At 46.4% G+C, this 70673-nt stretch overlaps 6 protein-coding genes across 8 annotated transcripts; 3 read left to right on the forward strand and 3 right to left on the reverse strand.

Moving 5' to 3' along the window:
• Window positions 1-3174: 3174 nt before the first annotated feature.
• Window positions 3175-5155, reverse strand: LOC135588964 (xyloglucan galactosyltransferase XLT2-like). Its single transcript, XM_065081292.1, has one exon. The coding sequence runs from the start codon at window positions 4912-4914 to the stop codon at window positions 3445-3447; it is 1470 nt and encodes a 489-aa protein (XP_064937364.1). The 5' UTR covers window positions 4915-5155; the 3' UTR covers window positions 3175-3444.
• A 15273-nt stretch (window positions 5156-20428) lies between these two features.
• Window positions 20429-22363, forward strand: LOC135587436 (growth-regulating factor 12-like). The gene is made up of 5 exons (XM_065078849.1): window positions 20429-20600; window positions 20687-20815; window positions 20921-21154; window positions 21269-21616; window positions 21697-22363. The coding sequence occupies exons 1-5, from the start codon at window positions 20483-20485 to the stop codon at window positions 21699-21701; spliced, it is 834 nt and encodes a 277-aa protein (XP_064934921.1). The 5' UTR covers window positions 20429-20482; the 3' UTR covers window positions 21702-22363.
• Window positions 22364-24060: 1697 nt separating this feature from the next.
• Window positions 24061-25022, forward strand: LOC135587438 (guard cell S-type anion channel SLAC1-like). Its single transcript, XM_065078853.1, has one exon. It carries the CDS (start codon window positions 24226-24228, stop codon window positions 24958-24960), a length of 735 nt encoding a protein of 244 aa, XP_064934925.1. The 5' UTR covers window positions 24061-24225; the 3' UTR covers window positions 24961-25022.
• Window positions 25023-26583: 1561 nt separating this feature from the next.
• LOC135587437 (4-hydroxy-tetrahydrodipicolinate synthase, chloroplastic-like) lies at window positions 26584-29908 on the reverse strand. 3 transcript variants are annotated; one of them, XM_065078851.1, is made up of 4 exons: window positions 29793-29907; window positions 29573-29709; window positions 28387-28467; window positions 26584-27698 (listed from the first exon to the last, which is right to left on the reverse strand). In XM_065078851.1, exons 2-4 carry the CDS (start codon window positions 29677-29679, stop codon window positions 26771-26773), a joined length of 1116 nt encoding a protein of 371 aa, XP_064934923.1. In that variant the 5' UTR covers window positions 29680-29709; window positions 29793-29907; the 3' UTR covers window positions 26584-26770. The 3 variants fall into 3 exon arrangements, with proteins under 3 accessions (XP_064934923.1, XP_064934924.1, XP_064934922.1); XM_065078852.1 differs by having other exon boundaries at window positions 29593-29908; XM_065078850.1 differs by having other exon boundaries at window positions 29573-29908.
• Window positions 29909-38911: 9003 nt separating this feature from the next.
• Window positions 38912-41091, reverse strand: LOC135587439 (bZIP transcription factor 29-like). Its single transcript, XM_065078854.1, has 4 exons — window positions 39791-41091; window positions 39579-39711; window positions 39373-39457; window positions 38912-39299 (listed from the first exon to the last, which is right to left on the reverse strand). The coding sequence occupies exons 1-4, from the start codon at window positions 40915-40917 to the stop codon at window positions 39085-39087; spliced, it is 1560 nt and encodes a 519-aa protein (XP_064934926.1). The 5' UTR covers window positions 40918-41091; the 3' UTR covers window positions 38912-39084.
• Window positions 41092-65265: 24174 nt separating this feature from the next.
• On the forward strand, window positions 65266-69929 carry LOC135589051 (NAC domain-containing protein 37-like). The gene is made up of 5 exons (XM_065081363.1): window positions 65266-65361; window positions 65714-65833; window positions 68174-68339; window positions 68464-68735; window positions 69179-69929. Exons 1-5 carry the CDS (start codon window positions 65266-65268, stop codon window positions 69740-69742), a joined length of 1218 nt encoding a protein of 405 aa, XP_064937435.1. The 3' UTR covers window positions 69743-69929.
• The last annotated feature ends 744 nt before the right edge of the window (window positions 69930-70673 follow it).

Below are 70673 nucleotides of genomic sequence, written 5' to 3' on the forward strand. Positions count from 1 at the left end.
AGAATTGTTGATTTCAGTTTCGATTCTAAATTTCAAGAATCGAAACCTAAATCCCAAAACTCAAAACTCAATCAGTTCAATTCGAAAACACCAAATCGTTGATGTAGTTCAAATAGGCATGACCCGAAATCTGGAATCGACTATTTTAGGTCCTTTATTTTTTAAATTTTAATTTTTGATAAGATAAATTAAAGTAGCAAAAATTAATAATCTTATTTCAAAATTTTGATAAAAAAATACACTTTGAAATGTCATATGTTTTCATATACATAATAATAAAAAATAAATACACAAAAAATATTTTTTTTATAATTATAGTTTCGACTCAAATTCTATGTCGTTGCAATCGAAATCGAACCGTCCAAATCTGATTCCACTTTAATTCTGAATAGATAAGCTGCAGGTCTATCTAATTACAATTTCAATATGATTTGGTTCAAATCGAAACATGAATATACATATAATTTGATTCGATTCTAATTTTTGATCAATTTTGTTCTCAGAGTCTCGTTATAATCGAACCATGGTTCACCTGTACCGATTGATGGATAATTTAGATGTGATTCGGTGATATATTTGGTCTTTACACAGTCACTCTTGGCATCCAAGCCCACTTGGATGATGTAAACTCGTAGTTCGTCGGTAGTCTCGATACATAAGACAATAGAGGGATTTGAGAAGCTTGGAACGAAAGCGAGCACAAAACATATATATATATACAACTTTCCCATTTCACATCTTACTGGGGTTTTATATTTCGATCATTTATTTTTTATGAATAACTAAAGAGAATCATAAAATTGATTTAAACAAGCCAAGCAAAGCTTGAGATGTGAAATGGGAATGCAATGGAAACCTTCGGAAGAAGACTGCATGGCATTCGAATTTGAGGTATCTGTTGCCAAATTAGGGATAGTGCTGAATAAATAGGAAAGTTGAACTGTTTTATCAGGTCATCATTTGCATGCATCGAAAGGAGCTAAGGATAAGAATCGTTGATAACATGCATTAATTGACTAACATTATTGAAATTTCTAAATTGATCCGAATAATATAATAATCAATCCGAATTTCTTATTGAAGTGATCACATATGCAAAATATTTTATATAGCCAAATCCATGTCAAACAACAACACATGTTGTACGTCTCATCAATCAATGTATTATTAGAATGTTTAAAATAAGATATACAATATCGTATTATATCGATATTTCAAAGTTGACTCAGTACGATACGGTACCGACGTATCGAGACATATATCAGGATATACCGAACGGTATACCAGGGTTTATCGAGCTATTTCCTCTTACTATAGTAATGTAACACTCTACAGTATACCATGTAGGACTATAGTACTGTTATAGTATATTACTATAGTACTGTAGCATGATCCGTTCGGTAATGGGTGGTCTGCGTACCGATATACCGTTGGACCAGTACATATCGCCCGTATCAGGTGGTACCATTCAAAATTATGTTTAAAATATTATATTTTTTTTGTTTGGAGAGGAAATCATATTGCAATCAATCAAAGAGAGAGTTACAAACTGTCCGCATCAATTACGTAAAAACTATATTGCAATCAAGAATATGCAGTTCCAATGTAGGAACGAATATATTAAGAAACAGTATATTAGAACTACAATTGTCTCCATCATAATCGTAGGAAACATGGCAATGCATTATCATGATTCTCAACCATAAATTATTAGAATATATATATTTTACATTTATTTTCGATCGATAAGCTCATATATTTTCTCTTATTTTATAATATTTGCGTATATATTTCACATACAATACTAATGAAAATTTAAGGTTGTCATATGTCATTTCATTCTTTTTTTTTTTTCGTCTCAATCTTTCGCTCCTTCTCCTCCAAAGTCACATCATAATCACAAATATAATATTTGGATTCATCAAACTCAAAGTCTTAATCCAATTTTGCAACAAAGTATTGCAACTCATGCAACTCGAAGAAATTCACCTTATGCAACAAAGTCTTGTCACTTATTGCTCGCTCGCTGTCTTATGTTCTTCTTCAACAGTGTAAGGTGAGTTGAAGATCACAACAAGATTCCATTTCAGTGCCCTTCATTTTAAATCAAGGAGTTTACTATTTAGAGTTTTTTTTTCTTACTACCCACAACTCTTTTATTACTCATAGTCTCTTTAAAAATTAATAAAAAATATATCTTACAATTCATAATTCCTCTAATTTTATTTTACTTTTATCTTCTTTTTTTTTCCTTCTCACAGTCCTTGCCTGCATACCTTACTATCTTCGACTCATAGTCTTTACCTACGTATCTTACTATCTTCGACTTTCTCCATCGCTTGTGCACTGTACTAAACAATTTGTAAATACTTGAAATATAATATCTTCTATGTTAATATAACTGAATATCTTCTAGGGTATTATAAAATGCAAATAATCCTAAAATTATTAAATCATTATATAAACATAAAAAAATATTTCTTTTATCATCATTTTCGATCTTTAGTTCGTCCCATTTTATTATTTATCTTTTTTTAATCATTTTACGTTAACTTCGACAATTAGGAGGAGAATGAGAAGACAAAAAAAAAGAAAGAAAATGAGTTTTAAGTAGAAAACTATAAAGATTTTATTAAAACTAAATTATAGATTGAGAAGATATACATCTATTTACAAAGACATAACTTAAGAAAATTTAAAGTTCTTAATATGAAATTATAAATAACAATATGAGGATTGTAATATTCTAAATTAATTACTTTACCAACACAAGAACCCATTTTCGAACTTTGTGGATCTGAAATGAGTTCTTTTTTATCAATTGGAATGAAAATGAGTCCATTAAAAGGCACAGATGATTTTATCTGATGAGTCAAACTCTTAGTTTTCTTGATGCATGAATTTTCAATAATTCTCAATCTAATTATTAATTATTTATTTATCTATCCCCACGAGAGAAGTATAATATTTTATTAGTTTATATGGATGACTTATTCTGAATCAACAATAAAGAATCAGTCTATCCAAAAGGCTCGGTGACAAGTGATCTTTCAAACATCTCATCTAAGTTTTGGTGTTGGAGTTATTTTTGCTGACACAGAAGTCGTCGTGCTTCCTTTTAAGGTATTCCAGGGAAATGAACATCGCAAACTCAAGAAATAAGGCCGAAGAATACATCAGAACGTTGTAATAATTAATATTTTCGCTAGCAGAGCAAACTAACTCCGTTCATCTTCTATATCCAGCATCGTAATGCTTCCATGGTGCACGCATCTTCTTCCCAGATTTCCATTAACCCTCTCCTCCGCCTTTTTTCGGTGCAGGCGTTGCTGCCTCAAACACGGAAGGAATGTATCCATTTCGAGAAAGAAAATGCTAAAAAAGGTAATAAATACAAAATACCATTCATGAGAAGATTCCGTTCCCATCCCTACGCCGCCGGTGCTACTGCCCCCGGAACCGCTGGAGCACCCCCTTCACTGCCACGTCGAAGGCGTCCTGCATGCCCTCGCCCAGCCCTTCCTCTACTGCGGCGTAAAGCAGCCTCGGTATCATCTCCACCACCCTCTCCCTCATCTTGCGCGCCCTCTTCTCCCCTATCCCCTCCAATACCTCCTTCACGCTCACCGTCCCGTTCTTCACCTCCCGGCTGTCGATGAACACCGACCACTCCCCCTCCCTCTCCTCGCCGGACTCCGGCAGGTACCATTCGTATTGCCCGTACGCGCTTCGCCGCCAGAACACCACCGGCACCGCCCCGACCAGCATGCAGTCGAACATGGACCGCCGGGTGTAGCTGTCGCCTTTTGGCTGCAGGCAGAACGCCGAGTCCAGGAACAGGCGCATCGCCGCCGCGCTCCGGTTCTGGCGCCGCACCTTCCACCAGTCCAGCGACCGGCACTTGCCCTTCCCCGCTCTCTTGCACTCCTTAAATAAGAAATCCCGGAAGTCGTCCTTCACCTGCGGCCGAGGCGCCCCCGCGAAGCCGAACAGAGTCGACCGGTTCCTGTTCAGCACGAATCGCTGCCACTGTCGGACCTCGGCGGCGGTACGCGGGTGGAACCCCGTCGGATACGGTACTCCGACGTCGTTGTTATCCGATGGGTTGCGCTCGATGATGAGGCGGGTCACCTTCTCCATCCCGGCCATGTTGAGGAAGCTTCCGCCCCAGCCGTCGTTCCCCGACCGGTGGAAGTCCCACGAGATCCGTCCCAGCGTGATGAAGTGATCCGATCCGTTGGATCGCTTCCAGGGGGGCTGCTCCTTGATCCAGCGTAGGAGAAGCGCGGAGTCACGATCTCGTGAGGCGGCGTCCCCGGACCAGAGGTGCTTGCCGACGGAGAGGCCTGCGTAGAAGGGTATGTAGAAGGCTGCGGCGGCGGAAGGGTCCACAGTGCGGCACCGGTGTGTAAGAATGCGGCGATGGAAGATGAGCTCCAAGGAGAATTGGTCGGTGCAGTACCAGTAGGGGAGCAGGTTGGCGGGGACAACTCCGGCGAGTTCACCAGCAGGAGGACCGAAACCGCCGTTGGAGAGAGCGACGCAGAGGGACTGCCACGGGTTGAGTTCGTCGCAGGCAGCGAGGACGTCGGCGTTGAAGGCCGTCGGGAGGTCGTAGACGAAGATGAGGCCGGAGGAGCACGAGTCCGTGACGGTATTAGCGGAAGGAGGTGGAGGAAGCCGAGAAGGGTTATCCGGGCGGGGTAGGAGGAGGCGTGGGGAGGAGAGGTTGTGGGAGTAAAGAAAGAAACGTAGTGGGACGAGAAGGAAGCAAACGACGGTCAAGAGTTGACAGCAGGGGAGGAAGGCAGGGGACTTGAGAGGAGGATGATGTGGCGAGCAGGCGGCGCCGGAAGGCGGTGGCAGCAACTTTTTGGTCTCCTTGAGGTTGGATTCCTGCGGCCGAGACTCCATTAAGATAGTAGGAGGTTGTAAGTTACCAGAAATTGTGCTATGAGGACTCGTCCCGACGACTTGAGAGAGCGAAAGAGAGAGACAGAGAAGTGGGCAATGCGCGTTTGCGTGGTTTATATGGGAGAAGGTGCATCCCTTACGTGCTTGGTGATGAGGAGTTCCTACGTGTCTTTGTTTACTCTCAAGACTAAGAGGCAGGCAGAGAGGTTTTGGGCATTAGATGGAGTAGAAGCCGGACAGGGGTGGGGGGAGATGTTAGGACGGTATTAAATGTTAGTGCAGAGCTGTGATGGGTTTAGCTTCCGATGGAGAACACGGCGTTTCCTTTTTAGGCCATCAAGTTGGACGATTTGCTTCCTAAATATACAAAGTTATCACCTTACCTTTGTTTTCTTTTTTTTTTTACGATAAATACGACTAATTAACCATCCAATATTAATAGAATATTGAATAACATCATTTATTTCATCGTTCAAAGCTTAGAAAATAATGTATTAAACTAATATTTTGTTGTTTTTTTTGGTGTTTGTCCTTCCAAATTCCAAATAATAATATACTCTAACATTCATATAGAAAATATATTTATTAAAATATTCGAGTTGATAAAAAATACACCATCAGCCAATCATCACTTACCATGTAACCGTCACAAAGGAAAAGACCTAAATGACCTACCACCCACTTGCTTGCACGGATAAGTGTATAGCGATTATAAATTATCTCCCTGCAAAATATTCATAAGAATATTTCATAGAATTTCAAGGGACAACTTGGGTTTGTTACGAATTGTCTCGTTGTGGAATATTCCGTAGAAGTTTAAGAGTTACAAATCATCTCTCATGCAAAATATTCATTGAATATTCTACTAAGAGCTCAAGAAGTAGCTCGAGTCGGTTACAAACCCCCCTTTGAATCTTCACGGAATATATCATTTTTTCAAGTCAAGTATTAAAACATACTCTCACTGAAAGAGTGAAAATCGAGAACATAGACTAATAAAAGTTGACGTCGAAACTAACTTGAGCGTTAAAGTGATCGACTTGGGAAGCTTCTCTCGACTTCGGTCTTTGTGCAATTGACATATTAAGAGGAGGTGTTTTTCATCTCGAATGACTTAGTACTTACAGATCAGGACCGTGCTGACAAGAATATCAATGATATTTAACTTCAACATTCAATATATTATTGTATAGGTTGGTCTCTAAGTCTAATTTCATGTACGAGCATCATATATGTCATTTAATATAATAAAAATATTTTAAATTTTAAAACATTATTCATATTGAAAACTAAGTTAATCATAATAATATATAATTCACAATCGTTTTCTTGAGTTTAAAAGTATATTTAAAAGAAAAAATGTAAGAAATTTCTTAATGTTTTTACTAGATTGTCTTAAAAAGTAGTATCAAAAGCTTTTTTTTTTGCTATAAAATATAATATATCAAAAAAATTATTGTCAAACTACATCAAGATATTCTCAATTTCTCTTTTATCCTTCGTACCATTTTAAACTATCTTAACATACCGTTAAAAAAAAAAAGATAATCGAGAATGTGTACATAACATTCTTTTGCGACACTCAGATCTATATAATTTTCAAGTTAGGAAAGAGAATGTTCAAATTTTATTAGACTCAGGGAAAGAAATTAGATCATACAAATAAGGAGATAGGTTTATGTAACTACAAAGCTATTACATAATGTTATTCATATCGAAGCAGTTCTATTTGATTGTTGTCACTCCAACTCCATTTTGGATCACATACCCAAGAGCTCAAAAATAACTATTAAGATGATTCATCATCGAGAATCTACCTATTTAGAATCGAGATAAAAATATTTTTTGATAATAATAAATTAATGAGCTTTATAACAGGCTTGACCCAAAAAAAATATATATATATATAATATAGGTAAAATATTTCTTTTGGGTTCACCACACGATAAGCGGACGGTCACATAACGAGCTACAATTGGGGATGAATTATCCCTCTATCGCTATTAATATCACATCTCGGCATTAGCTCAACCTTATTGTAAAAAAGGAAATATAATTCACCTTGTATATTATCTTATCAGGAATCATCAAACTTAATGCGTATGTAAAACCAATATTTACTTAGCAATTCGTCCAATTTGATGGCAAGTCAGCCCCAATCCAAACTTCAACTACTACTAATTTGTCACTACATGATAACAACCTCTCCTGATAACAACTTCAACAACACTCAAATCTCCCCAACTACATGTGTAAATATGGAGTATTGTGTATTATTTCAATTAATAAAATCTTCTTCTTTATATTTTATTTTTATCATGGTATTAGAGCTCTCGCCGTGAAGGCCACTTCTAAACATCTCGAAGCATCTCGAAATAGACCCGTCTCCCCATCGAACTCCATCGAATATCGGCTCCTTCTCCTACTGCGTTGTGGACCACGACTCTATCTCAAAGTAGTGTAGCGTTTTCCACGGACGTCCTCCAGGATCGTTGCGTTGGCATCCTTCGAAGCTGAACAAGGGCACTATGTCGTGCCCTCTTCTCCTCCCTCTTCTTCTCCCTACGCTGGCAGCATTCTTAACTACCGCCCTTCCTTTGCCTCTTCCTACAGAAGCAGAGCTGACGCAACCTCGCAACTGCTCCCCGGCCAGTGACCTCTCCTCCTCGTTCCCGCATCTCACTCGAGCGAGAAGTGCCACTGCCGCCATCCTTACCACAACAGCCCTCACAACCGCAGCAGCCCTCTCTGCTACATCAGCTATAGTAGCAGTAGTCTGCTCTTCTCCCAAGCTGCTATCCTCTGCTTCTTCTTTGCCTCGACAAGCAACATCTAGAACCATTTCTAAGTTCCCAACTGTAGAACTGTTGCACAGAGATATGCAGCTTTACACAATATTGATCATTGTCAATATTGATCAACAACCCACAACCCATTTGCCACCAACACCTCTTCTTCCCTGATCATTGTCTCATTACAGACTTCTAGTTGCTCTCACATATTGGTACATATCCTCTGATAGGGGTAAAAAATTGATTTGACATAATACCCCGGATTTGACGTGATGCACCCCCACGTCGGACACCCTATGCGGCACACTGCCCTAGAACGTGCATTAACAACGACACGACGTGCACCCACACCCGCCATACCCAAACAACCTCCTCGGCTGACCCCTCATGGCCGGCCGAGGCAGGGGATGGCGCTGACTGACACCCCCCATACCCTGCGGCAGCTCGGCCTTCCACGCAACGACCACGACGACAGACGCCATCAGAGGTACGACCCTGCCCCGGCAGGATGGCACATCAGGTAACATCAAACCCACTTATAAATACCCTCTGGCTCCCAACAGGAAGGGGGACGATCTCACTCAAAAACTCCTCTCTACCATCACTGACTTGATCGTTGGAGGGGTCGGGCCGAACCACCGACCCGACCTGTGTGCAGGTACTCGACCGCCGCCGAACCCACTTGACGCCGTGGAACTTTCCAGTCAGATCCCCTACATCAGTCACCACAGCACCCCCGGGGAAGCCATGTCTGATCCCAGCCATTTGGAGCCCTGAACCAGCCGTGTCGATATAGAGGTCACGGCTAAAAAAGTTACTTACCGTAACAGATTGGCGCTAGAAGGAGGGCCGTCCAAATGTCAGGCGATCAGCGAATATGCCTCGGCGGATCCTCAACTACCGAGCTCCCCGCCTTGGGGGAGCATCCCCCGCATAATGAAACCCACGACGACCGCCCCGCGGCGGTATCGGAGCGCTGCTGGCGACTGTTCAATGACCCAGGCTTATCAACCCCCGACGGCGCGCCTGCCAGCCCGTCGTTGGTATCACCCGAGGCTTTTCACGACCTCGCCCACCAAGTCCGGACCCTAACAAGCATGGTCCAGACCATCATCCCGATCGTCTCCCAACGGACCCCTCCGCACGCGACCCGGCCCTCGCCACAACGGGAGACCCCCATCCAGACTCACCTGCCACTTCCTGAGCTCCCCATCTCACCTCAAAACCCCGCAGCTCGGCCCGGGAGCCGAGAAGCAGAAGACACGGCAAGCCGACCCGACCCCGAGGTTCCGACCGCCGACTCGACTAATGCCCTACGGGCTCATCTACGCCTTGTCAGTCAAAGGCTTGACGAGGTACAACAGGAAGTCCACAAGTTAAAGGGAGAGCTCGGGGCAGACGGACGCCAAGGATCTCCGTTTACCCCCGAGATACAAAATCAGGCGATCCCGCCGCACTTCCGCCTCCCCTCTTTGGATGCGTATGACGGCGCCACCGACCCGGTACACCACGTGGCCGCTTTCCGCGCCCAAATAGCGCTATTTGGAACTTCCGACGCCCTGATGTGTAGGGCATTCCCAACACTCTGCGCGGGCCGGCCCGCACGTGGTACGGCAGCCTGAAGCCGGGGACCATCGCCTCCTTCGACCAGCTCGCCAAGGATTTCGAGCTTAACTTTCTGGCGTACGCCCGACCTAAACCGTCCATGGCATTACTCCTCGGGCTCAACCAGAGGGAGGACGAGCCCCTCTCCCACTTTGTGAACCGATTTACAACCCAAATCCGTGGATTGTCGGATGCTCACCCCTCTTTCTTGATGCAGGCATTCATGACAGGCCTGCGCCCCCTCCAGGTTCTTTTGGTCGCTCGTAGAGCGACCCCCCGTCGCAGTCCCCGAGATGCTCTAGCGTGCCAGTCAGTTCATCGCCGCGGAGACTTGGATGTCTGGGAGGCGGGAGGAACACAAAAAGGTCAAGTCAGAACCGCCCCGACAGCAACAACCCGCCGCCTCCCGACGAAAGTTGGACAGACCTGACCCGAGGCCTCCTCTTCCCACCTTGAATTCGTCCCGGACTGAAATATTCCTACACGAAAAGGGGAAAGGACTGCTCAAGGACCCTCGCCCGATGAGGAACCCGCCGGAGCTCGCGGACCGATCGAGATATTGTCGATTTCATCGGCAGCACGGGCACGACACTAAGCAATGCTACGAGCTGAAGAGGCAAATCGAGGAGCTTATCCTCAGAGGTCACCTTGGCCGGTACCTCCGGCCGAACAAAGAGCAGTCGCCTCGCCCAGAAGGTCCCGTCGAGCAGCACATCGATGTGATAGCCGGGGGCCCCGCATCAGGGGGAGGTTCCATGTCGGGCAGGAAGGCGTATGCCCGAGCCGCGCCTGACGAAGCCTCGGGGCACGAGCCGGAGCCCGAGATCACATTCCCAACCGGAGCTACCGAGCGACCCGACCACGACGACGCTTTGGTAATATCAGCCAGGGTAGCCAACGCACAAATGAGGAGGATCATGGTCGACACGGGGAGCTCGGCCGACATACTCTACTTCGACGCCTATCAAAAGCTGGGCCTGGTCAGGGAGAATCTGAGCCCGATGTGCTCGGCGCTCACCGGTTTCACGGGAGATTAAATATCACCCATGGGGGCCATTACTTTACCCCTGACTTTGGGGACCCCACCGAAGTCGAAGATTGTGATGGCCACTTTTCTGGTGGTCGACCTTCCTACCGCCTACAATGCCATACTCGGTCGGCCGACCCTCAACAAGGTCAGAGCGGTCGTCTCGACCTACTACCAGACCATTAAATTCCCAACTCACGCTGGAGTCGGGGAGGCTACGGGAAGCCCCCGAGAATCCAGGCGGTGCTACCTTACCGCCGTATCATTGGGCAAGAGAGCCAGGACCGAATCGCCCCTGGAAGATCCGCGGGAAAAGAAGAAATTGACTCCCCATCCCGAGCCGACGGGGTCCACCGTTGACATTCCTTTGCAAGAAGCTCGGTCGGACCAGACCGTGAAGATCGGATCGGAACTACCAGAGCGGGAACGGGAGCAGCTCGTCGGTCTCCTACGGGAAAATGCCGTCGTCTTCGCATGGTCCCCATCGGACATGACGGGCGTCGACCCCGAGGTCGCAGAGCACCATCTCAACATCCCACCTGACGCCCACCCGGTGAAACAAAAGGCCCGGCGCCAGGCCCCTGATCGACAACGTGCGATACAAGAGGAGGTGGACTGGCTCCTGGCCGCAGGCTTCATAGAAGAAGCCAAATATCCTCAGTGGCTGTCCAATGTAGTCCTCGTGAAGAAACACAATGGAAGCTGGAGGATGTGTGTTGACTACACCAGTCTCAACGATGCATGCCCTAAAGACTGCTACCCCCTCCCAAAGATCGACCAGCTGGTCGACGCAACAGCCGGTCACGCGCGACTCTCTTTCATGGATGCCTACTCAGGGTATAACCAGATCAGGATGGCGCCCGGCGACAGAGAGCACACAGCCTTCCTCACCGATCAGGGCGTGTACTTCTACAAAGTCATGCCGTTCGGGCTGAAAAATGCCGGGGCCACATACCAGAGGACGGTAAACAAGATGTTCGCCCATCAAATCGGAAGGAACATGGAAGTCTACGTGGACGACATGATCGTGAAGAGCCAAGAGGCCGGAACACACCTCGTCGACCTAGCCGAAGCCTTCTCCACGCTACGCAAGTTCGGCATGCGGCTCAACCCCGTGAAGTGCGCCTTCGGCGTCACCTCCGGGAAGTTCCTTGGATTCATTGTGCACGAGAGAGGAATCGACGCCAACCCGGAGAAGGTTCAAGCGATAATCAATATGCAGTCTCCCCGGACGGTCAAAGACCTGCAGCGACTTAACGGGAGACTTGTCGCCCTATCTCGCTTCCTTGCCCGATCGGGCGATCGCTGCCTCCCATTCTTCAAAGCGCTCAAAAGCCCGAAGAACTTCCAGTGGACATCAGAATGCGAGGAAGCTTTCAAACAAATGAAACAGCACTTGGCCAGCCTTCCCCGGCTCGCCTCCGTCTCTCCGGGCGAGAGGCTGGGTCTCTACTTGGCGGCCTCCCAGCATGCGGTCAGCTCTGTCCTAGTCAAGGAAAGCTCCGGCCAACAACTCCCGATCTACTACGTCAGCCACGTCCTGAGTGGACCTGAGGAGCATTACCCGCCGATAGAGAAACTCGCGCTCGCCCTAGTGCTCTCAGCTCGGCAGTTGCGCCCCTACTTCCAGGCACACCCGGTGGAGGTCGTCACCGACCAACCCCTTCGGCAGGTCTTAACGAAATTTGATGTTGCAGGACGGCTCCTCAAATGGGCGGTGGAGCTCGGCGAACATGACATAAGGTACTCGCCCAGGACCGCCGTCAAGGCCCAAGTGGTAGCCGACTTCATTGCGGAGCTGACGCAGCTGGAGGACGCAAATCTCAAGCGGGCTCCCGAAGCTTGGACCCTACACGTTGACAGCTCGGCCAACTCAAAGGGCGCAGGCGCAGGGCTGGTCCTCCTCGCCCCTGACGGACGCTCGTTCGAGCGATCCCTTTGCTTCGGGTTCAAAGCCATCAACAACGAGGCGGAGTACGAGGCGCTCTTAGCGGGACTAAGGCTGGCCCTCGAAATGCAGGTGGCCACGATACGCGTCCTCACCGACTCACAACTTGTGGCTGAGCAGCTCAACGGCGGATACGAAGCTCGGGACGCGACCATGGCAAAATACCTGGCACGGGTAAGGGACCTGACCCCCAAGTTTTGCTACTTTACCTTATCCAATGTTCCGAGGAAGAAAAACGAACGAGCCGACGCCCTAGCTAAGCTGGCGTCAAAACCGACCTCCGAGGCACGGCCGGAGGTTGAGGAGCTCCCTGCTCGTGCCATTGAAGTGGCGACTACGGCCTCAGGCAACGCCCCGATCACGTGGGTGCAGGAGCTACTACGCTTCAAGCGGGACGGAACCCTTCCCCTCGACAAAGCCGCGGCTCGGCGCCTGCGTCGTACACACGTATGGTACACCGAGGAGAGCGGCCGACTTTACAAACGGTCCTTCACATATCCCCTCCTGCGATGCCTGGAGCCTGACGAAGCCCAGGCGGTCCTAGCCGAAACCCACGAGGGGGTCTGCGGCGAGCACATCGACGGGCGAACCTTGGCGCACAAAATACTTCGCCAAGGCTACTACTGGCCGACCATGTGCCGGGACGCGAAAGCTTACGTACAGCGGTGCAGCTCGTGCCAACAGCACGCCCGCGCTCCCCGACAACCCGCGGTCCCGCTCAGCCCCATCGACTGCACATGGCCATTCACGCAGTGGGGATTGGACCTCCTCGGACCCTTCCCACCGGCTTCTGGACAGCGGAAGTACATAATTATAGGAGTGGACTACTTCACAAAGTGGGTCGAGGCCGAGCCGCTGACGACGATCACGGAACATAAAATGGAGAAGTTCGTGTGGAAGAACTTGGTAACTCGGTTCGGGTTGCCCAAGGCCATTATCACGGACAACGGACCTCAGTTCGCCGGCAGAAGGTTCCAGGAATTCTGTGCCAATCATGGCATTCAACTGAGGTTCAGCTCGGTGGCTCACCCCCAGACGAACGGGCTGGCAGAGGTAACCAACCGATCCATCTTGGACGGACTCAAGAGAAGAGTGTCAGCAGCCCGGTCAGCCTGGGCAGACGAGCTCCCCAGTGTACTATGGTCACTGCGCACCACTCCTAAGGCCGCGACCGGAGAATCCCCGTACAGTTTGACGTTCGGGACCGAAGCCGTCTTGCCACCCGAGATGGCCGTCGCCACCATTCGGACAAAGAGCTATGACGAGGAAGTCTCGAACGAAGGACTTCGTGCCAGCCTCGACGTGCTCGAGGTGCGACGCGCTGACGCGCACCTGAAAGCCCTCTCTTACCAGAGAGCCGTCGCGAGGGTCTACAACAAAAAGGTACGACCCCGACCGATCAAGTTAGGCGATCTAGTCCTACGAAGGGTTGAGGTTAGCGACCCGACCCGAGCAAGGGGAAAGCTGGCCCCCAAGTGGGAGGGACCTTATCAGGTCGTCAAGGTAGTCCGACCGGGTGCTTACCGCCTCACGTCGATGGACGGTTCTCCTTTGCCGAGAACCTGGAACGTCGGAAACCTTAAGAAGTTTTTCATTTGAAACGAAGAAACCTTTTCCGTTTAAAGAGGAAGAACTCTCTCCCGAAGGAAGAAGCTTTGCCTAGGAAAAGAAGAAGGGAACAATAAAGCGGATGGAGAAAAGTCTTTCCTTTTATTGAAGACAGCAAACCAAAATACAGGACCCGACTTACAAAACCCGGCCAACAAAAACAAATACAAAACCCCTTTATTTTTGGGGGACCTCTAGGCGATCGTCGAAGGGGACTTCCTCGGGCATATCCACCCCCCGGTCCTCGGGGTGAGGGGTAAAAGGGTCCTCCTCCACCTCGAGACCCGGGTGACGAGCACGGAAACGGGACGTAGCGATACGGTATCCATATTCAAAGGATACCCGCCCCGTCCGCGTTAGCCCGAGCTCGAACCCCTCCGACCTCTTGTAGGCCTCAAGGAGCTCCTTGTCTCTCGCGGGTCGGAGACGGGCCTCCTCCGCCAGTGCCTCCGAGGCCGTCTTCGCCTCATCCAGCTTTTTGCTGAGGGCGCTCGCCTCCGTCTTCACCAGGCGGAGCTCAGTCCGCTCCACCCTTATTGTCTTCTAGAGTCCCTCGTTCGCCTTCTTAGAAACCTCGAGCTCCGACCGGAGGCGCGCCGCCTCCGCCTCCAGGTCCAACGCACGCCGCTCGGCAGCCGCCACGGCCTCCGGACCAGCTCCGGCTCGAACCTCTTCAACCTGGCAGACGAGTTCAGCGTTGCGACTGGCCAGGCCCCCGATGACCCGGCCGACGTCGCGCACCCTGTCCATCAGGGCCACCGCGTAGTGGAGACCCTGCATAGAAGGAAACAGGTCAAGGAGGCCGGCGTCGGACAGATGAACCGGGAAAGCAGGAACATGCTTACCCAGGTCAAGTGACTGGGCCGACTTGTTGAGCAACGCCTCCGAGGGCAGGACATACAAGTCCCGAGCCATATCGGGATGGAGCGCGCCTCGGAGGAACGTCGCGGAGGGATCCCCTCCGGCCCACACCTTAGAGCCCCGGGACAAACCCTCCCAGCGGGGAACCAGGGGGTCGCTGAGCTCACCAGGCAGGATCTCGCTCGCTAGCCGCGTCAGGTACGGCTCCCCGTCTCTAGCAGGAAGCCGGCAGAGGTCGCGCACGGAGACAGGGCGAAGACCCTTCCCGGCCGTCCGACGACTAGGGACTGCCCCTCCACGATGAGAGCTCGCCTCGGGCCCCTTCGATGGGGTTGTCTTCGCCTTCTTCGAAGGGCGCCCAGCCTCGACCTCCAGCGGGGCGCCCGCCGAGCCGGGTAGCGGGTCGGTCGACGGAGCGGGAGTAGGAGGTTGCGGATCGGTTGGCGAAGCTGGAAGGGGGGGCTCTGAACCCTGACCCCCCAGGAGCGAGCGCAGGTTCACCATATCTACGAGAAACAAAAGAAGTTAGTACCCGGAGCCAACCACGCAAAACGCCCGGACGAAACGTAACTAAACATACCCATAGGCGTCGGGCTGAGGCCCGCCTCGACCAGCCATTACTCGGTCATGGTACGGATGGCCTGCGACCTAGGGAGAATCTCCTTGAGCCTCACCAGAGCTTGGCGCTCTGCCTCGCCCAGACATGGGGTGGTGTTATCGATCGCCCTCGCGGACCACTAAACCCCGAAACCCCAGTCCTGCGCACGGCTGACATAAAAAAACCTCCCCTTCCATCCCTTGTTACTGGAAGGGGCACCACCGACTCGAAAACCCGTCCGGGCTGACAAAAAATAGCCCCACGAACCCTTGCAGAGGCGGTAGCAGGAAAGAAAGAGGTTATGAGTGGGGGTGATGTTGGCATAATGGCATTCCCCTAGGAATACCACCAGGTAACGCCAAGAGTTTGGTGCCACCTGAGATGGCAAAATCCGCCAGAGAGACAGGCTGGATGCTATGAGGGGGTGAAGAGGAAAACGCAAGCCCGCCTCCAGGGCGTCGAGGGTCAGGGCGAAGCCGTTCGGGACTGGGTCATATGCCCGTTGACCCGGCTCGGGAGCACTGAGGATATGGTCCTCCGGGATGCTATAGCGCGCCCGGAGTTCCTCCAGCAAGGCCCCGCTCACGGTGGAATCAATGTTGTGCGGCCACATCAGAGCCTCAAGGGCTCGTGCCGCTTCTCCGTCGGAGGACGCAGCGGGAGACGGAGGGGGACTTCCCTCCCCGGCTCCGAGGACACGAAGAGAAGAAGAGGATGGAGAGGAAGGAGGAGAAGAAGGAGACGACATCCCGACTGACCTTAAGAAGAGAGGAAGAGTACGCGGAAGACGAAATGGGACCGGGGAGGCAACAGCGTAGCTCGAAAGAGAAAGTACGACGGCAAAAGATGGAGGCGGAGTCGAGCCTCCGCCATTTAAAGGGGATGACTCGTCAGAACCAACGCCCCTTCGCTTCCCAAGGACGGGCGGCAGCCCACTCACCCGCGGCCGTTACGTCGCATCAGGAGACCCCCAAGGGCGCTCCGCATTAATGAGGGCCTGACGTGGCGGCCAGCGGCAGCTCGGTGCGAAGTACGGGGGCACCCAATCATATCAGCTTCGAGAACTGGCGACTACCAAAAAGGGGCAGCCCTGTACCTTCCCTAGGGAAAAAGCAACCCGGCCTCCCGCGCCCGCGCGCAGTCAGACGACCCATCAAACGGCCAAAGAACCAAGTACCACCTCGGTCGCAGCCTGCCTGTGCCAAATGCCTCGGCTCCACTCTTGCCGAGCCCGCAACCTCGGTCGCATAATACCCGAGGCCTCCTCGGCCCTCGGCTTTCCGCCTCCCGAGGCACACCTGCGCGGTCACCCCGCCTGCGTTGTGCTCCTCGCCCCTCGGCTTCCCGCCTCCCGAGGCACACCTGCACGGTCACCCCGCCTGCGTTGTGCTCCTCGCCCCTCGGCTTTCCGCCTCCCGAGGCACACCTGCGCGGTCACCCCGCTTGCGTTGTGCTCCTCGCCCCTCGGCTTCCCGCCTCCCGAGGCACACCTGCGCGGTCACCCCGCCTGCGTTGTGCTCCTCGCCCCTCGGCTTTCCGCCTCCCGAGACACACCTGCGCGGTCACCCCGCCTGCGTTGTGCTCCTCGGCCCTCGGTTTTTCGCCTCCCGAGACACACCTGCGCGGTCACCCCGCCTGCGTTGCGCTCCTCGACCCTCATCGGCTCCATTGCCCCCGAGTCCAATCCTCCTCAGCCTCCCGACTAAGTTGCGCGCCTCGGCCTAGCACTGCTCGAGATGCATTCACGCGACCGACCCGTCTGCGGCGCGCCCCTCAGACCCGCCTGAACAGCCCGCTTGAAGCAGAAAGCCATGCATCGGGCTCCCTGCCTGCAAAACCGACGCATAGCTCCTTTCGGGTGGGGCATATGATAGGGGTAAAAAACTGATTTGACATAACACCCCAGATTTGACGTGATGCACCCCCACGTCAGACACCCTATGCGGCACACTGCCCCAGAACGTGCATTAACAATGACACGACGTGCACCCACACCCGCCATACCCAAACAACCTCCTCGGCTGACCCCTCATGGCCGGCCGAGGCAGGGGATGGCGCTGACTGACACCCGCATACCCTGCGACAGCTCGGCCTTCCACGCAACGACCACGACGACAGACGCCATCAGAGGTACGACCCTGCCCCGGCAGGATGGCACATCAGGTAACATCAAACCCACTTATAAATACCCTCTGGCTCCCAACAGGAAGGGGGACGATCTCACTCAAAAACTCCTCTCCACCATCACTGACTTGATCGTCGGAGGGGTCGGGCCGAACCACCAACCCGACCTGTGTGCAGGTACTCGACCACCGCCGAACCCACTTGACGCCGTGGAACTTTCCAGTCAGATCCCCTACATCAGTCACCACAGCACCCTCGGGGAAGCCATGTCTGATCCCAGCCATTTGGAGCCCTGAACCAGCCGCGTCGACACAGAGGTCACGGCTAAAAAAGTTACTTACCGTAACATCCTCCATATGTCCTCATCATCTATCTCTGATGCTCCCATTACTGTTCCTACAAGGAACCATAGTACTTTCCCACATACAGGCCTTATTTCCATAAATGCAGCAACCCTCATCCCCTTCAAATTATCCAAAGGTGGCAACTACACATATTGGCGTGCTCAATTATATAATCTATTATTTGGCTATGATCTTCTAGGCTATGTCGATGGCTCTCTTTGTTGACCATCGACGATGCTCAACATCCCAAGCGCACCCAGTCCAGTACCAAATCCGGACTACAAATTATGGTTACGTCAGGATTGTCTCGTCCTTTAAACTATTTAAGCCTCGGTCACTGGATCCCTCGCCCCACTCATTTCTTCATATAACACTGCTGCTGAAGCTTGGTGTAAGTTGTAAACCACCCTAGCTAATCATTCCCGCACTTGCATGCTTATTCTCTTGTCTAGCCTCATGACGATAAAACAAGAGGGAAGTACTGTTGCTGATTATCTACATAACATAAGGATTATCATCGATAATTTGGCCTTAATAGGTCATTCCCTCAGTGATGAAGAAGTTACTATCCATATCCTCAACGGCCGAGGAGACGAGTACAAGGAATTGGCAGCAGCAATACGCACACGTGATTCACTAGTATCATTTGAAGAACTCTATGACAAGTTGACTGACTATGAGATATATCTCAAGCATGAGGACAAGTTGCCAGGACCATCCATCATAGCTCAAATCAGTAAAAAATCTAAGAAGAAGAGCAACCAATACAACAAATCTATCAATAAAGGTTTGACCAGCATGCCTGCACTTGTGGGCTCCAAATAAACCTCCCCTCCTCAACATTTCAATTACAATCATTAAGGCGGCTACTTCAATTATCCTCAACCCTGGCGTCCTGATCATACAAATCAACAAAGAGTTGTCTGCCAACTATGTGACAAAGTTGGCGACTCTACAAAAGTCTATAGAACTCGACCCAGACTTCCTCCTCCGTCGCATTGGCCTCGCGCAAATCTTACGGCTACTCTAACTACTGGTTATCAAAATTGGATTGTGAACTCTGGCAAATCTCATCACATCACCTCTGATTTACAAAGCTTGTTCATTCACAACGACTATGGCGGAAACAAAGACATCATCATTGGTGACGGTAACAGACTCCCCATTACTCATACTAGTTCTACAATGCTTAATTCACATAGCACTTCGTTTACGCTAGATGATGTTTTGTGTACACCCTACATCAAACGAAACCTCATTTCTATTTCTCAATTCTGCAAACAGAATCATACCTCAATTGAATTCTTTCCTAACTCCTGCACCTTTGGATAATTTGAGAATTGAGCATGCCAGGATGTGTAGTTGCCACCTTTGGATAATTTGAAGGGGATGAGGGTTGCTGCATTTATGGAGATAAGGCCTGTATGTGGTAAGGTACTGTGGTTCCCTACAGGGACAGTAATGGGAGCATCAGAGATAGATGATGAAGACATATGGAGGATATGTACCAATATGTGGGAGCAACTAGAAGTCTGTAGTGAGACAATGATCAGGGAGGAAGAGGTGTTGGTGGCAAATGGGTTGTAGTGGCAAATGGGTTGTGGGTTGTTGGTTAATATTGACAATGATCAATATTGTGTAAACCTGCAGATTTCTATACAATAGTGCTGCAGTCTCTGTGCAACAGTTCTATAGTTGGAAACTTGGAAATGGTTCCGGATGCTGCTTGTCGAGGCGAAGAAGAAGCAGAGGATAGCAGCTTGGGAGAAGTGCAGATCACTACTGCTGTTGCTGTGGTAGAGAGGGTTACTGTGGCTGCGAGGGCTGTTGCGGCAAGGGCGTCCGTGAAAAACGTTGCACTACTTTGAGATGGAGTCACGGTCCACGAGGCAATAGGAGAAGAAACCGAGGTTCGGTAGAGTCCGACGAGGAGACGGGTCTATTTCGAGATGTTTAGAAGTAACCTTTACGGTGAGAACTTTGATACTATACTATGATAAAAATGAAATAAAAAGAAGAAAATTATATTGATTGAAATAATACATAATACTTTATATTTATATATATTTTTAAAAAAATTTCTTAAGAGAGAAAGATTTTCTTTAATAGATTTATGATGAGATTCATGATATCTCATCGTATAGTTGGAGTTCCTCAAGAGGATTTTCCTTCCCGCGCCCCTACTGTTCGCCCTTTCCGGCTGCTTGGCAATCCTTCGGCACTTCATGACGACTAGCTCTTGAGAGAGCGTTACGTGTAATATACCCTTTCCAATTCAAATTAAATATATTATAACAAATTACACACGTCACCCTTAAAAATCGTGCTTTTATTATCGGACGTTGGATCATGGTATACAAACATTTACTATAGTTTATTTGATGACGGACGGTAACACGTCACGGACTCCGATAACCCCTTTACATGATCCGACTCCGACCCGATAAGTTGGCTCTAGAGAGATTACTCCAAATCACATATAACACGTCTGTTGTTAGATGATTTCTGATGAATACGGGATGGATCTACCTATCGGATTCGGATTGTGATAGGCCTTAGGCCCCTGTACTCGCATACCGACGCGTAGTTCTGTCGTGCGTGACCGCGTTAGTAACGCCGACGGGAGACATGTAATGTTTGGTTCTGCAGAAGGCCTGACACATGTCAGACGACCCTCCTCGCCTCGCAGACCCACGCGCCGTCCTCCCCGAAAAAGTCCAGAGATGGTGTGCGGGAGAAGCAGAACGTGAAGCTTCAGCTTGCAGGATCACAAGTAGAAGTAAGTCGTTCGCCCCAGGGAAAGCTTTTCCACCGATCGTTACAGGTTCTGACGCGGCGTGATTCTTGCGTCCGCCCATGTCCTAGCGCTTCGCCGCTTGCGTCGCACGGTGTTCCCGATGGCGGGCGAACGGAGATCACAGCCGCTGCAACGCGAAGAAGAAGGGGGAGAGTCGTCGCCTCGCAAACTAGCCCGCGTCTTGTCCGATGAAGCTGGTGCTGCTTCGAACCTTTTCTACTCCCTCGTAAATCCGTTTGCTCTCTGGAATTGCTTGTGACGTTCTTATCGTGGTGGGTGGCGGTGGTTCCCTTGTACGGAAGGGATCGTGACGATGGCGGCGCCGTCGCCTTTGATGCTGGGGTTGGGGCTCGGGCTCGGGAGAGGAGTAGGAGCATCCAAACCGGTGTTCACCTTCATGCAGCTGCAGGAGCTGGAGCACCAGGCGCTCATCTACAAGTACATGGCCGCTGGCCTCCCCGTCCCAGTTCACCTCGTCCTCCCCATCTGGAAGAGCGTCGCTGCCTCCTCCTTCGGCCACTACAGCTACCCTTCCTGTTGTACCCCATCTCCATCCCTAACCTCGCGTTTTGTTCGATGAACTATAGTTTTGTCTCTTCTTTGGGGCTTTGGGGTCCAAATAACCAGTTTGCGGTGTCGGCGCGAGGCAGTGATGGGCTACGGGAGCCTGTGCCTGGACTATCGGAACATCATGGAGCCGGAGCCCGGGCGGTGCAGGAGGACCGACGGCAAAAAGTGGCGGTGCTCCAGAGACGTCGTCCCCAACCAGAAGTACTGCGAGCGCCACATGCACCGGGGCCGCAACCGTCCAAGAAAGCCCGTGGAAGCGGGAGCTGCCACCCCGATCACCGCCACTTCTACACAGCTGTCCATTACGGTTCCGGCTGTTGGGCGCCAGCTGACTGCCGACGCCAACACCGGCATTAGCGGTGGCAGCCGCGTGTCTCCGCCAGGGCAGGGCCTATCGCACGCTCGCGTCCTTCGAAACGACGCTGCTGGTAAAACCGTGGCTTCCTAAGCTCCTTTAAGCAGAATCTTTTCTTTCGAGATCTTTTGAGATTTCTGTGTCTGGTCTCAGCTTGATCTGCCTGTCGGAGAGGGAAAACACCGTAGGTACGAGGCAAGTATGTAGCTGGTGCGCGGTGGGGAGGGGGGTGACAGAGGAACCCAACACAGGTCTCATGATCCAGCACGCCCAGAGCTCGCATTACGATAGATGGTCTTTTTCCTCCTTCGTTTTCCCTCTGTGGGTAAGCATAGGTTCCATGGTGTGAGTGGTAGAACTCTGCTCGTCTCTGTCCCGGTCGCCACGGTGAGTGAGAGACAGCTCATGCCGTGGTCTGCCTCGGTGAATCAATTCCAATCTCTGACATGTCCTGTCAGAACGGTGCAGCAGCTTTTCTTTTGGTATTTGAATCGCTCGGCGCTGAGAAGCTCGTATAATAAATGGACTACGCCACCTGAGATGGCATATGTAAAGAGAAAGAGATGTACATGTGCTCTGTTTTGGTGTTGTCGTTGTTGCGTGCTTCACTCTTCATGGAAGTGAGGGAGATGCCTCTCCTGGATTGATCTTGTTTCGTAAATTTAGTAGATCGTGGTCTCCTCAGGTGCATGCTTATGTTCTCAAGTGATAATTGTAATGATTTGAAGATAGGGGACACATGTAAAATATGAACAAACTGATTTGTCCTCTTTCCGGTTACCGGTTCTGATTTGATTGTTGATGAAAGAAAGTTCAAAGGGCCCAGCGGAGACATGAAAAATGATATGAGTTTTAATTATAGAATCTTACGATTGATTATCACAGTCTTTAACTATTAATTAAGCTGATTAATATTTTTATTTTTTTATATAATTATAAAAAGTTCATTAGTGCATCAATGGGACCTTTTTGAGAATCTTAGTTTATATAACTTTTCGAATCTTAACTTCAGCAATCTGGAAAGGTTTTGTGTTGGGAAGTCAAGGGTTAGGACTATTCTTCTAGCATCAATCTGATAAGTTTATATTTGATCATTATTGATTTTATTCTTTCAGGATTCATAATCTCAAAAAGCATTTTTGAGGATTCAGATGTTGGATGGATTTATGAATTTTTGATTTTCGGTTTAGTTCTGAATCTTTATCATATGTAGAATAAATGAAATCTAACTTATTATCTATCTTCTTTCCTCTCATATCCAAAGTATCAATCGTTACATAGGCATTCTTGGGAAGTATATGAAGTTCGAGAGGTCAAGCAACAAATCATAGAATTTCATAACACCCTAAATTACTGTATACAAAACCATCCTATCAATTAAAATGTTCTTCATTTACTCACCAATAACCTTAGAGATAAAACACAAACCAAATATTTATAATTGCTTAAGATTTTTATATATTTTAAGAAGACATCAAAGAAAGGAAATGAAGCATCTAAGCATATTTATGAGGCCCAAACACCTAAATCCATATTTTCCTTTTATTAAGTTGAAACATAGTTGTCTTACTCCAAACTAATCATTTCATGTTTGCCTCTTGCTAGTATCAAGAATGATCGAATCTAGAAGATATTAAATCTTACAAAATTGTATTAATAATATATCCGATAAAACTCCTCCGATGTTTAAGTTAGCTCTGAAGCTATACGTCAACAGAAAATGGTAAAATTGAAAACACTAACTAAGATAATACTGTTGAGATGTTAATCATGCCCTTATTTCTATCAACTTCCATCCCATAAGTTAATCTCGTATCACCCAGTTTCGCTCCCGACACTTGTAGCCTTTAATCTTTTGATCCTTCCTTTAATCTTTTGATCCGTACAAGAGAGAGTCTTCTAATAGCTAGTTTGTTGCACCAGACTGTCATGGGCCTTGGCAAAGGCCAATTCTCCAGCCTCGCCAACAACAATGGCCTCCGCGCCTTCGGCTTCCGGCCGTTTACCTCTTCGTGCACATCCACATGTTGCTCATCAGCGAGAACGAGACCCTGACAAAGCTCAGGCATCGTCAGCCTACCCACGAATCCATCAACCTCCGAGGAGGCGCGGGAGGTGACAGCGGAGGAGAGGCGGGGGCGCCAATGGCGATTCTTAGCCGGCAGATCTCGCTGGAGAGCGGCATCGCCTGGGTCGAAACGGAGGAGAAAGAAGTCCAGGGAAGAAGAAGCAGCGACGCCAAAGAGGAGCCACGGGTGGTTCTATCGCGGAACAGCCGGAGCTGTGGAGCTCCCGGTGCCACCGCGGGGAATGCCGGCCAGAGAAAGGGAGATTTCAGCATGTTCCGGACGAAGTCGGCGCTCGTTTCGAGACAGAATTCCTTCTTGTCGTCGCGGAAGGATAGCGGACCCGATCTCAACCACGCCGATGGCGTCCCTAGGTTAGCCGGGACTGACGACAGAGTTAACAAGAGCGTCTCCGCCGGAAGGTACTTCGCCGCGCTTCGAGGGCCGGAGCTCGACCAAGTCAGGGTAAGTAAGAACAAATCCTAAAGGCCATCATGTACTTGCAGTTGGCGCAATTCGAGATCGTGTCTACCTCGTGCAGGATTGCGAGGACATCCTCCTTCCCAAGGGCGAGGTGTGGCCGTTCCTCCTCCGCTTCCCGATCGGGTGCTTCGGTATGTGTCTCGGCCTCGGTAGCCAGGCATTCCTGTGGAGAGCCCTCGCGTCGAGCCCGGCCATGGCGTTCCTCCATGTGACCCCTGACATCAACCTCGTCTGCTGGCTTCTCGCGCTTGTAGTCTTCGTCTTCGTCTCCATCACCTACATCCTCAAGTGCGTCTTCTACTTCGAGGCCATATGCCGTGAGTACTACCACCCCGTCCGAGTCAACTTCTTCTTCGCGCCGTGGATCGCCTGCATGTTCCTGGCTATCGGTGCCCCGGCCAGGCTTGCGCCGAAACAGCCCCACCCGGCCATCTGGTGCACCTTAATCGCACCCGTCTTCGTCCTGGAGCTAAAGATCTACGGGCAATGGCTGTCGGGGGGTAAGCGCCGGCTGTGCAAGGTGGCCAATCCATCGTGCCACCTCTCGGTGGTCGGCAACTTCGTCGGCGCGATCCTGGCGGCCAAGGTAGGGTGGGAGGAGGCCGGCAAGCTCCTATGGGCGGTCGGGCTAGCGCACTACCTCTGCTTGTTCGTTACCCTGTATCAGCGGCTGCCGACCACCCAGGCGTTGCCCAAGGAGCTGCACCCCGTGTACTCCATGTTTATTGCGACGCCGGCGGCGGCAAGCATCGCGTGGAGTGCCATTTACGGGAAGTTCGACGCCGTGGCGAGGACCTTCTACTTCATCGCCCTCTTCCTCTACTGCTCCCTCATCGTGCGCATCAACTTCTTCAGAGGATTCAAGTAAACAACTCCCCAAGCGAACACAAGAATCCTTCTCTCGTAAGCTCATAATCGGCAGTTTTTGAAGCGCAGGTTCTCGGTGGCGTGGTGGTCGTACACATTCCCGATGACGACGGCTTCCGTCGCCACCATCAAGTACGCGGAAGAGGTTCCATGCTTCTTCACCAAGGGCCTGGCGGTGAGCCTTTCGGTCATATCCTCGACCATGGTGTTTCTGTTGCTCTTGTCCACCCTCCTCCACGCATTGGTTTGGCGATCCTTGTTCCCGAATGACGTCGCCATTGCCATCGCTAAAGACGGCAACGGCGGCACGAGATTGCGGGGAACCGATAAGGCGGCGGCGGCGGCGGCCCAAAGGAGATACGACCCCAAGCGCTGGGCGTAGCAGTCCCCTCTTGGTTCCTCCGCTACAAATGGCAACTCTCGAGAGATGGGAATCCTCGATGGATTCCTTGGAAGGAAATAAAGGGATTCATGATTCCGGAATCATAACTCGGGTTTCTAATTCATTTTTTACCATTGTAACTTAAAAAAATCCATTTGATTTTTATCAAATGACACCCCTAATTAGTTTTCACCTCAAAATACTATTTTTTAATCCATTTTTTTATCAATTAAACGAAAACATCCTTCCCCTTCACCAATAGCCGTTGCAATTCTTGCAACGTCGTCCACTGAGTCTATCACCTTACAAACACCTCTGCTTATTACTTGTATGAAAGTGGGCGATGATGGAATCCAATCCTAAAATATTCTAAAAATATAGTCTACCATCCTAAAATCTCAACCACATTACCCTTTCTTCATATATCATATAAGTCTCAATTTTTTATTCAGAAAAAAAAGATGATCCGATATAGATTTGCAATACCAATGGTCCGACAAATTTTCGATATGCAAACTAGTGTAAATCAAATGGTACACTCGAGGACCTGTATCGAGCAACATAGGCCATGCACCACCCGATACACCTACTACAAAGGCCGGTATCACCCAGTGTTGGGTACATGCTTTGAACCCAACGTTTCTACGTTTTTCTTTGAGATTCGATATGTAATCATGTACTTGACACACGAACATTTACCAATCCGAACCCTGACCAGTGCAGTAGCAATACATGAAACTACAGATCTTGCACAGAGATAACTCTACTTGGCTAAAACATCAAACTATCATTTAAATGATAATACAGGAAAGGCTTTTTAAATAACTCACTTCATAATTAATATAATACATTTAAGCTAAAAAGCGATCGGATTCTAGGATCTGCATCGTTAGGCCCAACATAAAACAGAAATCACGAATTGTAAGGAAAAGAATTACCGTGTGAAAGATGCTTGCAAACTCCTGATCTTCCATCCTCTTGTCTTCTCAAGTCCTAGGCAACTGAAAGCTGTGAAAGACAGGAAACCATTACTACACAGTTTCTGAAAGAACATTAGTTTGACAGAATAAAAGGCAATTTAATGTCAAAGAGCACATGAATTTCATCTAAAACCAGATACCAAACAACTTAAACATTCTATACGTACTTGCGAGATTGTAATGTGGATGATGAAGTCTCGATGGCTTGTAAATTCTTTTCAAATAGCTTGCAAAGACTAGAAAATAATGCTGAAATATCTCAGATGGTGAAAAAAATATCTCATTAAAGTAGATAACTCTTGTTCCGAAGGAAATATCAACATCAATAACTACTGCTCCACCTCTAGCGTGTTCAAGCACCGACCACAATCACACGTAGAACTTAGAACCCCATTACAGGTTATCAGAAAAAAAAAAATCAATGTTCCAAGCTTGGCATAAACCGTGAACTAGTACCTACCTACCAAAACAAAGTCATCATCATCAAGAACCTCTACATCTTTTTCTCCCATAAAATTCTCACGCCCAAGTGCTTCCACAATACCAACAAATTCAAGTCTCCTCGCAAGAGGAAGAGGAACATATGGCAACCTGAATACTGGCCGAATCACACCAAGCTGCGCAAGAGCTGTATTGAGACCTATAGGGTTTGGCTCCTGGAACAACCATTTAATAAGAGGCATCAACTTCGAGTTCAATAAAGGATTCTTGCCTTGAAACATGATCTCATGCATCAGACCTGGAACAAGGTTGCTAGCAACAGATATAACCCCTGTTGCTCCAGATGCCCACCTAGCATCGTGACACTCATCATCATTTCCACTCCATATTACAACTCCTTTATTTACATAATCTTTGATGCGATCATTTCCCATGCACTCCTTAACACCTGCCATGTTAGGATTTGCTGAGACTGTATGTATCACTGGAGGAGGAATATCCTGTCCAGTCCTTGATGGCACATTGTATATGATTGTCGGGCCCATGGAAAGGATAGTCTCAAAATGTGACACCATTCCTTGCATGGATGTCTTCCCATAATAAGGATTGATGTGTAATGCAGCATGCATTCCTACAGCAAAGCCTTGTTCTGTTGCATGGATTGCCTCTCTCGTCGAGTTGCTTCCAGTATTACCTATAACTTTGACTGATGCACCAAAACAGTTAACAGTGTGTCCAATGAGCATAATGTGTTCATCCCAGCTCATGAGTTGGCCTTCTCCCGTTGTACCTCCCACTATTACACCTTCAGCACCATTGACAATCTGCATGTGCATTAAGGAGTCATAAGCTTCAAGGTCAAATCTCCCATCGGGTAGATATGGAGTCTTAATGGCTGTGATTAATCTTAAGCCTTTAATATCATCAACTGATGTCCTGAAGCAGAATATAAGAACAGAGTTATCATCAAAAGTTTCAACCTGAAACGAGAATTCTCTATTATTATAATACTGAATAATTACTTGGTTTACACAAAATGAACAGAAAGATACTTTTTTCCAATATCAAAATTCCATAAAAAATAGCTTGTACAGTCAACACAACAAGTCCGAGAGCCATGATACTACCACAAAAATTATGAGGATGTTGATGAAACAGGTTCCATAATTTCAATCCATTAAATCCAACACAGTTCAGAATAAAATAATCAGTAACTGAATCTGCATACATTTAAATTAGTTGAAACCATGAAAACTAGTGATCAACAATTATGAGATCCCATCATAAGAACAAATGACCAGAAAATTTCTTCAATATGTAAAAACTAGTTAGATTAATAAAAAGCACAGAGAAAAATTATTGTAAACAATAGTAGCCAATAAATTTCAATTTTCTTTTAGTATAAAAATTGAGCAAGAAAAGCCCCTCCAGAGTAAACAGAAGTGTTTCACGGTACCGTTCTTTTTAACACCCAAATATATCACCCCCCTGCAGTCAAACTTTAAAAGAACAATTTGTTGACCACACAGCAATGTCATCCAAATCAACAGGCAAAAGTAATTTAGGAGAATTAATATCATCTACCATGTGTGGATAAACCATTCTTTCTTTCTGTAAAACCAACCTATTCTTAACTTCTAGGCTGCGCATTGGAAGGTGAAAATTGGGAATGACAGCAGCTTTTGGAGATCTCCATCTTGTAGTCCTAGATGTGCAAGTACAAGATAAGTATTAGCACAGAGCAGACAGGCAAATTATCAATCAAAATTTATATGTGGCTCAAGCTAGCAAGAAGTTTGACCACCAATAGCAGATATAACAGTCTCACGCAAAATGTCATACACTGTTAACCATCAGTCTACAAAGCTTGAAAATAGGAAGAAATATACATTCAGTTCAGCAGAGAAATGCCACTTATAAATTATGAAATTAATGATATTGGTAAAACAACATGCCAAGAAAGTGACAAGTTTGCATTTCTTGTTGCCACTATATAATAGCAAAATATTACAAACAGCTAACTATATGTTGGCACCCTTGGCATGAGTTTGTGTTGGGTATACCTTTGACATGAGTTGATGTCAGGCATTCAAATACCTTTCTGGCATCATATGTATTAACCCATGCCAATGTGTCAATTGGTATAAAGTTATGTACATACATAAAAAAATATTTTCCAGTGACATAAACATGTAATAAATTTCGCAAATGATTATCCTACCATATTCTTTTACATGGATAATGATATTCACTTTTGAAGCTTGTCCACAGGCTATATTAATATACTGTTCAATCTTGAGACAAAATAAGAATTAACAACCTAAAATAATGAGACATTTTTTGTAAGAAGGGTGGGCGGTCTGAACCTATGTTCTATTTACCACGTCCAAGTAAAATTTGGAAGGCCAAGATTCTATATTATCTGAGGAAGTTTAGTACATTCTCTGCTTGTTAATTTCTTACTTGGAAGATCATAGACATGTAGATGAGCACCAGATTCCAATTCTTAAAGAGAAACTGCAAATTTGATACACATCTTACACGCAACAAGGAACATCTTTTCAAGAACGCTGGACTTTTCAAAATCGTAATGCGCCCATGAAAACAGCACAATCCTGAGTTGCTATCAATTAGCATCAAGTACTGAAGTGATTTAAAACTATGGCAGACCCTATGTGGAAATACCCAGTGCTACGGCCACAAAGTGCAATTTTTCCGTTAGTCAACATGAAGCTTGGGAGGAGAACGGAACAAAATGTACATTACAACACATTGATCTATCATCCAAGCCAGGGCAAAATGAGATAAACCTTAGGCAGGAGTCAGGTACCAGGCGAAACGGCTTCAGCGGAGATCTAAGAGGCGCAACCACATCGGTCGACGACAAACTGGGGTTCGTCGTCAGCAATGCCGCCATGCTCCGTTCTATTTACCGCCTTCTTATCAACTGGAGGAAGAACAAACAAACAACAACGCTAAGACAAGAAAAGATAGGCTTTGTTGACGCGACTCGATGAGGAGAGGTCGAACGACTCAGTGGACGATGGTAGCAATAGTGGCTGTGGAACAAACGGCAGGTGGCTGCGATGGACGCCGCTCGGAGCGGCGGAAAAGAGAGCGCGGGCTCGGAGACGGCACAAAGGTTGTGAAAGGTGCCCTCCTTCGTCGAGTCATTTTATTAGGGCTTTTAAAAATGGGAATCGGCCGTTTCTTACTCGTTTCCTGCTTTACCCAAAAAGCCCAAAAAGGTGTGTGCCCAAAAAGCCCAATGGGCGGATGCGATAGACTGGGCCTAGAGAAGCCCAAAAAGGTTGACATGACAGCGCGGCCCGTAACCATGTGGATGTGTGCTTATGCATTTTTTGCTTTTAGAAACACCGTTTGCTGTTGGAATGGAAGCATTTTGGAAAAGACCATTGAGATGCGAACTGAGTTTTGCATGGAAATTGGCTGTCCTCTTGCAGAAGTGTTCTCAAATTTCATTTTACCTTTTGATAAGATGAAGCGTTCTACAAATGACTTCACAAATTAAGTAGAAGGGGAATTAGTTTCCTTTTGGTAAATATTTAATCATATTACCGACAATCTCAAGAACATAAGCTCTTAGAAAGGGCCCTAAATATGCATAAGCTTGATTAATCTTAACACACGAACCAAACCCAAATGTGCAATTTTGATTATATTACTACAAGTCCCAAAAGCTTAACTCGAGTTGATTAAAAAAGAGTTTGATGTATATTAATAGATTCTATCAACTTTTCCTTCTTTCATAAAGATATAATAAATCTCAACTATTTAGAATCTTTTATTGACATTAGGTTAAGAGTATTTAAAGCACTAATGATCTAATAATTATTTTCTAATTTTTTAATTTTAAATATACGATGATTATAGATTAATCTCAAATATATTTATTATTGAGAGAAGATGTCGTTAACGTCCTGCTCAACCCGATGTGTTGCAGACCTCTATACACAGACGCGAATGGTAAAAAAAGATTAATTCTCTTCTCATTAGATTGAAGATGAGCTTTTATATCTGGTCATAAAGGGATAGAATATTCTATTAAATATTCTGTGGGGATGCAATCTCTAAATGTCTCCAATAGTCTTCCCTTGACCTCTTGTTCAAATGGGCGAAAGGGAAGGGGAAGGAGGGATGCAACCCATAATCCTTTGCTTTGGACCCTTACTTATGTAGGCAAATGAGTGGAGGTTGAACTTCGTCTTCTCCTTCCACCCTAGACACCACTTGACGATTACGTGTCGAATGATGATTAGTTGATGATATAATATTTATTATTTGTCCTCCTCTCCCAAAGACATACTTTAGGGCTCTTGCCAAAGGGGTTTGAAGCGTAGCGTCTAATTCATTTAGAACATCAAACTTATGCGTCTTTGATCAATTGTCAACCTGGTGATATGTTTAGTTCGTTGGATACAAGTCCATCGTGCCCCTTATATTATATTACACATCCATCCGGGACCACGTCCCCCAATGTTGTTGGTGGTGATCCATTACCAACTTGCCTCTCGTATTGTCAAAGAATGCACATTAGTCAAACAAGATCAAGTTTTCCAACCTCACCATCTCATCCCAACCTCCAAGCCTCAAGAAATCTAACCCTTGCCTCCGCCAAGGTGGGGAGGTCAAGAAGCCTAACCCTCGCCTCCATCGAGATGGGGAGGTTACGAAACCCAACCCCTACCTCCACCAAGGAATGGAGGTCGGGAAGTCCGACCTCCACCTCCACCTGAAGCATGGAGATCGAGAAAAGACGGGGAGGTTAGAAAACCCAACCCCGTCCAACCAATGTGCATCTCTCGATGAAATGAGGGCTAGGTTGGCAATAGATCGTCACCAACAACGCTAGGGGAGGCGATCTTACACGAACGTATTGGATGAACTAAACATGCCACCAGATTGACAATGGATCAAAAAGGTATAAGTTCGATATGTTAGATAAATTAGACGTCGCACGTTAGACCCCTTTAGTAAGAGCCCAAAAGCACGCCCGTGGGAGGGGGGGAGCACAAATAACATTGAGTACAACGTCAGCTAATCGTCATTCGATAATAATCATCACGTGATGTCTAGGGTAAAAGGAGAAGATGAAGGTCACCATTCACTCATCTGCCTACGTGTGTAAGGGTTTAAGATAGATGGTTATGGGCTACCCCCCTTGTCACCCACGTAGATAAAAGTCCAAGAGGAGGATGTTGAAGGTGATTAGATGCTGCCTCCATGTAGAATATTTCATGAAATATTCTACCCCTCTACGACCAGGTATAAAAGCTCATCTTTAACACAATGAATGAGCTTACCTTTTTTGATCATTCACATACGTACTCATATACCTCATGTGATTAACTTAGGCGTTAAAGGGATCGAGTCGAGAAACCTCTTCCGACCTCGGTCTTATGCAGGTGGCACATTGGGATCTCTATGTTTCTACTTGGAGGCACATCGGACAACCCTCTACTAGTCATATGTGCCCTACAAGCCATTCACGTGAGTGATAGCACGTGTGACTTGACACATAGTCTTTTTGCTTATTATATTTTAACATTTATCACTTTATATATATATATATATATATATATATATATATATATATATATATATATATATATATATATATATATATATATATATATATATAGTGATCTCCTTGAATCTATGCCATGAGAATCGGATTGTAATGAGATCACGATAATGAGATTGATTCGCCTTTAAACACATATCATAAATAATCCCGGTCATAGGTTACTCGAGAGGGACATTAAGATAATCGGACAAACTGGTGTGTTGTATACTCGTTCATATGATGGATGCAGTTGGTCTCATAGCTGCTCGTGTGGGGACACTAGGGATACAATACAGGTGCTTATTAGGGAATGAGTTCACTAATTGATCCGCTTACGGAATGTTGAATAGTTAATGATGCCTTATTGTCAAACAGTGATTCTGTAGCCCTAGTTGTCACGGACAAACTTCTAAACAAGGTGTTTGATATAATGCTTATGTATGTTCGTGTCTTTTGGCATGTTCATGCCTTGTACAGAATGTAAAGGGGCAGCCGAAGGCTTAATAGTCCCATTTTAGTTGGGTTGGTGGCCTCTTTAGGCTTGTAAATAAAGGTTGTGTCATGTGGACACGTTCGAGAGCTTTTCGGTCTGTAATGGACCATTTTACCCTTTGTTGTGCAACTATTCAGAGCTTGTAAAGTCTGTTTGTAATTTGCATTGTCTATGAAGTGTTTTTCGGACATGTTTGCTTGTGGATCCCGATTGAGGCGTTCTCTTTAACCCGTTCTCTCTTTTGTTGGTCCTAAGGGATAATGGGAGGCTTCGGGGAGGCTGACCTTTGCGGACGGACGCGCGAGGGTGCCGCACGCCTTAGGCAAAACCAGCTAAGGTCGTGACATTATGGTATCAGAGCGGGACAAGCACTCATAGAAACACTTGACATGCAAACGTGGGGGACCTAGCGGGGCTGCGTTGAGGGCAGTCAGCACACGCGCGACCGTTTGAGGGAAAACGGGCATGGAGATGTAGGGAAAAGAATCGCTCAGAGGAGCGGGCATCTGAGATTGGCATTCAGAGGAATGGCCAACCCTTCGCGCAAGAGGCACCACGAGAACAGGCAAGCTTGGAAGAATTTGGAGCGCACAAAGGTTGGGATGGCTGAGTTTGAGCTACGGCTCAACGTTGACAACTTTACTTGATGGTGCTCAAGGCAAGCGAGGCGCTTGGCAAAGGACGAGACCATGCAAAGTGGAATGAGTTGCTCAGCGACCGAAAGAGTTGTGCAAAGCTCACAGAGGTGAGGGGAATTGCTAACTCGAAGAATTCGGTACTCATGCATGGGCTTGTATGCGGACGATGGATTGTTCGTGGCCATCCCAAGGCGGTCGAGACTCGGCGCCATGGAGCATTGAAACTTTCTCTTCGACATGCGAAGGATACGTCCGGAGGAGGCTGAAGTGTGCAACGAGTTCAGCATGTTGCTAGGCCTTGAGGGGTGCAGCGGTGGTTGTATTGACGTGGAGGCGCAATCTAGCAAGTGCGTTTGCAAGAGGCAGAACAATGCACAGTTTGTTCAGCAGATCGGAGTAGTCCAAGGGGATGGTGGTCTCCGAAACGAAGAGAGATATTGCTCCAACGGGATAGTTATCCAGGAGGGATAAGTCTCGGCACTCCAGAGGGAGAATCATGTGAGACGGACTTCACATGTTGAGGAGGAGTACCTCAACAAAACAACAACTCCACGAAGCTCGATGGACTGAGCAAGCGGCGAGGAGTCGTCGCATGATCTCGCTTGAGAGAATGCATTGGTGGATGCATTGCGAGATCAAGTGGGGGAGCGACCCAAAGCAACTCAAATGGAGGCACACTTGGAGTCGATATGGAGATCGGACTCAAGGGAGGGCTGACCCGTGGAATGGTGGGCGTGAGAGCCACCATCGACTCAATGCAAAAACGAGGAACGGAGCAACTTGGGTATAACTTGGCGAAGTACCCAAGCCGCATGAAGGGAGCCAGCATAGAAGTTGGAACATGGAGCAGAGGCACAGTGCTTTCCCTAGACAGAGGTCAAGGACATGAACTCTTGCAGAGGCAGGAGTAGAATCATGCTGTTCCATGGGTCCTTCATTTTGACAGAGCGGACTCATCTTGCATGGTGCCAAAGACGAAGGGAGCTTCGGGGCACATGCACCTTATCTCGAAGGAGCATTTGATGGAAGAACTAAGGCGACTCAATTTGCGGAGGCGAAGTTGAGTTCAGAAGGCCTTAGCACGGGGCAAGAGGACGCAGAGGCGGGTACTCTTGAAGAATATGCCACAGTGTTGCCATTCGAGTTGCTATGAAGGAAGCAGTGCGCAGCGGAGATTGTGCTGGTAGGGGCAGAGGCCCAGGATCCAGGCAATGGTGCACAAATTACAGTGAAGTCGGTGGACTTCGGGAGCTACTAGGCGATGGACTGTCCTAGAGCGGTGCTTCATCTAGGTGTGACCCAAGAGTGGGTGGATGAAGGTCGATTGCCAAAGGAGCGAACAAAATCGAAGGTGGAGGAGACCCTGCGATGTATTGGCAGAGGCCACACATGGAGGGTTCACAATTCGAGTTTATTCCACAAGGATCAGAATGCAATGGAGATGTCACCAGGAGGCGACATGGTGCAGCGGAGCGTGGTGGAACAGTTTGTGGCAATGCGACACACATGACATAGTCCCGTGAGGGATGAGATCATATGGAGGTATGATCGGGAGTTACTGGGAGCTCCACTTTGGTGAACAACACGACGGCAAGAAGGGCTATGGATTCAAGGAGTGAAGGCCATGGTACCGCAGAGGCGGGTCTTCCGTGCGTGCATCGAATTTTGCATCGGACGAAAACCTTGGTCATCAGCATATGGGGGCTGTGTTCTACTAAGGGAAAAGTTCGAAAGCAAGTACCAGTGAGTTCCATGGGAGGGACTTGATCATGCAGAGGTATGATCGAAGCAGCTGGAGAGTTGGACTGCTCCGGAGCTCATATTCGCTTAAGGGAGCCCGACAAGTCAGAGGACAAGGTCGAGTAAGCGAACGTTGCTACCAAGGAAGCTAAGGAGAACAGAATCGGTGCTAACTCTACAACGTGATGGCAGAGGCCATGCTTGGGAGTTGCAATCTGTCTTTCCATCGACCAAACGGACTGCTTGGAGAACACAGTGGTGTTGAAGCAGGGGGTCGAAAGGGGCGAGGAAGCGACGACGAGTCCAGAGGGACTTAGCTACCCAAAATCAAGCAATCAGTTAGAATGGAGGTGGACTCGGAGGAGTGCCATAGAGGCATATCTACTGATTGTGAAGAAAAGGGATGCAGAGGCGAGGCGACGGATAGTAGGGCCATGGGCATGCCAGCGCCATGGTACCGCAGAGGCGGGACTTCCGTGCAAGTCATTGATCCCTTGCTCTCATGGAGGGAGAGCGCTTGGTCGTGAAAGGGGCCGGGGAGGTAGAGCATGCAGAGGCAATCTCCAAGTACCGAGACAAGGCTGAAGGGCAGAGGCCAAGAAACTTCGTAAGACCGGTGTCAACAAGTTTCTTATCAAGATAGCCGTAAGTGAAGGACTTCGGGTCATGCAAGAGTGCACGACCAAGGAACGAAGCAGGCAGTACGCGGTGCTGTACCTTTGCTACTCAGTGGAGTAGGCGGCAGGGTTGATGGAGAAGACGGTACAATCCCAGAGGCGACCTCATCTATCAGAGAATTACTCCAAGTTGGGGTGAAAACTTCTCGCATTCCAGAAGTTCGATGGCATTGAGAAGGTGAATCACAGTAGCCAACTCAACGCAAGGAGTGCAAACACTTCAAGTGCTTCAGAAGTGTGAGCAAAGAGTAGGCGAAGACCAGTAACTAGCTCGATGCATGAAGTACAACCTCGAGGAGGCGGGCGAAGTCAAAGTAACCTTTGCCTTCTCAACTCTTAAGAGAATGGGCGAAACCGAGTACCCCAGTTCTCTTATCTATCCAGCAGAGGAGCTCGGCACAAGTTCAAAGACCCTTCGAAGATAATGGAAGACAATAGTTGTCAAATCCTCACCAACGGTGATCAGTGCTACTGAGAGTAGATCGTCCGCTTCATTTCTCAACGAAATGCCAATCGAAAGCGGAAGTGATGCGAACCTACTTGGATGTGACAACTAACTGAAAGAAGAGTCAATGAGCAGATTTTGTGGAGGAAGGACCCAAAACTTTAGAAGTTTGCGAGGCGATGCTCGTTAAAGCTCCAACAAGCATCCACCCAGTTCAAGCAGCATGTGGAAATTTTGAGAGACTGGCGCAGAAAAGATGGTCTTTTCCTTCATTTGGTGGATCCGCAGGAATCAACGAGGATCAACACAACTCAGCCAACCCCACACCAAAGTCAGAGTCATTGGCGAGTTGAAGCAGCATGGCGGATCAAAGGTTCGACTACTCAAAAACAGCAGCGGAGAGCAGCTGGGAGCCAGGAGGCGCATTGCAGCTGGAGCAGAAGATTGAAGACTCAGCAAAGGCGAAGAGTTGCAGTTTTCACAAAGGCTTCGACGAGGACGTCGAAGGGATAAGTGGGGGAGAATGTCACGGACAAACTTCTAAACAAGGTGTTTGATATAATGCTTATGTATGTTCGTGTCTTTTGGCATGTTCATGCCTTGTACAGAATGTAAAGGGGCAGCCGAAGGCTTAATAGTCCCATTTTAGTTGGGTTGGTGGCCTCTTTAGGCTTGTAAATAAAGGTTGTGTCATGTGGACACGTTCGAGAGCTTTTCGGTCTATAATGGACCATTTTACCCTTTGTTGTGCAACTATTCAGAGCTTGTAAAGTCTGTTTGTAATTTGCATTGTCTATGAAGTGTTTTTCGGACATGTTTGCTTGTGGATCCCGATTGAGGCGTTCTCTTTAACCCGTTCTCTCTTTTGTTGGTCCTAAGGGACAATGGGAGGCTTCGGGGAGGCTGACCTTTGCGGACGGACGCGCGAGGGTGCCGCACGCCTTAGGCAAAACCAGCTAAGGTCGTGACATAGTGGTGTGTCTGATCCTTAGACTTGAGACACCAAGGATGTCCTGTATGAGTACTCCACTCTTTGATACCAGATTTATAGGTTTGAATATCCCAGATCTAGCACAGCCGGTTATCGAGAGTGGTAGTCAACCTTACGAGAGCTATTGAGTGTCGATAGAGAAGCATTCACTCTTAGCGTCATCAGAGGAATGTCTCATATATTTTTGCTCGAACAAATCCCTGGCCAGGGTCATTCGGATTGAGAGAGAAAGAGTTCTCCGGGAGAATCCGACTAGAGCAAGACTCAAGTAAAAACCGTATGGGTCTGACAGCACCATGTCCGGTATACGATCTTTGGGATATTAGATGGATGAGAGACTATAGGTATACGGTAACTGATGATAGACAAGTCCAATGGATTGGATTCTCCTATATCGTTTGGGGACTACGGCGTAGTGGCCTAGTACGTCCGCAATCGTTGAGTCGAGTGAATTATTATAGAGATAATAATTCACTGAGACAGAAGGAGTTCTAACAGGTATGACTAACGATCAGTTCGATATTGGGCCTAGAGGGCCACACACTTATGGTAGGCATTGCGATGAGTTGAGGTTCTGATATGAGATATCCGCCGGAGCCTCTGTCTTATTGGATATCCAATAAGCCCATAAATTATTGAATCATATGGATAAGATCAAATAAAAGCCCATGAGAGATTATTGGATAGAGATCCACTAATCTAAGATACTTGGGTAGTTGGATGGGGATCCTATACCAAATAGGGGAGGATCCATTAAGGTTAAGTTGATAGTGGACCTCTATAAATATGAGGGCTTCAATAGTTTATAGGCTAGAGCTTTTGCTTCCTTTCCTATTCTCCTCTCCCTCTCCACCTCGCTAGAGTTTTGAGGAGCGTCATCGCAGCCCTGTTGTGTGGATCACCGCTAAAGAGGAGGGCGCTTGACCTCCTTCACCCTCTCCTAGAGATCTACAGAGATTCAAGAATATATAATCTTCCTATGTAACATAATCTATCTCACACGTGGTTTTCTGTTTCATGGATTTTTGCATCCCAATCTTTGCACGACGATGAACATATCTTTAGAAATTGAAAATTTTATTTTCTGTTCTTCCGCTGCGCATGTGAGGTCACCCTCAAGATTGTCCAACACCCTTCACATACGGATCCGAACCACGTTGGACTGATCAAGACGTCAATAATATTTTTATAGAGGACTATGACATCTTTTACAATTTCAGATATTAAATCTTTTATAATTGATCCAATATAACTAAGACTTTTACTTAAAAAAAATTATTACCTATTCAACTTAATTATATCATGTTATCTATTTCTAATACTACTAAAAAAATTAATTTAGTCCTATTTTATCGAAGACCTTTAATCATAAAGAATTACCTCCGGAACTCTACTCTTAGAATTAATTCGGAGTTTATAAAGTCAATTAATAAATAAGATGGATATAATCCAAAATCACAATGCGAAACGTGCATCTTTTGTTGGACCACAATCTCATTCTAGCTTTCACAAACTTCGACAAAAATACATAGATTTAGGACAACCTATACAATTCGAAACCTTTCAGCATGGTTATGATTTAAAGAATAGGTCAATTTCCATAAAATTCATGTACTAGTCCTCCCAAATAAACCAAATCTCCTACACCAAACACAGCAAATCTTCATTTACACAATTGCTGGAAGAAACAATTAAACAAGCCACCAATTACTTTCTTCTATATATGTAGAAATTCTCCCTTGTTGGTCAAATTACTGCTCGGATCTGGAATCCATTACCGTGTCATCCTGTTGTTTCTGTAGTTGGTAGGGAGGCACATGTGCACGTTGCAGCTTTGACTGCAGTTGATACCTCTGAGGATCCATGGATGCTTGTTGATTCAAGCTCTTGGAAGGATGAGCATCAGCAAGCCCTGTAGCAGCAAGCTTCAGACGCTGCACTTCTGCGGTCAGAGCCTCGTTCAGAGCTGCATAATGATACGACAATGGATTGGTTAACATCAGCTCCCAGACACCAATTTTGCAAGCGATAGGCTTTACCATCTCTCAGTTGCGCCTGCTGGTCCATAGCTTGAAGACGAAACCTCAGCTCGTGGTTCTGATTTGTGAGCCCAGCTGAGTCTCTCTGCAGATAGGAAGAGAATGGATGTGTAGATCAACTTTTAGACAACCTAAAGCAGGAGGAATCCATATTTGCTACAACTCTGTTTTGGGGACATGGAGGACAAACAGAGAACAAATCTCACTTGCAGAAAAGTCAGCTGCGTTGACAAATTGGTGGTTTCCGTCTGCAATGTCTGCACCTTGTGTTCCAACTCTGCGATGTACCTCATCTTACGCTCTTTGGAACGGGCAGCAGAATGCCGGTTGGCTAATATCCTGAGACAGAGAGATCAAGTTAGCCGGAGATGATGGGAGAGAATTCATGCACAAAATGTTTTCTTTGAGTGTAGAAAACCTCTTGACGCGTTTAGGATCGGTCATTGCCATCTCGACGAGCTTCTCGTTCTCCATGATCTTCTTCATCTCTGCAGCAGTAAAAAGGCCATTGCCAAACTCTAAGCTGAAGGTGTTGGGCGCCACGTCAAATGAATTGGATTTAGAGCTCTGCCTCGCTCGCAATCCGGGGGAAGGCAGCAGCTTTTGCGGCTCCTCCTCGAGGTTGAACTTGCCCATGAAACTGTCCATCGAGAAACTCCTACAGTGCCTAGAGGTCGCCATGACCTGAGCAGGATCACCTGCAGCATTTCGCTTCAGCCCGCCCTTCAGATGTTCTTTCGCTTTGCTATCTGCTTCGTTCTCGCTACTGTCAGCGGCATTCGTCTTGGATCCGCTGTCTCTGCTGTTCAGATCCTCGCGGTTGTCCTCGGAGGAATTTAGCGCATCGAAGCCATCCAAATTCATGTAAGCGTTGAACAAGTCATCGCCCGAGACGGCATCGGCGTCCAATCCGACGTCCCAGTGGTTCTCCAGCTTCACTCCCGCCACCGTCAGCTTAGCAGAGTCCAGAAAACCCCCGGCGAAAGGGGCGGCAGTCGCGGCCTGCACGGGCAGAGACGGGGGAAAGAAGGCGGACGGGACATCGCTCTGGGAGCGCCGGTGCGTCTTGCGAGGTGGAAGGTCATCCCTTTCCTGGGCGGCGGCGGCGGCGGCGTCGTTATTGGGCGGGAGCGGCGGGGAGTGGGAGCTGGGAACGTCGTGGTCGTCCATGGAGACATCCGCTGATACTGAGTCGGAGAGGGAGGTGGTCGACGAGGAGTCGCCGCGGCAGATCAGGGTCGGCAGTGAGTCGAGGGAGAAGAAGGTCGGTTGGGAGCGGGAACGGGAGTGGTGGCGGGCGACAGGTGGCAGCTGCTGCGCGGCCACCGCCAAGGGCGGCGAGCGAGGGGGGAGGGACGGCAACTGGGAGCAAGGGGAAGCGGGAGGGACGCCTGGGCGCTTCCCACACTCGGCGCCAATGTTGGAGTACGGCCCAATGGCTTGCGGAGCATTGGGGTTTACATGGTACTGCTGCTGTTGTTTGGAGACGGACAAGAATGGGTTGCCCGGCGAGTGCTTCATCGGTCCAATGCCGGTTTCATCCATGCCTTTCGAAGCTAAAAAAAAGAAGCGGAAGAGGAGAAACGTGAGGAGCTCAAAGGAGACGGCGATGCGGCCGTCTAAAGAGGGCGACCCGTTAAATGCTGGGGAATGGTGGCAGACTGGCCCGGTGATGCGACACGCCGCTTCTGTGCTCCTTCCGTCTCTTTTTTTATCAGAACGGAAGACTCGAGAGACCGAGAGAGAGAGAGAGAGAGAGGGGGGCTTTTAGACGCTCGCACATGCCAGCACACCCCGTGACCGTGTGGGCCCCGGACGGCATGTCGCCTATGACTGAAGGCGTCGTCGTGTCGTGCCTGCACTCCACCGGCGGTGGTGAATGGATCCGTTCAAAAGGGCAAAAAGAAAGAAGACGGAGATTTGAGTCTCCCGAGAGAGGCGGTGTGAGGGTGCATGTCTTAGGATTCGACCTGATACGGTTTGTAGAGTGGCTCTCACATTGCTCGACGTGGGTTCGAGACTCCATTTCTGGTCATCAACTTGCGCCTACGGAGACGTGGTTCCACGAATGACTCCACGAATTGGTGCCTTACTTAGACACACCAGCGGTCGGGGTTGCCGTAATTACTGAGTCGGTGAGTCAATACAACGTGGGTTGACCTCGACAAAAGGCGCAGCGACGGTTTCGAGACCACGAGGCGGACGGTGGGGTGGGACCGCCTCGTCAAGCGCTTCACGTGGCTGTGCCCGGGTTTGCTTTTCCCGTACTGAGCGACCGATGCTTGTTCCAAAGTGGCGGCGACGCGTGTCCGCTACGTCTCATCCGGCGAGAGCAGCGTCCCGAACATGTGCACCGCTCGGGGCCACCAGCTTCGACAAGACATCCGCCGAGCCTCCGGCTGGTTAACGGGTCAGGGCCGCCGCCAAGTTGCCACGCATGCTCATCTCCGTCCCTGATCAAGAATTCAGAACAAGAACCATGCAAGTTATTAAATTTGGCCAACGCATAGTTACTTACGCGCCTCCTTTTTAGCTGTGATGACGCCCTGAGACTCGTAAAGTTGGCCAACGCATAACCATGCAAAAGCACCGCAAACTCGTCATTATTCTCCTGTTCTCGGATCATTAAGCGCTCAACCACCGACCTTTGACTGCAAGAGTACCAATTAAGAGATGTGATGATATTAAGGACACTCATCGTAGAAGCTATTTATGAAACCTACCAATAGCAATAAAACAAGTCCTAATATTCATCACAAGCAACCATGACCAATGCGTCACGAGTGAGACAATACGAAAACTGTGAATCCCACTCGAGCGTGATCGATGTCGTGAAATGCAACGAACGGCAGCGAGTAAAACACGGGAAACGACTCGAGGAAGTGTAAGAAAGATCCAACCGTGCCATCAGCTACTGGAACTCACTAAGATCAATTACCGCTTCGTTAACCGTAAATGTAACCGCTAAAACATTTTTGAGAGCATGCAATTACACAACACAAATATGGGCCGAGTTAGCAACCGTTCAACATTATTCTGCCAGAATGTAAACCACGGTAAAATGATTTAACAAATAGAAACAGTGATAGCAGCCAAACTAATCTGGGGATGATTTCGTGACTTCAGGTCATTTGGCTAAGAGTTGTGCTCCTCGAGAGAGACATGATACTTCGATTAGCCGTTCATCATCGTCGCCGATCATCTTCTTCGGCGTAACTGTTTGCCGCTTGCATTATTCTGTCTGTGAACAATGGTTTTGTTGCTGCGAACAACTTTATACCGTGGCCTCGGGGCCAACGCGGTTAGGTTCGGGTTTAGTCGCAGCAGTGGGTCACCGTTTCCTCCGGGAAAGGGGCTCCTCGCCTGAGCCTCGAGTCGAGGGCGCCTCATCTTCGTACCTGCACACAGGTCGAGTCGGGATGCTCGACCCGACCCCTCCGACGATCAAGTTAGTAGATGGTCGCCAGGGGGTTATTTTTTTTCCTTGTCCCCTCCCTCGGCAAGCAAGGGGTTTTATAATGAAGGGTTACCGCTATCCGGTGTGATCGTTTGCAGGGAGCAGGGCTGTACTTCTGGTAACGTCTGACAGCTGAATTGGCATGGCGTGTAGGGCCAAGCCCGAGCAGGGTGTTAATGTGCCTCGGTTGGTGTTCCGGTCAGTTTGACTGAGTGTCGTCGGGTCGATCGAGGTGCAAGGCGTCATCCGGGGTGCTTGATTGTCACGACCTTAGCTGGTTTTGCCTAAGGCGTGCGGCACCCTCGCGCGTCCGTCCGCAAAGGTCAGCCTCCCCAAAGCCTCCCATTGTCCCTTAGGACCAACAAAAGAGAGAACGGGTTAAAGAGAACGCCTCAATCGGGATCCACAAGCAAACATGTCCGAAAAACACTTCATAGACAATGCAAATTACAAACAGACTTTACAAGCTCTGAATAGTTGCACAACAAAGGGTAAAATGGTCCATTACAGACCGAAAAGCTCTCGAACGTGTCCACATGACACAACCTTTATTTACAAGCCTAAAGAGGCCACCAACCCAACTAAAATGGGACTATTAAGCCTTCGGCTGCCCCTTTACATTCTGTACAAGGCATGAACATGCCAAAAGACAACGGACAGACATAAGCATTACATCCAACATCTTGTTTAGAAGTTTGTCCGTTACATTCTCCCCCACTTATCCCTTCGACGTCCTCGTCGAAGCCTTTGTGAACACTGCAACTCTTCGCCTTTGCTGAGTCTTCAATCTTCCGCTCCAGCTGCAATGCGCCTCCTGGCTCCCAGCTGCTCTCCGCTGCTGTTTCTGAGTAGTCGAACCTTTGATCCGCCATGCTGCTTCAACTCGCCAATGACTCTGACTCTGGTGTGGGGTTGGCTGAGTTGTGTTGATCCTTGTCGATTCTTGCGGATCCACCAAATGAAGGAAAAGACCATCTTTTCTGCGCCAGTCTCTCAAAATTTCCACATGCTGCTTGAACTGGGTGGATGCTTGTTGGAGCTTTAACGAGCATCGCCTCGCAAACTTCAGAAGTTTTGGGTCCTTCCTCCACAAAATCTGCTCATTGACTCTTCTTTCAGTTAGTTGTCACATCCAAGTAGGTTCGCATCACTTCCGCTTTCGATTGGCATTTCGTTGGGAAATGAAGCGGACAATCTACTCTCAGTAGCACTGATCACCGTTGGTGAGGATTTGACAACTATTGTCTTCCATTATCTTCGGAGGGTCTTTGAACTTGTGCAGAGCTCCTCTGCTAGATAGATAAGAGAACTGGGGTACTCGGTTTCGCCCATTCTCTTAAGAGTTGAGAAGGCAAAGGTTACTTGACTTCGCCCGCCTCCTCGAGGTTGTACTTCATGCATCGAGCTGGTTACTGGCCTTCGCCTGCTCTTTGCTCACACTTCTGAAGCACTTGAAGTGTTTGCACTCCTTGCGTTGAGTTAGCTACTGTGATTCACCTTCTCAATGCCATTGAACTTCTGGAATGCAGGAAGTTTTCACCCCAACTTGGAGTAATTCTCTGATAGATGAGGTCGCCTCTGGGATTGTACCGTCTTCTCCATCAACCCTGTCGCCTACTCCACTGAGTAGCAAAGGTACAGCACCGCGTACTGCTTGCTTCGTTCCTTGGTCGTGCACTCTTGCATGACCCGAAGTCCTTCACTTACGGCTATCTTGATGAGAAACTTGTTGACACCGGTCTTACGAAGTTTCTTGGCCTCTGCCCTTCAGCCTTGTCTCGGTACTTGAAGATTGCCTCTGCATTCTCCACCTCCTCGGCCCCTTTCACGACCAAGCGCTCTCCCTCCATGAGAGCAAGGGATCAATGACTTGCACGGAAGTCCCGCCTCTGCGGTACCATGGCGCTGGCATGCCCATGGCCCTACTATCCGTCGCCTCGCCTCTGTATCCCTTTTCTGCATGATCAGTAGAAATGTCTCTGTGGCACTCCTCTGAGTCCACCTCCATTCTGACTGATGCTTGATTTTGGGTAGCTAAGTCCCTCTGGACTCGTCGTCGCTTCCTCGCCCCTTTCGACCCCCTGCTTCAACACCTCTGTGTTCTCTAAGCAGTCTGTTTGGTCGATGGAAAGACAGACTGCAACTCCCATGCATGGCCTCTGCCATCACATTGTAGGGTTTGCACCGATTCTGTTCTCCTTAGCTTCCTTGGTAGCAACGTTCGCTTACTCGACCTTGTCCTCTGACTTATCGGGCTCCCTTAAGCGAATATAAGCTCTGGAGCAGTCCAACTCTCCAGCTGCTTCGATCATACCTCTGCATGATCAAGTCCCTCTCATGGGACTCACTGGTACTTGCATTCGAACTTTTCCCTTGGTGGAACCCAGCCCCCATATGCTGATGACCAAGGTTTTCATCCGATGAAAAATTCGGTGCCCGCCCGGAAGACCCGCCTCTGCGGTACCATGGCCTTCACTCCTTGAATCCATAGCCCTTCTTGCCGTCGTGTTGTTCACCAAAGCGGAGCTCCCAGTAGCTCCCGATCATACCTCCATATGATCTCATCCCTCACGGGACTATGTCGTGTGTGTCGCATTGCCACGAACTGTTCCACCACGATCCGCTGCACCATGTCGCCTCCTGGTGACATCTCCATTGCATTCTGATCCTTGTGGAATAAACTCGAATTGTGAACCCTCCATGTGTGGCCTCTGCCAATACATCGCAGGGTCTCCTCCACCTTCGATTTTGTTCGCTCCTTTGGCAATCGACCTTCATCCACCCACTCTTGGGTCACACCTAGATGAAGCACCGCTCTAGGACAGTCCGTCGCCTAGTAGCTCCCGAAGTCCACCAACTTCACTGTAATTTGTGCACCATTGCCTGGATCCTGGGCCTCTGCCCCTACCAGCACAATCTTCGCTGCGCACTGCTTCCTTCATAGCAACTCGAATGGCAACACTGTGGCATATTCTTCAAGAGTACCCGCCTCTGCGTCCTCTTGCCCCGTGCTAAGGCCTTCTGAACTCAACTTCGCCTCCTCAAATTGAGTTGCCTTAGTTCCTCCATCAAATGCTCCTCCGAGATAAGGTGCATATGCCCCGAAGCTCCCTTCGTCTTTGGCACCATGCAAGATGAGTCCGCTCTGTCAAAATGAAGGACCCATGGAACAGCATGATTCTACTCCTGCCTCTGCAAGAGTTCATGTCCTTGACCTCTGTCTAGGGAAAGCACTGTGCCTCTGCTCCATGTTCCAACTTCTATGCTGGCTCCCTTCATGCGGCTTGGGTACTTCGCCAAGTTATACCCAAGTTGCTCCGTTCCTCGTTTTTGCATTGAGTCGATGGTGGCCCTCGCGCCCACCATTCCACGGGTCAGCCCTCCCTTGAGTCCGATCTCCATATCGACTCCAAGTGTGCCTCCATTTGAGTTGCTTTGGGTCGCTCCCCCACTTGATCTCGCAATGCATCCACCAATGCATTCTCTCAAGCGAGATCATGCGACGACTCCTCGCCGCTTGCTCAGTCCATCGAGCTTCGTGGAGTTGTTGTTTTGTTGAGGTACTCCTACTCAACATGTGAAGTCCGTCTCACATGATTCTCCCTCTGGAGTACCGAGACTTATCCCTCCTGGATAACTATCCCGTTGGAGCAATATCTCTCTTCGTTTCGGAGACCACCATCCCCTTGGACTACTCCGATCTGCTGAACAAACTGTGCATTGTTCTGCCTCTTGCAAACGCACTTGCTAGATTGCGCCTCCACGTCAATACAGCCACCGCTGCACCCCTCAAGGCCTAGCAACATGCTGAACTCGTTGCACACTTCAGCCTCCTCCGGACGTATCCTTCACATGTCGAAGAGAAAGTTTCAATGCTCCATGGCGCCGAGTCTCGATCGCCTTGGGATGGCCACGAACAATCCATCGTCCGCATACAAGCCCATGCATGAGTACCGAATTCTTCGAGTTAGCAATTCCCCTCACCTCTGTGAGCTTTGCACAACTCTTTCTGTCGCTGAGCAACTCATTCCACTTTGCATGGTCTCGTCCTTTGCCAAGCGCCTCGCTTGCCTTGAGCACCATCAAGTAAAGTTGTCAACGTTGAGCCGTAGCTCAAACTCAGCCATCCCAACCTTTGTGCGCTCCAAATTCTTCCAAGCTTGCCTGTTCTCGTGGTGCCTCTTGTGCGAAGGGTTGGCCATTCCTCTGAATGCCAATCTCAGATGCCCGCTCCTCTGAGCGACTCTTTTCCCTACATCTCCATGCCCGTTTTCCCTCAAACGATCGCGCGTGTGCTGACTGCCCTCAACGCAGCCCCGCTAGGTCCCCCACGTTTGCATGTCAAGTGTTTCTATGAGTGCTTGTCCCGCTCTGATACCATAATGTCACGACCTTAGCTGGTTTTGCCTAAGGCGTGCGGCACCCTCGCGCGTCCGTCCGCAAAGGTCAACCTCCCCGAAGCCTCCCATTGTCCCTTAGGACCAACAAAAGAGAGAACGGGTTAAAGAGAACGCCTCAATCGGGATCCACAAGCAAACATGTCCGAAAAACACTTCATAGACAATGCAAATTACAAACAGACTTTACAAGCTCTGAATAGTTGCACAACAAAGGGTAAAATGGTCCATTACAGACCGAAAAGCTCTCGAACGTGTCCACATGACACAACCTTTATTTACAAGCCTAAAGAGGCCACCAACCCAACTAAAATGGGACTATTAAGCCTTCGGCCGCCCCTTTACATTCTGTACAAGGCATGAACATGCCAAAAGACAACGGACAGACATAAGCATTACATCCAACATCTTGTTTAGAAGTTTGTCCGTTACATGATGTTAATCACGTCGTGTCGCCATTATTGCCCCTGTCAGAGGGTGTCCTTCCGGTTGACCTAGCTACCACGGGACAGCGCGTGTCCCCAACTGTAACACTGTTGGGTCCCCAGGGCATCCTCATCACTTCCCCCCCCCCCCCCCCCCCCCCCCCCCATGCGAAGGCGTGTCGTGTGGTTTTTGAAAATTGCGTGGACGAGAGGCGCACCTAGGTCTAGATTCCTCGGATGTGCTGGTCATCTGTGGGGGCTGGTTGGGCCGGCGATTCGCAAGTCGGAGATCGAACTGGAGCGACTTGGGCTATGAGCCGAGCCGGCGAGTCGGAAGTCGGAGATCGAACTGGAGCGACTCGGGCTTGTGGTATGGGCCGGCGAGTCGCAAGTCAGAGATCGAATTGGAGCGACTCGGGCTGTGAGCCGAGCCGGTGAGTCGTAAGTCGGAGATCGAACTGGAGCGACTCGGGCTTGTGGCCTGGGCCGGCAAGTCGCAAGTCAGAGATCGAACTGGAGCGACTCGAGCTATGAGCCGAGTCGGCGAGTCGCAAGTCGGAGATCGAATTGGAGCGACTCGGGCTTGTGGTCTGGGCCGGCGAGTCGCAAGTCGGAGATCGAACCGGAGCGACTCGGGCTATGAGCCGAGCTGACAAGTCGCAAGTCGGAGATCGAACTGGAGCGACTCGGGCTTGTGGCCTGGGCCGGCGAGTCACAAGTCGGAGATTGAACTGGAGCGACTCGGGCTATGAGCTGAGCCGGCGAGTCGCAAGTCGGAGATCAAACTGGAGCGACTCGGGCTTGTGGCCTGGGCCGGCGAGTCGCAAGTCGGAGATCGAACCGGAGCGACTCGGGCTTGTGGTCTGTGCGGGCGAGGAGTTGCATCACGTTGGGGCTGCGTGCCACATGGTGCTCCGAGCGGGGTGGCGCCGGTCTTGGGGATGGGGCGCTTCTGGGCAAGATCTCCGAGATCGGCGAATCTGGGGGCCCTGAGGAGTCCTGATGGTTTCGAGGGCCACGATTCACTTTTCTTTCCTCGGGAAGCTCGATCATCGCCTTCGACTTATTCTACATAAGCTTCCCCTAGAAGGGTTTTCCCTATCTTTGTTTGGTCGCCGTCACTTCGTCTAGCCGCCGCTGCCCCCTATTTGTTCTGTCCCTTGACTCAGCCTCTTCCCTACTGCCTTGAGTTTAGGATGTCTCCGCCTTCCTCATCCTCTTCTACCTCTTCTCCCGAGGGCTCCGGGGTTAGGCATTTGTCTCCGGGGGACGCATCATTAGAAGTAGGGGGGAGTTCTGCCCTGCATGCGAGCCTCAAGCTGTGGCATGACATAGATTCAGTGGTGACGGAGGAATTTCTAGGGGAGCTTCGGGCTCGTTATTGTATCCCGGAAAGTTATAGCCTGTTTGCCCCTCGTCCGGGTCAACGACCGTATGATCAGTTTCCCCAAGGATTCGGGCTGACGGTGAGTGCCCTTGAGGCGGGGCTGCGGTTCCCCCTTCATCCTGTGATCGAGGATTGCCTCCGTAAGTGGGCCATATCGTCGTCTCAGATGGCGCCAAACTCCTGGCGCTATTTGGTCGTCTTCCTCGGGGAGTGTTGTGCGGCCGGGATAGAACCGTCTAGGGCTCTATTTCTGGCTTGCTTTCGATTGTGTAGGGGTCGAGGCGGTTATTACTTGGCCGCCCGTAGTGGGTTCAAGATCAGCGGCGCCCCTTCCAACAACAAAGGTTGGAAGAGCCGCTTCTTCTTTGTCAGTCGCAGTCGGGGGTGGGGCTTCAGCACTGGATGGACCTCCCATACTGTCGACAATGTCCTCCCGCTGCTTTCGGGCAGAGAGTCAGCGAATGTGAATCGTCTAAGGAGCATTCTGTCTTCTTCTCGGGCGATCGAAGAGATGACCGAGGAGTGGCTGGCCGATGCGGGGTTGAGCCTGGTTGCTGGGGGTATGGTTGTCTTCATGTTGTACGTTGTTTTTTGTCCCGAGCTATCTGACTGATCGGGTTTCCTTTTGCAGAGATGGTGAACTTTCAGTCTGTGAAGAAAGCGCCTCACACCAGACCTACTGCAGCCCCATCTCGGGGTGGCAACGGCTCCGGAGATGTCCCGAAAAGGGGCGCGTCTGAGGGTGCGCCGGGTTCTCCGAACACGAGTCGGCCTGCTAAGAAACTGAAGACTGCGGTTAGGAAGGTGTCCGCGAGGTCGGTCACTCGCGAACGTGACTCTGCGGGACTGACGGGAGCTGTTCCACCGGGTGAGGGCTCGGGGAGAGCCAAAGGCAAGGAGGCGATTGACCTATCTGGTGGTGACCCCGCCCAGAGGGCATCGGCGCGCTCGAAGTCGATGCGGGACTTGTGCCGCGTCAGTCGGTTGGAGGGCGAGGGGTACCAGGCCTTGAGCATGACCAACCTTCCTGCTGGCGCGGCGGGAACCTCCTATGCCCCTCAGTGGCCCGACCTCAAAGCAAACAACCGCGTCTAGGCCGATGGGTCGGCGGCCCAGGAGTTTATCCAGGGGGCGCTGCACCCAGCATTGGCTAAGGAACTTTATGTTTCCACCTCGGAGGTGCTGGCGGATCGGGCGATCAAGTCATTGGTCTGGGTGAGTAGTGGCATTCCTCCCTTTGTTTGCCCACTCTCTTATGTGGGTCTTGATATTGATCCTGGCGTAGGGTCAACACTACGCTATGTCGTTGATCGACCGAGTCCTTGACGCTGGGCGGGTGATCGAGCGACAATCGGGCACCTACGCCGCACTTCGCCTTGAGAACCAAGAGCTGAGGAAGTCGTTCGGCCTGGAGGCCGTAACAGCGGTCAAACAGCGCGCCTCGGCTCTGGACGAAGAGGTGAAGCGCCTAAAGGCCGAGTTGGAGGAAAGCCAGGCTCACGCCCGAACGCTGGATAATGAACTTCAGACGCTCTCGAAAGACATTGAGTCTGCCCGGTCTTCCGCTTGGGCTGCCGAGGAGGCCTTGAAGGTAGTCATTATCGTCTTGGTCCTTGGTTCTTCCCCGATGGTGACGGGGAGGGTGGTGGTGCCGAGCAGGGAGATGGAGTCCCCGGTGAATCCCGTGAGCGCCGAGCTCATGGGGATGAGGTCCTCAATGGACAAGCCGAGCTTTTTAAAGGTGTCGAGGTACAACACATCGGTGGAGCTCCCAGTGTCAACCATTACCCTTTTCACCCGAGCGTTGGCGATCTGGATGGAGATCACCATAGCGTCGTCATGATGGGAGCATTCCACCTCTTCGGCCCCGAAAGAGATTTCGGGTTCTAGCTCGGGTCGAGGGCGTTTCTCGACCATGCTCCGGGCATAGGACTTCCTTGCGGTTGAGCTGCTGTCGCCCGCCGTTGGTCCTCCGAAGATGACGTTGATCTATCTTTCGATGGGTATCCTGGGTCGTGGGGTCGCTTCTCGGGGTTCCTTGAGATAGCGACCGAGATACTCCCTTCTAATCAGCTCCTCGATTTGGTTCTGGAGGTCGCGGCAGTCTTCCGTGTCGTGACCATAGTCTCGGTGGAACCTACAATATTTCGACCGATCTTTGTGAGTAGCTTTTACGGGGTTGGGTGGTCGCAAAAGACCCTTTTCCCTGATCTGGAGGAAGATCTCGGTACGGGGTGCATTCAGTGGGAGGGGCGGAGGCCTCGGGAGCCGCGGCTCAGAATGGTCAGGCCTCCGGCGGGGTTGTGTCGCGGCCGTCGAGGTGACGGGTCGGGGTTGTTCGATCCGTGGCTTCTTCCCGTCCGCGCGTCTTCCCGCCACCAGCGCTTCACCGGCGACGTATTGGTTGGCTCGCTAGAGCATCTCGGGGATGGTGGCCGGCGGCTTCTCAATTAACGACCAGAAGAACCTTGAGGGCTTCAGCCCCGTTAGGAACATCTGCATGATCAAAGAACGGTGAGCGTCCGGATACCCACGGATCTCCGTGGAAAAGCGTGTTACAAACTAGGAGAGCGTCTCCTCCTCATGCTGTGATAGCACGAGCAGGGTGGCCATGGAGGGCTGAGGTCGCGTGCTGGCAAGGAAATTTTGCTCGAACTCCCTGGCGAATTGGTCGAAGGATGAAATTGAGGATTGGCGCAGCCGACTAAACCACGCGCGTGCTGGACCCCTGAAGGTCGTTGGGAATTCACGGCACATCAACGCGTCGGACGTACCATAGAGGGCCATCTGAGCCCTAAACGCAGCGACATGCTCCACCGGGTCGGAGCCGCCATCATATGTTTCCAAAGTCAGCACCCTAAAGTTGAGGGGAATGAGCTTTTCTTGTATTTCCTGAATAAAGGGGGATCCGCCCGAGCCGCCCTCGCTCGATTCGCCCCGCGATTTTTGAAGTTCGCATCGGAACTCGTCCAGGCGGCGGTTAACTCGGGAGAGTTGCACTTTAACAAAGCTGTCCGCCGAGTCAGACGATACAGTGTCAGGCTTAGAGCGGGGTTGTGCGGCTTGGAGGGGCGCGAGCAAGTTGTGTGCGGGCGAACCCCTTTGGTTCGTAGCTCCGTCTCGAGTTTCACCTGTCGCGGCCTGTTCCGTGCTTGGCCTTTGTTGCGTCGGGTCGGTCAAAGCGTCCGTCAGTCGCATGATTTGGGGGATAAGTGGGACAAAGGTCTGCATCATCTCTGCCATTGCCTGTACTTGCTTAGTGAGGCCGAGAAATGCCTCGGGAGGCACGGCCGGGGGGCCTGCAGCGGGTTCCGGGGGCGATAACCCTGGGTCGTTGAATAAGCGCCAATAGCGATCTGGCGTTGACGTCGGGATTTCTTTGTCTCCGTGGGCAAGGAGCTGATCTCCACGCCCAATAGAGGGGTGATGGACTAGTGGTTCCCCCTCGGGGGGGACTCCCGTAAGATGTCCTAGCGACATGCCCTCCTTCTAACGCCAAAATGTTGTTGCGAACAACTTTATGCCGTGGCCTCGGGGCCAACGCGGCTAGGTTCGGGTTCAGTCGCAGCGGTGGGTCACCATTTCCTTCGGGAAAGGGGCTCCTCGCCTAAGCCTCGAGTCGAGGGCGCCTCGTCTTCGTACCTGCACACAGGTTGAGTCGGGATGCTCGACCCAACCCCTCCGACGATTAAGTTAGTAGATGGTCGCTAGGGGGTTGTTTTTTTTCCCTGTCCCCTCCCTCGGCAGGCAAGGGGTTTTATAGTGAAGGGTTACCGTTATCCAGTGTGACCGTTTGCAGGGAGCAGGGTTGTACTTCTGGTAACGTATGGCAGCTACATTAGCGTGGCGTGTAGGGCCAAGCCTGAGCAAGGTGTTAATGTGCCTCGGTTGGTATTCCGGTCAGTTTGACCGAGTGCTGTCGGGTTGATCGAGGTGCGAGGCATCATCCGGGGTGCTTAATGTTAATCAGGTCGTGTCGCCATTATTGCCCATGTCAGAGGGTGTCCTTCCGGTTGACCTGGCTACCGCGGGACAGTGCGTGTCCCCAACTGTAACACTGTTGGGTCCCGAGGGCATCCCTCATCAGGTTTGATTCGTTCGCTAGATTCGTTCGCTAGAGTTGCTGAAAAAACTCTTTAAATAAGTCGTTATGTGATAGTAGATAATATTTTCTCAAACTATATAAGGAAATCTCTCTATTTTATACGAGGAAATCTCTCTACTCTATTGAGAAAAATCCTCTAATCTGTTAAGGAAAATCTTCTTTCAACCTGTATAAATAGAAGAGCGTCACTTCTTCAATAAAGCTTCTTCAATAATTATTCTTATCTTCTATTATTTTCTTCAAGTTCAAACTTATGATAATACTTCAAAGAATATTACATATTATAAACCTTTCTGGAAAACACAAAATCTTAAAAATACCAAAACTGAAAAATTCACCTATAATTAATGCTGACTGTAGTTGGCAATTTTGTCATTGGTTGCATATGCTTAACTAACTAGCGCTGGTAAGAAAAATTGGTAGATCAGTCAAAACTTACCATTCTTGCTTGTGGTAAGCAGTCAGCAGAAAACATCGACATATGGAAGTGAATATATTTCCAACTCTAGCACGTCGTCTTGATTACTATCTCAAAATCTATACACCTGCATATGGCCCATCAAGACAAAGTCAACTATGTTTAACTCGCGACAAAATCCAACGATCAGAGCAGAGCCATCAAGAAATATAAGTGTCAATTTAAGGATTTAAAAAGCACAGAATAAAAGTATCGACAATAAGATTATCTTTATTATTTAGTTAAAAAAAATAAGGTTAAGATTCACTGTAGTGAATATGGTTTACTCCTATCTAAAAAGATCTCTATATTTTAAAAAATATAACATATAAACCTTTTATATCAAATTTGAGTTAACAGACATTAGTGTCGATCTACATGACATGTTGACTCATAATAAATTATTAATATAATAACATATATAATTTAATTTTTTTAAAAAATAATCCATTTTAGCCCATATAGTTTTGGTCATGGACTAGTTAAGCCCTTATGATTTAGTTTATGTCTAAAATAACCCATATATTTTTAAAAATATAATATATAAACTCCTTCCGGCAAGTCTAAATTGATAGACATTAGAGTTTGCTTAAGTTTTAAAATTATGACATGTTGACTCACAATAAATCATTAATATAATGACATGTTTAATTTAAGTTTTAAAAAAATCTATCTTATCAAGGAAGAGGAAGCAATGGAAATCATAGCGACGGACAAAGATAAAGAGGTAGAGATAGGATAGGTCAGATGCGGAAGTGAGGGAGAGTTGGACCACCATGTTATAAGTGTGACGGGTGGGAGCGCAAGAGAGGACGAAATACGAGGTAATGGAAATGAAGACACCTAAGAGAAGGAAGAGGGATTAGGAGACTATTATATGCCTAGTGCCAAAGTAGTCGATGCACATCTACTTAAGGCAGGACTAGAAGCTCCTGAGCTTGTCGATAGCACGAGAGAGGCTACATGCGTATGACACCCTAGTAGGCAATAGCAGCTCAATGCTATTGCTAGTGGTCTCTTCCACGACGATACCTCCTTCCGTCATTAATGGTGATATCTATTTTTTTAATTTAAATTATATATTTTATTATATTAATAATTTATTATGAGTTTACATATCACGTAAATAAACTATAATGTCCATTAACTTAGACTTGATAGTACTAGTAACATGTGCCCTGTAAGTCAATCACATAAGTGATAGCACGTGTGACATATGTATATATATATATATATATATATATGTATATATATATATATATATGTATATATATATATATATGTATATATATATATATATATGTATATATATATATATATATGTATATATATATATATATGTATATATATATATATATGTATATATATATATATATATACATATATATATATATATATATATGTATATATATATATATATATACATATATATACATATATATATGTATATATATATATATATATATACATATATACATATATATACATATATATATATATATACATATATATATATATATACATATATATATATATATATATATATATACATATATATATATATATATATATATATATATTTATATATACATATATATATATATATATATATATATATATATATATATATATTTATATATACATATATATATAAATATATATATACATATATATGGATCTGTGCAATGAGAATCGGATTGTGATGAGATCATGATAATGAGACCGATTCACATTTAAACATATACCATAAATAATCCTGATTATAGGTTACTCGAGAGGGAAATCAAGATAACCGAATAAACTGATATATTGTATATCTATTTATATGATGGAGGTAGTTGGTCTCATAGTTGCTCGTGTGAGGAGACTAGGGCTACAGTGCAAGTGCTCATTGGAGAATGAGTTTATTGATTAATCCGCTCACGGAATGTTGGATGGTTGATGATGCCTTATTTTTCAAACAACGATTTCATAGTCCTAGTAGTATATATAGTTCTAAGACTTGAGATACTACGGATGTTATGTATGAATACTCTACTCTTTGATATCAGACTTATAGGTTTGGAAGTTCTAAATCTAGTGTCATCGGGAGTGGTAACCTTACGAGGGCTATTGAGCATCGATAGATGATCATTCACTCTCGATGTCATGAGAGGAATATCTCATGTGTTCTTGCTCAGACAAATCCCTAATCAGGGTCGTTCGGATTGAGAGAGAAAGAGTTCTCTAGAAGAATCCAATTAGAGTGAGACTCGAGTAAAAATCGTATAGGTCTGATAGCACCATGCCCGGTATACGGTCTTTGGGATATTAGATAAATGAGGGACTATAAATACACGGTAATTGAGAATATATAGGTCCAACGGATTGGATTCCCCTGTATCGTCTGGGGACTACAACGTAGTGACATAGTACATCCGTGATCGATAAGTCGAGTGAATTATTATGGAGATAATAATTCATTGAGATAGAAGGAGCTTTGATATGTATGTCTCATGACTAGCTCGATATTGGGCCTAAAATGTCACACATATATGGTAGGTGTTGCGATGAGTAGAGGTTTAGATATGAGATATCCGTCGGAACCCCTATCTTATTGGATATCCAATAAGCCCTTGAATTATTAGATCCTATAGATGACATTCAATAAGAGCCAATGAGAGATTATTGGATAGAGATCTACTAATCTAAAAGACTTAGGTAGTTGGATGAAAATCCAATATCCAATAAAGTAGGATCCATTAGAGTTAAGTAGACAGAGGACCTCTATAAATAGGAAGGAACCATAGGCTCATAGGCTAGAGGTTTTCTTGGTTGCCACCTCCTATTCTCCTCTCCCCTTCTCTTTCTCAGATAGCAAGTATGAAGATTTGAGAAGCATCGTCGCAACCTTACTATGTGGATCACCGCTAGAGAGAAGGATGCTTGACCTCCTTCATCCTCTCCTGCAGATCTGTAGAGATTTAGAGATATACGATCTCTCTAGGTAATACAACTATCTCATATGTGGTTTTCAGTTTTGTAGATTTTGCATATCAATCTTAGCACGACAATGAACACCTTTTTAAAAAATTTAGGGTTTTTTGTTTTTGTTCTTCCATTGCGTATGTGATATCGCCCCCTAGATTTCCTATAGATAGGAGAAGCTTATGTGCTATGTTTTTGAAAATATAAGGATTATTTTAAATACGAACAAAATCATAAGAGTTTAAGTGGCCCATAATTAGAACCATATAAGCTAAAATTAATTATTTTTTAAAACTTAAATTATACATATTATTATATTAATAATTTATTATGAGTCAACATATCAAAACTTTAACGTTTGTTAACTCAAATGACGGGAGAAGCTTATATATTATATTTTTTAAAATATAAAGATTATTTTAGACATAAGTAAACCATAAAGGTTTAAATGATCCATAACCCAAAATCATAAGGGTTAAAATAAACCTTAACTCAAAAAAAATAATAGCTTGCTATTTGAAAATTGAAAAAGACAAATAAGATTCGGTTCATACATAAGTTTATTAAAAATATTACTAAAATTGATTTATGTTGAGTTAATCATCATTACAAAATGAAATGATCTTTCCTTGTGTTGGCATGATCAGCCAGATGTACTAAATCTCGAGTGGAAAATTAATTTGCCACAAGAATCAATATCAAGAATCAAAATTTTAATCGTTAATTTACCATTCGCACATCTTGCTATTTAGAGCAACAGTCACGGATGCAAAAGTGGTGCTTCCAAAAAAGTTCATGAGCAAAATAGAACAAGTAAACATATGTTGTTAATCTGAGTGCCCCAAGCATTTTCACTGGTACCACAAGCTCATCAAACTCTTCCGCAGTGAGCATATTAAGGTTCAATGCAGAAAAAGGGGAAAAGTTAAATGAAATTTCAACAAATAAGAAAAACACAAGTAAAACACTTCATGAGACTAAACTGTGCTATTAACCCATCAACCAAGGGTTCGGAGACACAAGCAGCACCAGCGACTGCAAAGAACAATGGACAATAACTTACCATGTCTAAGTCAACATCAAATAGAAATAATGCACTATGTAATAATTGAGTGAGAAAATTTACCTGATGTGACAATTTTGATATCTTTTGGTGATTTGCTTTAATCCCTCTTCCCTTTTATAACATATCAATGAAAAGCATACGATATGTCACTATTTTCTCTATTTTTTATGTCTTCAACTACAGTAATGAGGATGAAATATATTACATTTTAAAAATCATTTTATGGATTTTCAAGCAGCAGACCTTTTTTCCTACTTATATATCTGGGCAGATGTAGCTATCTCATGATGTTTCAATTATCCACCAATGCCATCTGCTAACAGTCTCGTTCAACGTTCTCGGTTTTTACCGGGTTATCTCTGCAATGGTGATCCACTGACTTATATATTAGCCTTTTTGTGGCTTCTAGGTTGATCATCAGCAACAAATTAATGTTTTCTTCTCTTCTCCTTTCTTCAAATCTATTTATTCTATCTTGTTTGCTTTTTCCCTTTCGTCAGCATGTTCTGCCGCCGAGCTGGTGGCCTGTATCGTCGTACCAGCGAAGAGCCAACAAGCATTCTTTGCCTGAACAAGTTCCATTGGTTTTCTCTGAATAGCTTGTACATATGAAGCTTTTGCGAGTCGAAAACTCGGTGTTTCCTGCCGTGACCGAGACGAAGAGAACGCCGCTGGCCGTGTTGTGGGTAGATAGTTACCCGATCCTGAACGTTGGTTCGCTATCGGACGGTTAGTAAGGGTTTTCATTAGTCCACACGCGTTCTCGAGCACGGGATCTTCGGAGATGGCGACAGGCTGCGGCGTGGCACTATCGATGTACGCGTTCTCAATCTCAAGTCATTCGGATCGGATCCGATAAAGATAATGGATCCAAAATGAGGATACATATCTAATTCTTAGGCCCTTCCTTGATCTGTGACCGTGGCCTGACTCAATTGAACCATTAATCGGTCTTGAGGTCAATGTTCTCAGGTCTTGACCCATTGTTTAGTCTAGTGCTGGGCCGAGACCCGATAAGACTTGATCCGGATACCCATGTAGAAATCGATGTGGACTTGATTCAAGTCAACCTATATGGGCGAGTAATTTAAGCTGAATTGTTATAACTCAACTACTTCAACCGGTGATTTTTTTTATGTAAAATTTGAGACAAAAAGTGGTAAATTTTTATGACTCGATTAAATTAGAATAAGATATATTAAATATTTAATTGAATTCTGATTAAAGAGAGTCCATATGTTAAGAAATCTTAGGAAATAATTTTATAATTATTTTTTATTAATCTAAAATATATTGATTATGAGGTGATTTATTCTTACAAAAATCGCTAAGATTTTGAAGGTTTCCCGTTTCACACTCGTCAACCAACACTGATTGCTACAGAGAATGGACGCACGAGAAGATCACCCACCGAACCCATGAGCTTTTCCTAATGGCAAATGAGAAGCCATGCAAAAAATACAAGAAGGAAGGTCGAGCGAGGCAGTGAAAGCACAAAAGGATAGCCATTTCTCTCCAACATGAGCCCCCACACTATCAGCCATCAATTCCTTGCGCATTCGCCAGCATGCATGCAGTGGCCGCTAGCTCGCCAACCTGCGCCCATCATGGCGGCCTTCTTCCGTTCTTTCTCGCCATCAACTCAGTGGCCCAAGTGGACTGCACACGCATTCCTCTACTTATCATTCAAGCCTCTTTTACCTCCCGTAGCCGTTCACATCCATCCCACTGATAGCAAGGTAAAGCTGTGCACCGCATCATCCTCTCCCACCTTACCGATCGATTGCAGAATCCAAACCAAAGTGCACGGTGATTACTCTGGGCAAGCCATTAATGACAGCTCGGTCGGATGACGGACTTGTCATTTGAACACATCATCGCTTCCAGTTTACATCCAGTGAGGGCTGCCTTTCAAACATCTCAATAATATGTGAACCACAGTCCACGCAGGGCAGCAATGATAGGCCATGCCCTAAAGAGAGAAAGAAGCTTGAGGGTCACAAGCCAAAAGGAGGAAAGGAGGGGAGGAGTAGAGACGAAGTGTGAGACTCGAACCATCCATTTCCTTTTGGCCATTTCACCAACCATCATCAAGGAACATAAAGAAGAACAGGTGTTGGTGAATCCTAGCACAACTTGAGCCCCCATGTGTCGTCCCCTTAGGGAGAGTGGAACAGTGAGAAGGTGGTGTCCACGGGGATCTAATCTTTTGAGGGGCTTACGCAATGCTTTATTTGGTTTGGTGAGCTTATCTTTTCACGTAGGTGTGCGTCTTCGATGTGGGTAGTGCAGTAGAATACTATGAATAGATAATTCTGGCCGGTGTCCCTCTGCGGACCGGGGTCAGGTCGCCGTCCCTCCTATCCTGGGTCGGACGCGTAGCGGAAGGAAGGGAGGTGGCGGGGCCACGCCGTGATGATGAGGTCCGGCTCATGATCGGATCGGGAGCTGGCCGTCCGACGTGGAGGAGATGCCAGCGACGCTCCGGCGCCGCCCCACTTCCGCGGCCTTCGGGCGCCTCACTATCGCTTTCTTTCTCTGGCTTGGCCAGGAAAGGACGGTTGATTGCACCAGCTTTTGCACCCGCGCAGGCTCTCGGCATCATGATGTGTGATCTACCCAGAGAAGAAAAAGGAAAAGGGAGGAGGAGAACATGGATAATGCTGTGGTACACATGCTGGTTAGTGAAGCCAAAGGTGAAGAGAGAGATTGGCAGGGAAATGATAGGCAATGAATTTTTGATGGAAAGGTAGAGAAAATAATATGTACGCCTTCATACATCTTTTCATCGATAAGTTGATGTGTCAAAATCACTGCTCCTTCCCAATTCTACACTCCCTTTGTTTCTAATAGAAAATTGAGATCTAATACCCAATTATAATGTAAATTACTTTTTTCTTTCAACGAGAAATCTTAAAATGAATAGGTGGATAATACATTAATTTTATACTAAGCTTTTGTTGTGCTAATATATATATATATATATATATATTGTGACACCGAACACAAACCACATAACTATATTCGCAGTGATTATTGCAATATCTTAAATCGATCATTTATTTTCTTTATTGAACATTTTCTGATTTACTGTAGTTTTAGAAGATAATCTTCACGTTTCAATAGTAATTAAAATAGTTAGATAAAGCTGCACACTACCAAATTAATAGGAAATAAATTTGAAAATGAAGTTAAAATCTCTATTTGATATTGACATATGATGTTTGAAAGTGGTGCAGCTTTTGACTCTAAAGTGATATGTAGGTGAGTGTGTAAAAGAAGTCTCAGCAATAATGAGATGGATCCTTTGAACAACAAACACAAAACCCTTAGATCTCACTCCCTCATCTCATAATTATATAATTTAGAGGAGATATACATAGCTCATGTCTCATGTAAAGGCATAGTAAACCAATGGAAGATGAAAATTTATAGTACTCCACATTGTCTGATTTGACTTCCAAGTAATCCTTGGAAACTCCAATTAATTTGCTGGATTCCTCCACTACACCACCTTCCAATTACAATTCAAAGAGCTCCTTCCATTGGACATTATATTATATATGAGAAGACTAGGTAGAGAGATACTTCAAACTTGTCATCAAGTAATGTATCTCTTGTTTTTCTTGTACGTGAAGTCCTCAACCAATGGTATGACCCACCACATATAAATATGTATATATATATATATAATGTGATGTCTGGGTATTAGTTTTGTCACCATTGGCCGAACCCTTCCTCAAGGGACATGTCTCACACAGAATAAAACCATTTCTTTGGGGTTTCTTTGATCCATTGGGTGATGATGTATGCTTAGCTTTAGGGCTTCGAGGACGCTTTACCTGTGCCATTCTTTTTATCTGAAAGCTTTTAGATATTATAAGGTGACCAGTGGCCAGCTTACACTGAACGACAATGACAAAACTCTGCTGATAAGTTGTGACAAGACTGACATCAAATGGCTCACGCCGTGTTCTTGCTGAAAGCTGCATTGCTGTCTAATAAACATGACACCATCTCGGTCGGCAGTGCCGCCAACATCGCTCACTGCTCTCTGCAGTCTGCTGCCCTACCACTAATCTGGAGTTGATGATTCAGTAATATATGAACACATTAATTAGTTGATATGAAAACAGTGCAGGTTAATTATACATTATCCTTATAAGTAACTATCCTTAATATTTTTATTCTTATATTTTTATAAATTATATTAATATTTGTACTTAGTAATTTCGAGATAGAGTCGATACGTGCTCAATGGAAAACCATGTAGTATTTTCGTCAACAAAATCGACAACTTGAGTAGAAACGAGATTAAATTTATCACTATATGAATCATAATATAACTTTTAAAAATATGAGGATTGGATGTTAAAAATAGTTAATTATATAGGATAATATATAATTAGTTGAAATGATGTTAGCTTTATTATCGAATTTAGTCTCACATCAAATTGAATTATTTATTATTATTAATTTAATTTAAATATTTTTAGTAAATGATTCATGATATGGAGATAGAGCCGAAGATACTTACTGTGAGGCTACAACGTTGGATCTCATGAACATCATCCTATCTAATATAATTAAAACTATGTTGCTACTACAAGATAGAGAAAATGATAGTTACGGGTGAGAACAAGCTTTTGCTCGTGGCATTATGATCATGTTTGGGATGGAAATCAATTGTTTTAGAGACTGAAATTATTGGCTTTAACCTCATAATAAAGCTGAAATATAAAATTAGATGAGGATAAGTATGACTATAACTTCATAATCATTCCCTATCATAAACTTTGTTGACTAATAGTTGTCCCAAAAGCAAAGAAATGGTCAACCTCTATGTCAAGAAATGTATATCATTTTAAATATGAAAGAACTAACTTTTCGTTTGGTCAATCTATCTTTTTTATTTTTCTAATAACTATTATTTAAGGATGATTGTGACATTTGACCATAATTTTGATGACACTTAAGGATATTTGGGAGGAAATGCTACTATAGTTAAGTCAAATCGCCATCTCAAGCATAATGCAATTAATACTTGGGGTTGCACATATTTGTGTTATTTACTAATAGATAGATTCTAATAAGAAAGAGTTTTTTTTACGTGTTAGTCAAAATTTTCAGTATATTTCACCCAAAAGCTAATATTTAATCATATATTAAGTTTGGGATATTTTGTTAAGCACATTTAAAGTCGCTATTGCTAACTAATCATCTAAATCATATTGGGTAAGAAGAAGTAACATTAACACTTTGATTATCTTTTTATGTTACTATGATAAAGATAAAGTTAGAAACATAACGCTCAGAATCTAATAATATACTAACTAAATCAAATGTCTCAACAAAGATAAATTCAATACATATATATATATATATATATATATATATATATATATATATATATATATATATAGAGAGAGAGAGAGAGAGAGAGAGAGAGACAACGTGGGGTATGTACTTCGGTGAGAATAACAAGTTAACGGAGGGACAAGTGGCGGGCCTTCGGTGCTCTTCACCATCATTCCCCAAGGTTTGAGGCCTCTCTAGCTTCGTAGGCTTTGAGTGTAAGAGCATGGTCAAACATACATTGTATTGTTTACATTATGGGAATGCCATCCCATGGCGAAGAAAGAACAAAATAATTGATGATTCATTAGAGTGGGATTTGTTCTTGATAGGAGGATTATGGTTTCCTTCTAGGGAAGCCATCATAACATATGTTATGCTTTATTAGTCTTTAATTTCAAGAGTCACATAATATTTGTTATACTTTAATATCATGCAATAAGATTATTGTTGATAACCACTCTTTTGGCCTTAGTTTCCTATCTTGATGTTGGTCTTTTGTTCATGGAGATGTTGTTAAGATAATTCTCTTGATTTAATGTAACAAAATCATAAGTTTTAGGCTAATGGGACTTACATATATATATTTACCCCTCGAAAACAATTAGAACACCACAATTCTCTTTTCTTTCTTGCTTTTATTACACTTCAAGCAAAACAAAAGGTTACCATGAAAAGTTTGTGGGTGAGCCAAAAAGAGCATGATATAATAACACATATGAAATATATAGAGCTACATGAAAAGTTTACTGTTGTAGGGTTAAGGGGGCATATTCAACATTGAGCACGTTAGTGTCTTCTTCGTGCGAGTCATATGATGCCCTCATGACAAATCTTAATGGGAAACCTATGTTTTATAGGTAGCAAACCTTGAGGGTTATATTTCCACAATATGCAAGTCATTAAAGATTTAATAGATACTGGTTAATTAAATTTCTACAATGTCTTTAAATCCTTGCTACTCTTAAATATCAATTATTTAAATTTTCAGTTCTTGATCCAATTTTGTTATGATTGATAAGTATTTTTGAGATTTATAGAGTCGTTGGAGGACAAGGAAGCCTAGTAAGAAAAGCATTCTCGAAAGAAAGAAAAAAAAATCCTCGAAATTATAGTTTGATTCTTCTATAGATATCTCATGTATATTTAGATCTTGGGTGTGGGGGAGGAAGGAGAACAAGATGTGAGGGATTCTTTCAATGTTATAGAATTTCTCTCTAGAGAGGATGCTATCTAGTTTTTCTAAAAAGCGTGAAAAAAATATGTAAATTCTTTAGGATTTATGAGAGAATATGCAATAAGATTCATGCTTGAGAGGGGATAATATAAGGGTATTGTAATTGATCTCACTGAAGAATTTGATCTATCGATAGATGTAAACAGAAGTTACTGAACCACGTTATATATCAAATCGACTCGTTGATATGTTCTTAGATGATTGATCTCTCTCTCACTGTTTCCTCAAATAATCTCACCTTAAATTTAGACTAGACTCAATTCCTACCTCCAAGCTCACAAAATAATCTCCTCACTTTATTATATATATATATATATATATATATATATATATATATATATATATATATATATATATATATATATATATATATATATATATCAAGGGACATCAATTTTATCATAAATAGGTTGAATTGGTTCTTACCATATTTGTATTAAAAAAAAGGAACCGTGATTAAGTAGAATAGAAAGCTTTGATCAGTATATTTTAATCTTTATTAGAAAGGATGAATACAGGACACAAAACTTCATTTGGTATATAATCAATATATGTAAACTTACCTCTGTAGTCATAAGATCAATGCTACTAATCTTTAGTCTTCTATAATAATAATAATAATAATAATAATAATAATAATAATAATAATAATAATAAAATAATTTACCTACCGATGGAATTGACTTGGTTGAGGCTATTCTCAACCAGACCGATCTTAGCATTGACTACGAATTAAGACAAAGAAAGTTTGATCCCATTAAGATCCATGGATGAGTAAAATGTGGATTCACCAAAGAGAAAAAGGTGAATTCATTATCATTACAGGTGACAAAGTATTCCCCATTGTTAATGTGTATGCACAACACTGACAAAGCTCTCATTCGTTGTCAAAATGGTTAATCATGCTTTGCTTTGAGCATTCATTTCTTCTACCACCGAGTAAAGCTAGGCATTATCAGATTAGTACAGCCAATGAGGGGGAGAAGCCAAAACATGAGGTGCACAACGTGAACCAACCAAGCTATACAGAGGTGTGCACCATGGAATTGATGGAAACTCACATCTGTTCTGCTCTCATATCGAAGCTTGTGCCCATCTCCTTGTACGGTTCCTCCCCACAACTTTACAATCTGCAGGCAATTATCTGCGTTGATGTCAAGCGATTACCACCTCGAGATGGGATGGAAATGGCACCCCAGGGGGAGGGAAGCGAAGAAGAGTCTTGTATGATAAGATAGCTGAAAAGTACCTGAGCAGAAGAAAGAGAGAGAGAGAGAGAGAGAGAGACAGATGCTGTAAAGAGGAATTAAGAGAGAAAGGCTCAAACTCAAAGGGCTGGGAAGGTGGTGAGAGAGAGAGAGAGTGACGTCAACCACTGGGGGCAGGTCCTTCATTCCATCACCCACGCGCAATCGATAGGTAGAGGGGTCCTCGCTTTTTTATACCGTCTACCCTCTCCTGCCTCCTCTTTCTCTTCTTAACACACAGCTCCTATCCCTTTCCGCAGCGCAGTGCCTTCCAAGAGCTCTCTCTCTCTCTCTCTCTCTCCTCTTCATCCTTCTGATTCAGTGCAGAAGAACATCCCTCGCCGGTGACAGCGTTCCGAAGGTGCGTTATTGTCCTCGGTCTGAATCCCTTGATACGATATATCCATCGGTGTATCATCTTTTGGATGCTTCTCCTTTTTCTCTTTCTCTTCCAGATGCCATTTTGACCTCGATCGCCTTCAGTACAACGGTCTTCTCCGTGTCAGATTGTTAAGATCGATCTGTGGTTCTGTGTCTCGAGAACACATCTTTTCCATTGCTAGGGTTTCACCTGCGTAGCTTCAGATCGTAGGTCTTTAATCTGTTAGGCTAGATGGATCATCTTGTGTTGTGTTATGTTTTGTGTGGAGCTGTTTATGTTCCTCGGCACACTATAATCAGAACTAGCAGGTAAAACACTTCCATCTTAGGGTTTCAGATGTAGCATTTAGCATTTTATCGATGGGTCTCTATCCAGTGACGATCTTCATCATGCTAAAGCGTCTGTCAATTGAGACCTTATTATGGGATCAAGAATTGTATGAACAAGCAATTCACTTTTAAGCATGAGATTGCACTCATGTTGACAATAAACTCCTATAGTTATAGATAGATTTTGAGACTAACACATGTTCCAGATAAATGAGCTATCTGACAACAGAACAATGGAATTATGGAACTAGAAATACTGATGCCATGATGCTTCCACTGAGATCTAGGTTTTGTTCGGCTTTAGAGTTTTCCTTTTATGATTTCTTTTGTCCTTGCAGCTGCTGTTGATGCCTATAATTAGTGAGGATCTCATCATGGTATCTCTCTCAAGAAACATTTAGACCTTGTTTGTCTAAGAATCAAAACTTACTACAGGAAGAAGAACTTGTATTTACAATATTAAAGCTGGTATCTTTTTCTCTAAGTAAAAATCAATGCTGATCTCTACCTTCCTACAAAGTTATATATTCACGTGGTTATCATTTCTTTTTTTGGTGATCTCTGGTACTTCAAATCTTCCTGTAGAAGCCATAGATTTGTTCTTGTGTGTGTATCATAGGCACACATAATTCTTGTCATAATTAGCTTCTCTTACTGATCCAGTCAGCGGTATGCATTATTCTTCTCTCTTCTCTGTGGTGAAATCTCCCATCGTCTGTACTTGGAAAATGAGTGCCTCTCACACCCGAAGAGACTACGCCACTGCAGAGTCCGAAAGGATGAAGGACCATCAGAGGCTTTCTTCCTCGCGATGCTGCGCTGAATTGTTGTCGACGACGGTGTTCGGAGTTCGTTATGCTGCAAAGAGGCCAAAGGTCTGCCATGGAATTCCAAGACAAGGGGACAAAGGAGTCAGTCCTCGGAGAGAGAAGGTTCCTTCTCTTTTAGTCACTCCATGGCAGGCCTGACCTAAGAAAGGTCATCCTCGCTCCCCCCCACTCCATTCTTTTTGGCTCCCAGACCAACTTTTCCTTCTTTTCCTTTTAGATCGCCCTCAGACAAGAGGCGCATGCTGTCTCTCCTCGCAAACGTCAGCCACTTGTCCCCATGCTCATGGGACCTCGAGCTGCACTCCTGTGCTTGTTACCCCGTTTTTGGCAAAGCTTATCTGCAGCAACCAAACACCATGGCATTAGTAATTATAACTCAATGCCGTCAGCAGATTAAGATAGTAGATGTGAACCTCTAGCCGCTCTTGTATTTCTCTAATCTTATATGGAGTCACAAAACATGTAATCATCCTTCTAATAAAGGAAGATGAGTTGAATGATCTTGTATTTAGAGCCAAATGATGGGAGTGGCCAATGATTTCTTATAGATTTGTCTGTATGCTTCCATCTAGTTTAGCAACTCCAATGACATTTTAGCTTACCTTTTATCTAAAACCACTGGAAACATACTCCTTGGCTTGGCAAATCCAAGAAAAATACAAACTTAGCAAGTGTGTTAGAGGTCTTAATGATTGCTTGAATAAAAGGACAACAATTGGTACTTGTTTTCTTTTCTTTGCAGTGGTACATCTGCCTTCTACTCTTAGATGGTTGGTCCAGCTTACCACCATGTCATTTGCCAAGGAGTCCTCGCTTGTCTCTGCAACACACTTTTCCTTTTTTTACCCTTGTGTTATTATATACTGCAGCAATGATTTTTTGTGGACTAATAGAGCACATGTTCTGGACGAATGATTGCCACCATTCTCATTCGAGGAACAGCATCATGGCAGGAACAGATGTGTTGCCTATATGCATCCTATAATATATAAGAGAGAGAGAGAACGAGAGAGAGAGATAAATCCAGGCCTTCGCTCTCTCTCTCTCTCTCTCTCTCTGACTTCGAAGAGCGTCCTTTTAATAGTGTTGTCCTTTTAAATGTCTCGCTGCATGTTCTTCCTCCAAGGGGCTTGAACGTAGTGGCAACGAATTTGGTGCAGACAAAGGAACCCATGGAATCGTGTGTTCCTCCTGGATTCAGGTTTCATCCGACGGATGAGGAACTCGTTGGCTACTATCTTAAGAAGAAGGTGGCTTCTCAAAAGATAGACCTGGATGTTATCAGAGATATCGATCTCTACAGAATCGAGCCATGGGATCTCCAAGGTTAGCAGCTTTCACTGTGTTTATGTCTCGTGCTCAGCAAATAGCCTTCTTTTAATCTACTTTACATGTAGAAATTAACAGATTGCGATGTTCTGTATGTTTTCTGTGTGCTCACTGTTTGAAGAACGGTGTCGGATCGGATACGAAGAGCAGAGTGAATGGTACTTCTTCAGCCACAAGGACAAGAAGTATCCAACAGGTACAAGGACGAACAGGGCCACCATGGCTGGCTTTTGGAAGGCGACCGGGCGAGACAAGGCGGTCCACGACAAGAACAAGCTCATCGGCATGAGAAAGACCCTCGTCTTCTACAAAGGACGGGCGCCGAACGGGCAGAAGACCGATTGGATCATGCATGAGTACAGGCTCGAATCCGAGGAGAACGGAGCGCCACAGGCAAGCTGAAACATCACCCTCACCTTGTCCTCCTCCTTTATGTTCATTTAGCTCACGCAGGCAAGCTGAAACTTCATCTGTTTTCTTGAAGTCGCCAAGAAGAAACGAAAAGAAAAGAAAAGAAACGAATGGTGAAAGAATTGTCATATAGTTTCGCAAACAATGCCGAAAAGCAATCATCACTTTGTCTCTAACTTTGGCAGCATACAGAAAGCACCTAAACCTTTTCCACCGCAGGAAAGACGTTCTTTTTCCGACTCTAAAAGAACACACCTTTAAGCACAAAACAGAAAACTTTTCTTGGTACCTGTGTATCAAAGGAATCGTCTCATCTATCGACTCAGCTGCTTGTATTCCTCTCAGCGTCGTTTCTTCTTTTGACAAGTTATTGATATGCTGCTCTGATATACGAATGAATGACACAAGTGATTTCGCATTCACAGGAAGAAGGATGGGTCGTGTGTCGCGCATTCAAGAAACGAGCCACTTGCCCTGCGAGGAGCGTGGCCGCCATTTGGAACTCCGGCTACTGCTACGATGAGCTCGACAGGATGAACTCCATGGTTAATCCGATGATGTGCCTACAGAAGCAACCCATGAGTTTGCAGTGCAAGCAAGAGACTGAATTCGAGGAGCTGCATCTCTTACACCCCTCCCAGTTCGTGCAGCTGCCCCAGCTGGAGAGCCCATCCCTGCCTCTGGTGAGTCAACCCAGCTCGAAGATGACGGTGTTGGAGAAAGAGGACGAGCAGCAACAGCAGCAAGCGGGGATGTCGAGCGGCATGGGGAGTGTGACAGACTGGAGGGCGCTCGACAAGTTCGTGGCGTCGCAGTTGAGCCACGAGGGTGGCAGTTTCGTGAGCGAACAGGTGGTCTCGGATTTTGGTGTAGATAATGACTCGGAGATGGCACTGCTGTTGCTTCAAAGCGAGAGGGAAGGCTTCAACGAGTTCATCGGCTCAGGCGAACCTGACTGCGACAAAGGCATCTGTATATTTGAGCAATGAATCTACTGATGTATAAGGAGCAGCATAAGGTGTTTGATCCAACCCCTGCCATTTCTTCTTCTTCTTCTTCTTCTTCTTCTTCTTCTTCTTCTTCTTCTTCTTCTTAATATGTAAGCTTTGGATTGGCTATCACTGAGCTTTTCTTGTATAAAGATTTAAATGAAGCTCCTTGCCTTGTTTATCTATACCTTTTGTCTCGTGCATGAAGATCTGAAGAGATATTGATAAGTATTATGAAAAATATTTACAAGAAATTATGAAAATTGGACTGAGCAATAAATCATACAAACGCTAAGCCAAAAAATAATGTTAATAAAGACAAGATAAAACAATGTCAGAGTACAAAGCACGCACGCCATAAATGCAAATTCAAGGGGGGCTTTGAAGACCTCTCAGAAAAAGCAAAACGTAGAATCTCTCGTACAAGAATTGTAGTACAGCTTATGGATTTATCATCATAGCAGAAACTTTAAAGCATATGTACTCCTGTCTCGTTCTTTTCCACAAGGAAAAGAACTTACCGGTCATCGGAGTACTCTTGAAAGCCGTGGCGAATAGCCGACACGCCATCACCCTTAATCGGCAAATACAAAGAAAGGAAATGTGATTCGTCAACCCTAACAACATGGGACATGTGATTGATTCATCGATCAATCTGAGAATCCATCGAAACCAAGAAAAGGAAAACTAATCCATCTTACGAGCGAAATCGCCCGTCAGGGCCAATTCCGCCCGCAATCTCTGCAAACAGCACCACGGAATGAGTAAGGGCCGGTGGCAGTCGCCAGGGGCGACCTGATCATCGGACCGGAGGATTACCTGAAGTTCTTGCAGGACGGAGGCGTGATGGGGCCGCCGCCGCCGTCTCTCTTGGCACCTCCATCACGGACAATCTCGCACGGGGGGATGTGGGAAGCAGAGAGCGGACGAG

This window comes from Musa acuminata, chromosome BXJ1-8 (genome assembly GCF_036884655.1).
Source record: "Musa acuminata AAA Group cultivar baxijiao chromosome BXJ1-8, Cavendish_Baxijiao_AAA, whole genome shotgun sequence".
NCBI lineage: Eukaryota > Viridiplantae > Streptophyta > Magnoliopsida > Zingiberales > Musaceae > Musa > Musa acuminata.

Coding starts and splice junctions, on each gene's coding strand:
- LOC135588964 (XM_065081292.1), bottom strand. CDS start 4,914: ATGGAGTCTCGGCCGCAGGAATCCAACCTCAAGGAGACCAAAAAGTTG.
- LOC135587436 (XM_065078849.1), top strand. CDS start 20,483: ATGTCAGACGACCCTCCTCGCCTCGCAGACCCACGCGCCGTCCTCCCC. Junction 20,601..20,686: donor TTGCAGGATCACAAGTAGAA/GTAAGTCGTTCG, acceptor CCCATGTCCTAG/CGCTTCGCCGCTTGCGTCGC. Junction 21,155..21,268: donor CCACTACAGCTACCCTTCCT/GTTGTACCCCAT, acceptor GGCGCGAGGCAG/TGATGGGCTACGGGAGCCTG.
- LOC135587438 (XM_065078853.1), top strand. CDS start 24,226: ATGTGTCTCGGCCTCGGTAGCCAGGCATTCCTGTGGAGAGCCCTCGCG.
- LOC135587437 (XM_065078850.1), bottom strand. CDS start 29,679: ATGGCGGCATTGCTGACGACGAACCCCAGTTTGTCGTCGACCGATGTG. Junction 28,468..29,572: donor GTACCTGACTCCTGCCTAAG/GTTTATCTCATT, acceptor TTGCACATCTAG/GACTACAAGATGGAGATCTC. Junction 27,699..28,386: donor AGCCTAGAAGTTAAGAATAG/GTTGGTTTTACA, acceptor ATTCTGCTTCAG/GACATCAGTTGATGATATTA.
- LOC135587439 (XM_065078854.1), bottom strand. CDS start 40,917: ATGGATGAAACCGGCATTGGACCGATGAAGCACTCGCCGGGCAACCCA. Junction 39,712..39,790: donor GATCCTAAACGCGTCAAGAG/GTTTTCTACACT, acceptor TCTCTGTCTCAG/GATATTAGCCAACCGGCATT. Junction 39,300..39,372: donor GCAGGCGCAACTGAGAGATG/GTAAAGCCTATC, acceptor ATCATTATGCAG/CTCTGAACGAGGCTCTGACC.
- LOC135589051 (XM_065081363.1), top strand. CDS start 65,266: ATGGAATTGATGGAAACTCACATCTGTTCTGCTCTCATATCGAAGCTT. Junction 65,834..68,173: donor CCGGTGACAGCGTTCCGAAG/GTGCGTTATTGT, acceptor AATTTGGTGCAG/ACAAAGGAACCCATGGAATC. Junction 68,340..68,463: donor CGAGCCATGGGATCTCCAAG/GTTAGCAGCTTT, acceptor CACTGTTTGAAG/AACGGTGTCGGATCGGATAC.